This window comes from Strongylocentrotus purpuratus, unplaced genomic scaffold (genome assembly GCF_000002235.5).
Source record: "Strongylocentrotus purpuratus isolate Spur 01 unplaced genomic scaffold, Spur_5.0 spur5_scaffold_5, whole genome shotgun sequence".
Taxonomy (NCBI): Eukaryota; Metazoa; Echinodermata; class Echinoidea; order Camarodonta; family Strongylocentrotidae; genus Strongylocentrotus; species Strongylocentrotus purpuratus.
Genome location: NW_022145611.1, coordinates 37,054,176 through 37,119,192, shown reverse-complemented (window position 1 = coordinate 37,119,192; position 65,017 = coordinate 37,054,176). Strand labels below are relative to the sequence as shown.

The following is a 65,017-nucleotide window of genomic DNA, read 5'->3' as shown; positions in this document are numbered from 1 at the left end:
CCACAGTCCATTCTCCAATAAAAGATATTAATATTCTTGCAAAATGGACTTTAAACACAGAAATCCTACAATCCATTGTTGTATATGAAAGAATAATGATTTTTTTTATTTTGGAAAACAACTGCGGCACAAAATTTTAGCCATCTTCCAGACCTGCTCGTGCCAATTTATGGGTTTGTACAAATTCAACACCAATTCTGTACTGTTGTCTTTATTGGTGCATGAGGACTCAGTTTAAAGAAAAACCGTGATCTTACAGACCTAGTTCAAAATTGTCTTTTTTTTTATACTCACAGAAGGAAGCACATATATTTACACTAAATGAGTCTTATCCCCAATTCTGTCAGCATGGTGTACCTTATTAAATTTCTAAATCCAATTCAGATAGTAAGCCCTTCTAAGCTGGAATGATTTGTAGTACAAATCTCATCTTGAAATAGCAGAGGTCTTGGCAATAACACTGAGGTATGTATTAAGTGTAAGTATAAATCTCTATGGATGTAACTTACGGTCTCTTGCATATACTTGATCGCGTTTAAATCTCCATTTCTGGCTGCAGCACACAATAGGGGTGGGAAGAGAGTCTCACTCACAGCTTGCACTTCCTGCAGGAATAACAACATAAAAAAATGATAGTACAATCATGTATCAAAATAGGGCTGTTTCCAGATGATAATATGAGTTATATACCTCACTTAACAAATCCAGCCATCTGATTGGTCGAAATTGGAGTTGTGACTTTAGCCACTCCCGTAAATAAACGTAAAATGCCAAACTGGTAATAGTCCAAGAGTGAGATCCCTCAAAATTCTGGTTACCATGAAAATAGTTTAATTTTGCTGCGATACCCATTAGTTTACGTGTTAAAATTGTCTTTGTGCGAGCGCGGACACCATACAGTGCTGTTTGTCTGCAATTCCCAAATGATTTAAAATTTTAGTCATTTTTCAAGTGAAGATTAACAGATAGTGTCTCAGATTTTCTGTAATGTTTTAACCAATCTTTACTCAATAAAAAGATAAGGTAAGAATTCTTGATAGATTTTTATTTTAATTCGGCATATAAAAGACATATCGACGGCTTTATTATTCGAGGTCTGGCTGCTTTATATGCTCTCTGGAACTAGCAGATCCTGCCATGACCCCTCGGCGCACCGTGACTCACTTTGCTACTTCCAATCCTCAATGTGTCTACCACAGCTCTGATGAATTCGCTGTCCTCAAATGTGAATGTTCTGCCTGTAGCCGTAGAAACCGATATCTCCCCTCGAAGATTCCGTTTGAGTTGTCTTCTCTTCTCTTCAAGTGAGAAGTTAGGCTGTCCTAGGATGTAGCTGAGTTTACTGAGGGCTGCTTCAGGGGTTATATCAGATCCTGGTATCACTCCTGCATCTAGCAGCACCTACAAGAAACGAAAAAAATTCTGTTCTCAAACAATGATTATAAATACCAGTTACTCCACCCAGTTTTCCACAAAAAAAATCTTCCAATAATCTTCCCTTTGGACTACTGCAGTACTCTACTTTCTGACTTGATACAAATATTTCATATGCGACTCAAATTGGGAAAGTATCAGACAAAATTTTAATTATTGAAGATTCAAGAAATGAAATCATGAATTGCTTCTCAATTAGAAATTAAGTATGGTTTATGGTAGGAAACATAATGGGCACTGATTCTTAAAAAACTAGATGGAATTTTGACTGCGCGCAGTCGAAAATGATGCCTCCGCCATAGAGCAATTTAAACAAGTTTGGAGTTTAAATCTCCAGTGGTTCTTGAGATATCATGATAACAATCTCAATGTATGGAATTTCATAAGTTGACCTCTGTGACCCTTGACCTTTGACCTACGTGCTCCAAAATCTAATCAGATTGTCTTCCTATGGTGATACACACTATCATTAAGTTTGAAGTTTAAATCTCCAGTGGTTCTTGAGATATTATGATATGGTGATACATACTATCATTAAGTTTGAAGTGAAAATTCTCCAGTGGTTCTTGAGATATCGCGATAACGATCTCAATGTATGGAATTTCATAAGTTGACCTCTGTGACCCTTGACCTTTGACCTACGTGCTCAAAAATCTAATCAGATTGTCTTCCTATGGTGATACACACTATCATTAAGTTTGAAGTTTAAATCTCCAGTGGTTCTTGAGATATTATGATAACAATCTCAATGTATGGAATTTCATAAGTTGACCTCTGTGACCCTTGACCTTTGACCTACGTGCTCCAAAATCTAATCAGATTGTCTTCCTATGGTGATACACACTATCATTAAGTTTGAAGTTTAAATCTCCAGTGGTTCTTGAGATATTATGATAACAATCTCAATGTATGGAATTTCATAAGTTGACCTCTGTGACCCTTGACCTTTGACCTACGTGCTCCAAAATCTGATCAGATCGTCTTCCTATGGTGATACATACTATCCTTAAGTTTGAAGTTTTTACATCTCCAGTGGTTCTTGAGATATCATGATAACAATCTCAATGTATGGAATTTCATAAGTTGACCTCTATGACCCTTGACCTTTGACCTACGTGCTCCAAAATGTTATCAGATTGTTTTCCTATAGTGATACACACTATCACTAAGTTTGAAGTTTAAATCTCCAGTGGTTCTTGAGATATCATGATAACAATCTCAATGTATGGAATTTCATAAGTTGACCTCTGTGACCCTTGACCTTTGACATACGTGCTCCAAAATCTAATCAGATCGTCTTCCTATGGTGATACATACTATCCTTAAGTTTGAAGTTTAAATCTCAAATGGTTCTTGAGATATCGCGCTAACAAACTCAATACAAGGAATTTCATAAGTTGACCTCTGTGACCCTTGACCTTTGACATACGTGCTCCAAAATCTAATCAGATCATCTTCCTATGGTGATAAATACTATTCCCGAGTCTTAAGTTTAAATCTTAAATGGTTCTTGAGATATTGTGATAACGGTCAAACGGGACGGACGTACGGACGTACGGACGGACAACCCGAAAACATGATGCCTCCGGCACCACCTTCGGTGGCGGAGGCATAAAAATTGTTGAACTCTCCATGGACTTAAAATCAGTGTTTCTCAAAACTGATTGGCCACTTACTATAATATGCAGTAATAAATTCCCAAGCAAAAACCAAAACCATCTCTTTGACTGCACATATCTTTGTTTGTGTACTTCTCATTAATTGCAGAAATGTTTGACTGACCAGTTTTTGGAGTGTTTGTACGCTTACCTTTCCTGTTTGATATGATGCTGATACACCTCCACTAGAACACTGGGTGCAATTAAGGATGATCATGCCTCTATCTGCAGCAGTTTGGATCTCAGCTATTATATCTCTTCTATCATCTGGACAGTTCCCTGCACCATACGTCTGTAGAACAATACCTTCCATTGGAGGTTGCAGGAAAGCTCTTACCTACAAGAAGAAGAAAATAATGAAATTAGTGTATGGATGTCGGCTACAAGATCATTGGGGCATTGTCCCAGAACACATTCTATAGTTTTTGAGCGTCAAGTAACGCCTGGCTGGAATGCTCCACAGGGAGTGGCAAGTATTGAATCCAATGACCGGGGTAATAGTATATCTGTAAAGCACTTAGAGACATCGTAGACGTATTAAGCGCTAGATAAAAGCGGACTATTATTATTATTTATATAACACACCTTATTGGGGTTGGAGGACCACTCTAGCATGTTCAAAAGTAAACTAATTAGAAATGTATCAATGCAGATCAATTCAAGTTTGAAAAAGATAATCCTCAATTACCATGATGGATGGATCACGGAAACTGAGAAGGAATGATCCTGAGCATTCCTTCTTTTTGTGATCCAATTGATAATAAATCAAAAATAGAAACTTTTAAGCTTCCAAGTTCATTACTTGTTAATTTTTATTAAAATTATTTGTATACAAAATATGTTTTTCAGTTTTAAACAAAAATGACCAATTGATTTGTGGAATGCCTTTACATATTTGATTTCATCTGACGAAGCGAGACTGATGTACTGGATGACATACCATGTGAACCAGACCATATCGTTACGTATTGTAGTATATAAATAATACACAGCAGTGAGGGCATTAGTAAGAATTACCCATACAAGGTACTTTTGGAACAGTCTAACACGACCGAGGCGATAGCTGAGGGTGTTTGGACTGTTTTTAAGGTACCGAGTGTGGGTAATTTTACTAATGCCTGAACAAAATGATGTGTATTATTTGTTCTATAAGATTATGTTTCATATTTTTTTATAAAATTATGTTTTATAACATGATTCCGCCTTTGAATGTTTTTTAAAACAGATATATGGCTCCATACAAATGCTGTGAATCATCATCATCATAATAATTTTGATAATGACCGGTCCATACCATTGGACAATGACCGGTCATTATCCAAATTTACACGTTAGGCAAAAGAAATGCCTGGTCAATCACGTGTACGCTTTAAACCAATCATTTGATTAGGATTTAGGATCCACGTCATCATCTTATAATTAGCTCTATCTCACTATACAAAGATCATGGAAAGTGAACAAACTGGAGGAAAGGTACCCATACAAGGTACCTTTGGAACAGTCTAACACGACCGAGGCGATAGCTGAAGGTGTTTGGACTGTTTTTAAGGTACAGAGTGTGGGTAATTTTACTAATGCCTGAACAAAATGATGTGTATTATTTGTTCTATAAGATTATGTTTCATATTATTTTATAAAATTATGTTTTATAACATGATTCACGCCTTTGGATGTTTTTTAAAACAGATATATGGCTCCATACAAATGCTGTGAATCATCATCATCACCATCATAATGATTTTGATAATGACCGGTCCATACCATTGGACAATGACCGGTCATTATCCAAATTTACACGTTAGGCAAAAGAAATGCCTGGTCAATCACGTGTACGCTTTAAACCAATCATTTGATTAGGATTTAGGATCCACGTCATCATCTTATAATTAGCTCTATCTCACTATACAAAGATCATGGAAAGTGAACAAACTGGAGGAAAGGCACCAGGAAAGACTGATGTACAATGGATGCCATACCATACCATGACAAAGGCTTATCATGCTGTACAACTGCCAAGATCATGTCTAATTTATGTGAGAGACTTACCGTTTCAGCTGTGATACTTGGGAATAACCTGAGAAGTCCTACATTCCTGGTCATGTTGGTGTTCACTCGAAAGGCTGCCAAAGTGTTCATTCTGAATATACTCGACCAATTTACTAAAATCAAATAAATAAAAGAAACATAAATAAAACATTTAATATTGTCTCCATTAATCTTAATATGACCAAGTTTCTAATCTATATCTTTAACCCCACTCAAGAGTTACCATAGTTTCAGAACAATAGCAGCATCAATAGTAGAAGCAGACAGTTGAAGTGGAAAATAAGAAATAGAAGAAAAGAAAAAGAAGAAGATGCAGGAGAGGAAGAAGAAGAAGAAGAAAAATTAGAATTAGTAGTAGAAAGTAGTAGTAATAGAAAGTAGTCGTAGTAGTAGTAGTAGTAGTAGTAGTAGTAGTAGTAGTAGAAGTAGTAGTAGTAGAAGCAGCAGTATCAACAGCAGGAGCAGAAGCAATATAAGCACCAATAGAAGCAGGAATAACAGAAGAATGTTAATTAGTATTACAGAGCTGCCAACCTTGTGCGACCAAAAAAAGGAATCATGATGGCAAAAAAAAGGAATTCATTAAAACGTAACTTACAATAATGCACTGCCATACAAGCAGGTTTTTTTTTAATTGTTTTAATTTTGGTATTATCAGTACCGGTATTTCATTTTTTTTTGATATTTTTCTCTTCAATTATGTATTCAAGTATGTTTTAAACTTAGTTTTCTATTGAATTTGTGATCAAATCAACATTTCAGGGCAGCTGTTTGATGTGCAGTATGCAAAAAAAAAAATTTAAAAAATAAAAAAAATTATAAAAATTATTTAAAAAATTAAAAAAACAGAATTTATGAAGAAAAAACCTAATACAGTAATTTGGAGGAAAAAATGGAGTAATTCCGGCAATAACGGAATGGTTGGCAGCTCTGGTATTACAGTAGTAATAAAGAACGGTGACAATAAAATGGATTGTACAACTATAAATAAAGCAGGTGGGTATTCTTCATGGCTTTTGGCTTACCTGTGATATCAACTGCCATTGTAAGAAGTGGAGCTAAATTTGGAGAATCAAAAGCTCTGAAGCTTTCACTGGATATCTTCACACATCTGTTACCTCGATACAGCTTGTTATTGAAGTACAGAGTTACCTGGCAATGAAAACAAACATGCCTGTTATCACTATGAATATGACGGACAAAGAAAGCGGACAAAATATACAGTTCCTCAGGTAGACAAAGGAACATCCCTTCACTGCTATTAAGTAAAAAGGTGAATATGCATGTGACACCTGTTCTACACATTTTTACATAATAGCAGTGAAGGGATGTTCCTTTGTCTACCTGAGGAACTGTATATTTTGTCCGCTTTCTTTGTCTGTCATATTCATAGTGTATGTTCACTCAATGAAACCAGAAAAAATATACTTTCCATAATACAGATAAGCACTGAATACACTTAATGAGTTCAAATAAAGACTTAAAATACCTCTGGTATGACATAATGTCCAGCGATATAGACAGCACCAAGAAAGTTGTCCCTTCCATCACTGCGCAGTTCAGAGAGTGGCACTTGCGATCCTGTCAGGATGACAGGCTTTCCAAGATTCTCCAGCGCGAAGGAGAGTGCTGATGCAGTGTATGCCATGGTGTCTGTACCGTGGATGATGACGAAGCCATCGTAGAGACGATAGTTCTCTCTGATGTTCTCAACCATTTCCAACCAATCATTGACATTGACATTGCTCGAGTCTTTGAGGGTTTCATATTCCTTTAGGTAGAAGAACACTCTTCGGCCCTTGGAGATTCTTTAGAAGAGAAAAAATAGAAGAGAAAAAATAGCAGTTCAAACATAACTTATATTCAGAAGGAAATACAATTACATGTAAAATACAAGTATTGATATATCTGTACATTTGTCTACATAGATCTCTTGTTATCCTTTTGTTCTTATTGTTCCATGTTTACTTCTTATAGTTTACAATATATCCTCAGGATATTTTAATGAAAAAAATAATGATTTCGACGATGAGGAGAAAAAGGATAAGGGTAAGAATGATGATAAAGGTGATAATATTGATGGTGATAACTGTGATGATGAAGATGACACCCAGCAATAATAAGGTGCCATATAATAATAAGATATCAACCAGAGTACATGTTGACTTTCTAGGATAATATAAATTTGTCAGACATTGTAGAGCACCACGCAGGGGCAGATACCTGTGCTATACAAGAAGCCATCATCATCATATCAGTGCCTGTCACTTAAAGGGGCCTGAACATATTGACACCTAAATCTGCCCCCCCCCCCCTTCCAAAAAAAAATAATAATAATGAAGAAAAAAAAAAATAATAATAATGACTAAGATTTAAAAAAAATAACAAAAATAATAAATGATAATGAATAAATAAATATATAAATTATAATAATAATAGTGCTATTGCTAAACATATCCATTGGCAGATACTATGAGATCATTGAAATGTAACTTGCAAGCATCCATGTGATCACCAGGCGCAAACGACTACCCAGGCCAATGAAAGTATGATATACTGGAACTGTGGTATTATGACAGACAGAACTATTAACGGCAACAAGCCAGACATCATCATTAGAGATGGTAGTTAAGTTAACATTATCGAAAAAGGCCATTCCTAATGACATTGACACCGCAGTCAGGGAAAGAGACTAACGGCTTAAAGACCGAGATCTGAATATAGAGATAGAGAGAAGGTGGAACTTCCAAGCAGAGGTGACTCCAATAATCATTGAACACACCACCTGGTGAAGAAGGCAATCACCAAGAATTCCAAGAATCTACACATCTACAACATGCAGAAGGCAGTTATACTGGGCACAACGAGACTCAATAGGAAAAGACTTTGACAGTAGAGTATAGCATAAAGTTGCACTTTTTCACACTCAATCCTTTTTTGTTAAAATAAAGTTGATCAAGAAAAAAAACAGACTTGATCCGTTTTTGCAGAATACTACTAATAATACAAAATAATAGTAAAATAATAAAATAAAATAAAAATTATGAAAAGCAAAACCATCCCCTACTAAAAAGCATACAGCCCAACATTTCATATTCAATTACCAGGAGTTGCATAATAATTCAACCCAGTACCAGTATATGATATGCAACACCTGGATTTCGAAACATCTAACATATACATGTATATTATCAATCATTTCTGAAGAGGTTCTATTTGCATAAAAAGACAAGGCAAGAGTCAATTTGGGTTCCCTACATTATTAAGTATTGATATTATTTTCAAGCAAGTTATGCTTAAATTTTTGGTGATAAACATACATACCAAATTCTTTGGTATCCTTGTTGTTGATATGATATATGGGTCAAAATACCTCAGACTTGGTCTCAATTTTCTCAAATAAGTCTAAAATACTCCCAATGATAAAACTTACGGAAGAACAAATGAATTCAACTCTTCTTTATCGAGGCCTATTTCTTTGGCATATTCAGCATCATACAGCATTGGCAGGGTTCGAATCACCTCTCCCATATAATCCCGACAGGTATGTAAACTGCAGACAGAGAGAAGAAAAAGAATGGGAAAGAAATACCATATGAAATACCTGCATGTACAATGTATTGTAGTACACACTAGATGATAGAGGTAGTTATTACATTTCACTAGGGAACAAAAATGTTTCACAGAAGTAAAATTAAATGGGAGACAGGGAGAGCCAAGTGAAGTGACTCTTCATTGTAGATCACCTACTTAGCAACCCAAGACAAAAATCCTTGTTCCATATGAAAATTATTGTCAAGGCATGACATTATTTTTTCTCGTATTTGTTACGCTGCAGAATAATTACCCTTTTTACCTGAACTGAGACTATCAGCACTTTCGTTACAGCGCAAAACAAGACCGTACGAAGGTACATCAACCATGTTGGTTGATCCTAGTTTTTCCTTCATTTATATGCAAAAACTGAAGGTATGTTTAATTCCGTGCTATTATTCTTATGAGTGTATGTTATGCTAGGATTGTATGTGTATCTTTAATGTTTTTGAGGTTTGTAGGACAAATTTGGGCCTCTTTTGAAGTTTGGATAGTGGTAAAAGTCCGTATTGGTTTTGACTGTGCTTACGGTACTTGTGAAAGTGATTGATAATTTGTAAAATAATTCTTGGTTATATACTTCAAGGAAGTGTAAGAGATGCTGAAATGTCTCATGATAGTTTATAAGTTATCTGGAGACGTTCATTATTGTTTTGGTGTCATATTTCATAAATTCGGGATGACACGTGAGACCTATTTTTCTTACGCTATTTTAGGACTTCAGTGAATTGTAGTACCTATACGTACAGATTATATAGCGGAGGGATATTTTTAGACGCCAGGTTTAGTGATTCGCCTTACGGTTAGTCTTGTTTATGTCGCCCTTGGTAATATCGAGTTATTCGTTTAATACTTGAAAAGGGGATTTTTGTAATGTGATTTATAGTATGCTGAATGGAGTTTTTATGTAATTCAGAAACGAGACAAAACAACACATTTTATTTTGCTTAAAGAAGACACTTTTTATTAGAGTAAAGAAGTGAAATGAATAGTTATTTGTTAAGAGTTCGAATGTGGATTTTTACTTCTAGTTGCTTAACACTATAGTCTTAAACTTAATTACACCCTTGTAGGTCATGTATTTACTCTAGTTTGCATACAAAGAATGTAATCTAAGGAAAAAGGAACAATTTGGGTATTTTGAATCAATAGTCATTCTTTGTTTCTTTACAGGATTCACACGATTGTTGAATGTGCTTTACAGCGCCACAACTATTAAAGGGAAGCTATTCAAGTCACGCCTCCTGTGTGGTTATTATAACAACGTGGAAGTTTAAACACGGTCTTATAACAATTATGTTTTGAGGTAAAGGGATGACTAAGATTATTCTTATTCATGCAATAAAAACATTACATACATATATCTAGACCTTCCCCTTCTGGCTTTAGTCTGACCCACTTCCTTTCTCTACATCCTTGTCCCATATGAAAATTATGTTTTGAGGTAAAGGGATGACTAAGATTATTCTTATTCATGCAATAAAAACATTACATACATATATCTAGACCTTCCCCTTCTGGCTTTAGTCTGACCCACTTCCTTTCTCTACATCATTCTCTTATCTGAGGCTTAATCAATTCTTGTGGAAATATCTATTAAAGAAAGACAAACATTAGGAATATGGTATCTTGTGCAAATATGCATCTCTCTCATATAGAGAGGTACATGTGTACATGTAATCAGAAAGCAGTTACACACCATATGCCCTCAGGCCTCAACCATAGTGTGCATACGATAACTCAAGTCCTTCATACACACGGTGCTGAAATTGCAGCTTGGGTAAACTTTTGTTAACTGTAAAAGATATGAAAGATAAGGTCAACAGCTCTTGGCATCTTTATATTTATAAGCTGCAAACTATTAATGGTCATGCCTGTAGCTTAAGGTTTTATAAGCATGTTTAAGTTCTCTACATCAATTTTAAGATTACAAAAATTAATTGTTGAAGAAAATAATGAAGTGTTGTTGTCAAGATCACATTTTTTTTTTAATGTGTTGATCTTGGTGTTGTTTGATTCATGTATAATTTTGTTTCCTTCGTTTTACTAGCTCACACGAGTATGGCCACTGCTTCATTGTGGCATATATTTCTTCAATAAATTACTCATGAGATTTTACCTGAAACTAATGTTCTGTATTTTCAAATCAATGTGACCAAACCAGATATTTATTTGCTCTGATATCACATTGTGTCCCATGCAACCGTTCCCCATTAATGAAATGTACCCAATAAAAATCAAAACAAATCCACACACACAAAATCTTCATGATTGGTAATATAGCATCAATACAATATCAAAGTTAGATTTTTTGTAGCTTTTTAACAAATATTGTCATGAGAATACTCACATTGAGCAATATACATCATCAGTGTAAATCACTTTCTGAGAAGCACCCTAAATGAGGATCAAAGTCTAGAGTAGGTTTGATACCATATACAGGTTAACCTGTCTAATATCTCTGATCTTTGAACAGTTTTATATGTTATCATTTTTACACCAAATTCAAGTTTGGACTTCTTAGACTTTTTTTAGCCAAAAAGGAAAAGGCTAAGAAAAAAAAAACTTCTGATTATGGAACATGTTACAGAACAATATTTTCATTCAAAGAAAAGAAAAGAAACTTTAGGAACCCTGAAATGTACACAAGGGCACATTTCCAGATGAGTATCCCTTTCTTTTGTCTGGGCCAAAGGAGATGACATAACACTGCACAGCACTGCAAGAGAAACAAGGAAACGACCAAGGAAAAAAAACTCCCCCAAAACAAGGCGTATCTTCTTATCAATATCACCAGTGAATTTGATACCCTTTTTCAAATTTTTCAAACTTTTTTAATAAAAATAAGGTCCACCCTAGAATTAGCCTTAGACCTTAACCCAATACATGTTTTTACGCACATTTAAAAATACTTACACATTTTTGGCTTAACAGAATTCAACATTAACATTAACATTTTGTACATTAATCTGTTAGATATTTATTTGTTTGACTATACATGTACATATTCATTGCCTTACTTCTTGCATTTGCAACATTTTACATATTATTGTATAATTCACTGTATATTTATTGTTATTTTTATGTTTGTGGACCCCTTTGAAAATCAGCTGAAAGGGCCATCCACCATATGAGAGGAAATAAACAAATAAATAAACAGGCTACATTAAGTATCAGGACAACTACCCCCTGCACAATCACCCACCCCCCCCCCCCCCAAAAAAAAAAAAAAAAAAAAATTAAAATTACCAACTGAAAACTACCCCCCCAAAAAAAAAAAATTAACCCCCAGAAATGTTACCCCCTAGGACAGTTACCCCCCCCCCCCCCCCCCCCCCCCGAGGACGATTATCCCCCACCCCTGCAAATTATCATCAGTGATCATGTTTCTAAAGCAGTAATAGAGTCTAGATCTAGTCTAGGTCTATGCCTAATGGTTGCAAGCGAGTGAGGAAGAAAGACAATTTATCTCTAAAATAGATATCCTCATTGAATTCCACACTCTAGCAGTTTCTAATATTTGTTTTTGACGAAATTGAGGTTATTCAGAATAATGACTTTTATTTTATTTTGTATTAGGGGTCTAATTAGACTAGACTCTAGGTCTAGTTCTTAGTAACTAAACGTTAAAGTAAAATTCTCTCGCGGGACCGGCCCGGCCCAGCTCAGCCTAGACCGAATTTTCCGTCTCTTTCGTTCGTTAGCCTCTTATTGGGGTAGGGTCGGCTCTCTCTTTAGAGACGGAAGCCGTTTATACACATGTCCTTGCTAACGCCACGGCCAGTTCTGGTCGTAGCGTTTTGCCCCCAAAATCCCCCAAAATGTCATTTTACCTCGAGCATGTTATATTGTAAATTAGGCCTAGGCTATAATAAATCAGTTCCACTTACCAACTTGACTGAAATAATCAGTTTAATAGTCCCTTTTTAGGAAATTATGGGTCAAAATCGAAATCCATTTTGAAAATCTTTTTCAACATGGATTCCGATTTTGACCCATAATTTCCTAAAAAGGGACTATTAAACTGATTATTTCAGTCAAGTTGGTAAGTGGAACTGATTTATTATAGCCTAGGCCTAATTTACAATATAACATGCTCGAGGTAAAATGACATTTTGGGGGATTTTGGGGGCAAAACGCTACGACCAGAACTGGCCGTGGCGTTAGCAAGGACATGTGTATAAACGGCTTCCGTCTCTAAAGAGAGAGCCGACCCTACCCCAATAAGAGGCTAACGAACGAAAGAGACGGAAAATTCGGTCTAAGCTCAGCCCAGTGTGCCGCGGCACCCCGGTTGAAAAACGGCCAACATGCATGTGTCAATATATTTATGTTGCCTAGACTAGGCTCTAGCTGTCAAGTAAAGTGAAATTTTCCCTCGTTAATCAAGTGATCATGAAGTTAATATATTACAGTGTAGCTGGAACTAACACAACTAAGTATACTTTACTTAACTCCATCAACTTTCTTCATTCCAATTGTACCACCAACATAAATCACGAGAACATTTGCCTCTGTCCCGTCTTGAATTGGAAATTGAGAAAGTACCGATGCACTTCGTCTGATCTCTACCAGGCTAACTTGCTTCTTTGGTACGAATTTTGCATCAGGTGTCGGAGGAGGAGGAGGGGATGGTTGTGGAGCCATTGCGATGGTCGTCTCGCCGTCACCCAATTCCTAATTAATTGGACTCTGGTCCTAGTAGAAAAATGCTAGACAAAATGATACGGGCATCGACATACAAGGACATCATACTGGTCTGCTGCACCAGAGAGAGAGAGCTCGAGTGAGAGCGAGCTAGCTGTTTACGTTTACAGTACACGCGCGCGCACGCTTCAGCTGCGTACCGTACCGTAGTTATAGTTCTGCATGATGTGCTGCATATAATAGTTTTTATAATGTTGTGCCCACACACTTGCGTGTAAAATCTTTGCGGAGGTGGAATGGGGCCGGGGAATAGGGGTGAAATCCCCACATTATTCATGGGCTTATTTCATGAGAAATACAAAAACATGTATCTTTAAATTCAAGTGACCAGAGGCGGGGCAACCAGCTCCGGGGGCATATCCGGGGGCGTTATTTTCTTCTGCGGCACAGATTGGGGCTTTTTTTTTAAAAGGGTCTTAATTGATAAACCCTAACCCTAACCCTAAACTTTCCCATAGGCTCAACACGCACCTAACCCCAATCTGTGCCGCCGAAAAAATAACGCATCCGGGGGACACTATGGAGTGGTGAAGTGTGACGTCATCAAACTACTTTTTTAAGGAATTTCTCAATTTGAACTTTATTTTCCGAAAGAGCATAAAAAATGATGTCCAAATGTCGAAAACCAAGTATGTTAAATATTGGCTGAGATATGACCATCTGAATAAATAGATTTCCGAGGACTCGGTGTTATTTATTATGCTCTGCATGGTTCATTATTCAGATGGTCTTCATTCGGAAAATGAAGTTCAAATTGAGAAATTCTAAAAATAGATTTTCATGATGTCACAGCTTCGGTACTCTCTAGGGGCATAATATGGCCCCTCCCACTTTTTTTTAAAGTACCCTTGAGCCTTTTTACTTCTTATAAGAGCTCAGCTCCAGCGATGCTATGCCTGTGCAAGTTCAGTGGTATTATACATTATCCTTGTCATTTCAAATCAAATAAGTGGGAATTAAAGGACAAAAATGTGTGCAAATTTGCAATATCAGCTTATACAGGCTCGTAAACAGGCATTATCTTATATATCTCTCCCTCTCTTTCCCTTTATCTCTCTTTTTCTCCCCCTCTCTCCCTTTCCCTCCCTCTTTCTTTCTCTCTCATACTCCGCTCATACTTTTCCTGGATCTCCTGTGCTGTATGTACTATTTTCCCTCCCTACCTCTCTTCTATATTTCCCTCCAGCCTTTTTGTTCTCTCTTCTCTCTTATTTTGAACAATCTTTTCATATTATGTCATAATAATGATTGTGGAATAGATTTAAGCAACTGTTAGCTGTTTAGCGAATTTTATTTACTTGTATATAGGTGAACATTTATTTAGAAAATTCATTCACTGTGTGATATGTCTTCATACGATTTTCTGGATAATCACTGTAGTTTATATAGGGTGCGTTCAATCGAATTTTCGAAGCTAGAATCACAAACATGAATCACAATTCAAAACGCCGTTACAAAAAGCAAGGTCACTGCGGTTTGCGTTCAAGCGATTTTTCATCAACGCTGATTCTAGCTCATTGCGAGCCAAACCACTGCGCATCACACTGCGCAGTATGGCCCAGGAACTTCGGCGCGCGCTTTCTGGAATTGTTTACGGCCGACTGTTGACTGCTGTTTTGAGCATAGATCGCAATAATAAGACAAAGAATGAGAAGGTGATAGAAGGAAGAAACAAAGAATAACATAAGGAAAGACAGAAAGACAGAAAGAGAGAGTGATAGAATGCTTAAAACAAAGAATTACATAAAAGGTGATAGAAGGAAAAAACAAAGCATAACATAAGAATAGAAGGAAGAAACAAAGAATAACAAAAGAGAAGGTAATAGAAGGAAAAAACAAAGAATAACATAAAAATAGAAGGAAGAAACAAAGAATAACATAAGGAAAGACAGAAAGAGAATGTGAAAAAAGGAAGGAACAAAGAATGACATAAGGAAGAACAGAAAGAGAAAGTGATAGAATGATTAAAACAAAGAATAACATAAGAGAAGGTGAAAGAAGGAAGAATCAAAGAATAACATAAGGAAAGAAAGAAAGAGAAAGTAACAGAATGATTAAAACAAAGAATAACATAAGAGAAAGTGATAGAATTATAAAAACAAAGAATAGCATAAGAGAAGATGATAGAAGGAAGAAACAAAGAATAACATAAGGAAAGACAGAAAGAGAAATTGATAGAATGCTTAAAACAAAGAATTACATAAGAAAAGGTGATAGAAGGAAAAAACAAAGAATAACATAAGTATAGAAGGAAGAAACAAAGAATAACATAAGGAAAGACAGAAAGAGCAAATGATAGAATGATAAAAACAAAGAATAACATAAGAAAAGGTGATAGAAGGAAAACAAAACAAAGAATAACATAAGAATAAAAGGAAGAAACAAAGAATAACATAAGGAAAAACAGAAAGAGAAAATGATGGAAGGAAAAACAAGGAATAACATAACGGAACAGGCCACGATGGTATAGTGAACGCAAATTGCATGCAAAGCGGGCGCGCGGTTTTTCCCAAACCGGAAGAGGCTTCGTCATACAATCATGATTGAGAACTCCGTCCGTTCAATCGAATTTTAGCGACCGTGATTCTTTTGAATCATGATACAAAACGCATCTTTTTCAGCGTTTCATGTTTGTGTTTTCAAACACGTTTATTTTTACGACCGACGAAAAAATCGCTTGAACGCATTGCGTTTTAAACTAAACGTCTTTAGAAACCGTGATTCTAGGGTGAAAAAGTGTCGATTAAACGCACCCATAATATGTTTGCATAAGTATTTATTTTTTTACGCAATGTACACAATTCTGCAATACAGCTATCTGGCTGCAAATGAATTTTCAATAAAACCATTACCACCAGTCCACCACCGACGATATACATGAATCTGTTGGAATTCTCATTTCCCCATATAATGTGGCTTCTGCTTAGTCAAATTAACGCTTGCAAAGTTTTCAACAGGATTATTGTTTACGGGAACGTACTGGTACATTTTCACATGAGGGCCTCTATAACCCCAAATATATTATTCGGATACTATTATTTTATTATTGCAAAATGTTATTTAGTGATCAATATACGGGCAATATACACAAGACATATTTCGATCTGAAATATTGCGAGTGCAATTGAGCAAAATTGTTTCACTATATGGCAAAATATTATTTAGGGGTCAATATACACCAGGGGCGGCGATTTCTTTTCATGACCGGGGGGGGGGGGACACGAAATGCGAGGGACGAGGGAGCAGTGGCGTAATGAGCAAAAACGTTTTTTTTTTTGGGGGGGGGGCAGAATAAAATCTGCATCACCATCACTCTTACATGTTACGCAGGCCCTGCGAAAGTTTTTCAAAGTTGGAGGGGGGGGCTAAAGTATTTATGATCAGGTAGATCAAAGCAAAGAAAAGTGGAGCGTAAATTGACGTGGGGTCCAGTGGCAAAGCCCGGCGGGTGTCAAGGGGCGGAACCTCATGAAGCTCAGGGGTTTTAGTTATTTAATTACGGTCAGATGAGCATATTTTGATACCTTATTTGTGACACTGGCATGCAAGTCACTTATCGGAGTGGGGTCCAGGGGACTGAGCCCCCAGAAGCTCAGGAGTTTTAGGCATTAAATTACGATCAGATGAGCATCCATGTATGCAGGGGCCGCCTTAGGGCCCTTGGTGGGGTCCAGGGGGCAGAGCCTCTGGAAGCTCAAGCGTTTTAGGCATTTAATTACGGTCAGATGAGCAACCAGGGGCCCGCTTTAAGGCCCTTGGTGGGGTCCAGGGGGCAGAGCCCCCGGAAGCTCAGGTAATACTCATGTCATTTCAACAACATTAATAAATGACTGGTATCGAATTAGAAATAAACCACGTTTTAATTTCATTTGGGGGGACTGTCCCCCCAATCCCCCCCCCCCCCCCATACCAGTATACGCAAGTGTGAGGTAGCATAGTGAATGAGAGGGGTGAAGGTGACGGAACCTCCTCACAGGTTCCTTAGCAAAATTGTATAAAACGAGCAATATACTTTTTTCACACTTCAGTTTCTCGGTATTAACTTGTACATTTTGAAGGATAATTATGTGAGCGAGCGTAGCGACCGCGTGAGAAGATTTTTGCTTTTTTTAAATTTTTTGTCTAAACGCTGCATTCTTGGGCCCTCCAGAGCATGAGTCTTTAGTCAGTATTTGCTATACATTTTTGGGGGCACTTTTTCAAATTTTAAGGGGGGACGACCCCCCCCCTAAAATTGAGGGGGGACTGACAGGTCACTACTTGACGGGGGTCCAGGGGCAGAACCCCCCCCCCCCGCGGAAGTTCAGGTTTTATTTATGTATTTAATAACGATCAGATAAGCATCCAGGGGTAGGGTCCAGGGGCAGAGTCCCCGGAAGCTCAGAGGTTTTAAGTATTTAATTATGGTCAGATGAGCATCCAGGGGTTGAGGTCTAGGGGGCAGAGCCCTCGGAAGCTCAGAGGTTTTAGGTATTTAATTACAGTCAGATGAGCCCATCTTAGGGCCCTTGGTGGGGTCCAGGGGAGGAGCCCCCGTAATTAAGTTCAGGGGTTTTAGGCATTTGATTACGGTCAGATGAGCATATTTTGATACCTCATTTGTGACATTGGCGAGAGAGTCTCGAGCACCGCCGTTTTGCACGGGCCCTGACATGAAGGCTTCTAAATAAGCATATTTTTTCGCCCGCCGGTAAATTTGGGAAATTTTCCAGCAAACGCATTAAAAGGTATGATTTACACAAAAATTGAGAAAAAATACCGAAAAAAATCATGTCATTTCAGCAACAATTTTAAATCACAGGTATCGTATTAGAAATACCCCCCCCCTTCCCCATGCAGTACGCCAGTGCTCAGGGGCTCATGTCTTCTTGCCCTGTAATAAAAAAAACATACACGCTAAACTTTCCCATCCTCTCACAATATTTCCACGATATGCGCGTATCGCTATTATGAGAACCTCCATTGATAAATATAGGTGGATGCGGAATGTTAACTTTCCTTTTCTTTGAATGCAGTGGAATATAATTTATATGTGATTAAATTCTGGTTTTGTTATTTTTTATGTTCCTTTTGGTTAAAAAATACAAACCATCTTTACTCCTTCACTGCTTTTTTTTTGGGGGGGGGGGGCAAAAGTGCTTTTTGCTCCCCCATTTTTTGGTTGGGGGAGGGGTGATATTTAGTGAGGTTTTTTTTTACATGTACCTGTCCCTGCTCCATTTATCAAGATCGATTATTTCGGATAGGCCGAGGAGGGCGACATATTTCAATCCCTCTGATTAATCGTCCTCTTTCTCCTTGCGATCCGCCATCATGGGTTTCCAGAATATTTGGTACTCACATCCAAGGAAATATGGACCTGGTTCCCGCTGCTGGTAATGACATAATTAAAAAAATTATAAATATTATAAAACGGTGAACATGTTGGCTGTGGCATTTTTGTTTGAAAGGGTATCATTACGGGACGAATGAGAGATAAATTGGGCGACAATGCTGCCGTGCGTGGCGGACAAATGGCTACCATTGCAGTGCAAGTGCAGCGTAATGCATTACACGCGCGCTTATGATATTGCCATGCCCATGCCATGCCATGTGTGTGTGTGTAGTGAAATGTCCATGCCGGGTGAGGGCAACCATGGAGAGACTTCAATGACAATGCAATGAGTGACATTTGATATCGATGGTTAACGCATATCAGGGCAGCATGGTGCCAATGCTTGTGAGATTTGTGATTTTTTTAATGTGAGTGAAAATAAACCTAGATCTACCTTGGGAGTTAACGTTTGCTAGTGGACTCTTTTTCTATTCAGGCGCTGGTCCGAGAATAAGGATTGGGCGCTTGTTGAGAAACGTATCCAAAATTTGACCCGTAACTCTGGCGTGGAGATACCCTACTAATACATACCCAAAATGAAGTAAATATTCATTAAATGTCCAAATAAAGATCATGAGTTAAGTCGTTATTTTTATTATCTGTTTCTTGTTAATTTTGGAGTATTTTTCGGGAAAACGTTGATATCAGTATACACTTTTCACAGGTTTCATGGCAAACCGCTGCACAATACAAGTACATACCGATGGTGGGTTGCGGGCGGGCGCTCGCCTGTGTGGAGTTATCTGCCGTAATGTCTCGGATCCTATTACGGTAGATAACTTCACACAGGTGCGCGTCCGCCCGCAACCCGCCACCGGTACTCAATTTGTCAGCGTTTACGAGGATATTCTCGTTTTTGCGGACGGTCCTCATTCCCGGACCAGCGCCCCTACTCCAGACCTGCCAACCAGTACGATTTAGTCGTATTTAGTACTATTTTTAGAAGCAAATACGACAGTACGATTTTCCTGAATAAAATATGATTTTCAACAAAAAAACAAAATACTATTTTATTTTTATTTTTTTAATATTTTTTTGTTTGTATTTTGTGTGTTAGCTATTTTCAATGGCAAAATGCCCATTCTGTCCTGTAAAGTATCCTACAAGCATCTCATATTGGAAATTTGGGGATGTTCATTGGTTCATCGAACACAACTGTCGTGACGAAATAATGTATATTCAACAAATGATCCATAAAAAAATTCTTCCTGTATGTAGGAACTGTAAGAGGCATTGATCCACGTAACAGTCCGTGTTTATTTTTAATAATACAACTTTTGTGAGTAAAATACAACTTTTGGGATTAAAGAATACAGTTTTTGGACTCCAGAGGTTGGCAGGGCTGCTACTCGGCGGAAAATGCAAATACACACATTTGCCAATTTGAAACTCTTATGATAATAGCACTTAGTTTAGTGTATCAAAGTGGCTTCCTAAGTATCGGTTGTGTGCATGTCCAGACCCATTTTTTAATCTGCTTGAGACTTGAGTGTTTGGCTATTGAAACAAACATTCTGGTTTGAATTCTATGGATTAAAATGGCATCGCAATACACTCCTTCTTATTGCATTGCCCTGTAATGTAACTATGACGCTTTTAGAGTTATAGAAATTTTGACAATGATTGTCGTTATGAGTTGAATCCACTTTAAAAACCTTTTATAACACTTCTGAATTTTATTTTCTTCTATTACTCTTTCAGCCGTGTATGTGGCAACAGGCATGGACTGATCCGTAAATACGCCCTCAACATCTGCAGACAGTGCTTCAGGCAATACGCCAAGGATATTGGGTTTGAGAAGGTATGTATAGTATGTTATTCTAATAAGTTATTATAAGATTGAAAAATAGTATGTAAGCTTTCCCATATATTTATTCCAATGTGGGAGAAGTAACTGTTTTTTTTGTCCAATTCTAGTGATTCAAAAGATGGTATAAAATAAGATTTCCTTTTTACAACAATCCACCTTTCAGAATATGCATGCTTTCTTCCACAATGCCCATCACCAGTAGTCTGCTTTACCTCCCGGCCCCCCCCCCCCCAACTCCGAGAACGGACGGACCCCATGCGTGTTGCCAAAATGTCCTTTTCGTAACAAAAGAAAAAGGTCGACCCGTATTGACTTTACACACCGGACTTTTGCTGAAAAAGGCTTGTATACAAAAGAAAAAGGTTGAGCCGTATTGACTTTACACACCGGACTTTTGCTGAAAAGGGGGGGTCGGTTGGAACACGCATATGCGTACCCTAAATAACACTGAGTGGGGGGGCCGGGCTTTACCTACAGCAGTCTTTTTCATTGTGCAGCTGTTAACATATTCAGCCTCAAGATACATTCATGAATATTTGCTGCATGAAATGAGAGAGTATCTTGATAGTGCCATAATGTGTACAGTAACAACAGCGTACTAAATTTATCTGAGTTAAGTCCTATACTACATCTAGTAAACTCTTTGAACACCAACTAAATATATGTATATGTTCTTGTTCTTGCATCAGATGGACTAACTTGGGATCAGTCATTCTTGCACCACCTTCAGATGGACATGGCATCATTGCTTTGTGATCGTCTAGCATCAACGGCTCGACTTCCTTTTTGTATTCAACCAATGTACAGCGGTTAACCATCGCTGTTCATCTATCTGATGTCACCAAGCATTGGATGATGGCTGGATTGAGTTCATCAGTGCCCGAAAACCACCTCCATCGAGCAATGGATCTGAAATATGATTCATTGAAATGACATTGAAGAACTGTTCCCATAAAGGTGTTTGACATGTCAATTTGAAGATGATGCAATGAAGAATAAAAAGTAAAATAAAACAAAATGGCATCCTTTTACTTTTTGTGTACCAGTTCATCTTTGATTTTGTGTTGAAAAGGGGGCACATGGACAAAAGAATAAATCCTGCATTGAGGATATTTTTTTTTTTAATCTTAAAGAACTAGAAACGAGAGGTGTCGTTCAGGACATCTGTGTGTCCTGTACGACACTGACTCCTGATGATCTTTCTTGTTTTTTTCCATTTTGTGCACAGACGAAAACCACTTGGTTAACTTCAGATGGCAATTGACTTTAGTCAATTCTGGCATCACTATGTAATGACCAGAACAAAATATTTCATAAATTATTTATATAGCTTTTAGGCTTGAAAATATTATTGAAATGTGCTCCTTTTCATTCACAAAATTAACCATTTGTGTGTATTTTGAGAGAGCTTGATAGCAGCGATATCATAATGTCGGTCACATTCTAAGAACCTTGGTGTGAATTTTGAGGAACAGGAATGAAAGTATTCTAAACTTTTGGGGATTTCATTGTCTGAGTCTTCGTTGGGAAGCCATTTCAGTGTTAATAATATTGATACAAGAGTGAGAGCAATGGACCTACAAAGTAGTAGGTCCATGGTGAGAGATAGTTGACTTTTGCTCAAGAGGTTACAGAGTGGGATTATGTGAAAGATGTCAGCCGTAGGGAGATTCTTTACATTCAATACTTGGTTTATTTTACTTCATTTATTGGTCTGAACTCTGTAGGAACTAACCAGCAGCATAGGCAAAAGGGGTCAGTTTACAACTAGAATAATATGATGGTTACAATAATATTATAAAAAACATAGCATGTACAAAAGAAATACACAAAAACATGTAGTAAAAAACAAAACAAAAGATACAGAGAAATGAGAAAATAATACATTGCATCAGCAAGCCTTTACATGTGATGTCAAAGAGATAAGGAAGGGGAGATAAAGGTACAGAGGGAGATAGCTGAGGAGAGAGAGGGGAATAGAATGATATTAATACATGTAGACATAGGAAGGGATAGAAAAAAGGAGGAGAAAGTAGATGCGATTTCTGCAAATATACATAAAGTATTGTTGCTAAACAATACGATGGAAAATAAATATACAAATACTTCAATGTTCAAATTATATGCTTGGAAGCCAAAATTATGCAAGCGAGATGATAATTGTTGGACACGTGAAAAGAAAGGTGGAAAAGGGAAGAGACAAGGATGGACAGGGGAAAAAAGAGGAGGACAAAGAAGAGGAAGATAAATGAAGGTAAGGGAGGAAGACCAGGACGAGAGAGAGAGGAGGGGGGATGCATGCAAAAAGTTACATTTACAACAAATTAAAACAAGTAGGCTCTGAAACGTGATTATACATCGTACAATCCAGGCATGCATGCTTAAATAATAATGATTCCATCATGTTTTCAGATAATATGCTACGAAACCGTGGGCGAGGGCAAGATAAGGGACATTAGATTTACAATATCTTTCAATAATGCAATTAGTTGTAGGAAAACTGGACATGCTTCTTTTTTTTTCTATTATGTTTTTTGATCAGGATTCAACAAATTTACTTTGGAGAATGTTTCCTACCATGAACAATGGTGTGCATATTATTTTGTTGGTACATTTTAATAGTAAGAAAGGCTTGTGTTCATGAAATAAAACTTCAGTTAACAACCAAGTTTATCATCTAATTTGCAATGAACAGTGAAAAATATCAACCTTCTTATATCCTACAGAGTGATAGAAGGTGAAATTCCTCATTTTCATAATTTTGTTTTTATAGGAATACAGGTGTTGTCTCATTCACCATATATTAGGTTGAAATGAATTTTAGTTTGCTTTTCTGACTGAAGGCCTACCGTAAGTGTGTGTGAGGCATTAAACTTGTACTTCCTCTAAGTCTCGCTCTAAGCAGGGATGTGATAGAGAAGGACTGGAATCAAGCCGCTCTCCTTTGACCCCATGCTCCAAGCCGCCGAAAAGTTATGCGCTAATCTTCAACTGTTGACCAGGTGGTGAGATAAGAGAGCGCATGACATTTCAGGATTTAGAATTCCTACATCAGAAAATGGTATCACAGCAACTGTTCGCTGTCCCTTCCAATTATTTCTCATCCATTGTTGAATGTGTAAAGAGTAGAACAAGCGAACACAAACTTGTGTAATTTCATCCTTTTTTAAACTTGAAAAATACAAAAAAACACGCGAAAACACGCATTAGCAAACTTAATGTTATTGAAGATTGTAAATCATGGATCAAATAACGGGACATTAAAGCATGCACAAATTAGCGCATCATCCTAAAATATTGAGTTTTTGACAAGATGTAATTTTTCTTTTACCAACTGTGGCACACAAATGAAAGGAAGGATGGAGTTCTAAATTTGAAAATTTGTTTGATGTACTATTGCCAATAAAATCCCCATATAAAGTTTTTGATTTACACTGAAATTTTGCCGGTAATTTAATATTTTGTAATAAATGTAAAATTGGTGCCAGGCTTCCGAAAGTCTTCGCAGTGGAAGCGCGGTTCGGAGCATGGAACTTCAAAGCCAAGTGGAATGTTACACATCCCATTGTTATGCTTTAGAACTCAAGAATGCGTTTGAATAAATTACAAGAGTTTCGTCTCCTTTTCTTTCACCTCCCTGCTCTAAGTAAACCTCTGAAGCATGTTGATACATTACATGTACATTATTCATCAAAATGCACTGAGCAACTTACAATGGAGTAATTCACATATTTGCCTCTAAATCTAGAAAAGTGGAATGGGCTACCATAAGATGACAAATAAATATGCGTGACCAACATTTTGATTTCAAAACACAATATCGACAACGAGCCTTTCAAGACAAACCTACAAACTGTAATGATTTTTTCTCCTGCCCCACCCCCTTGGTTATTTTGTCCCTTTTCACTCTCCATTTGGCTGTATTCTCCTCTGCATTTTTCTCATTTTATTCTCATCTCTCTTTCTCCCCCTCCCCCCTCTCTCTCCATCACATTTGTTTGTTTCATCTCGATCTCGTCTCTTTCACCCACTCTTTCTCTTTCTCTTTCTCTTTCTCTTTCTCTAATCTCTCTCTCTCTCTCTCTCTCCCTTTGTGTTTCTCCTTATAAGTCTTTCTTCTCTTTTCATTCCTTTGTTTTTATTTCCTGGGATCCCTCCAATTAAAAAGAAAAGAAAATGGAAAGGGGAAAGATAACCTATTTCCTTCAAATCTTATAGCAAGATATCCCCACCTCCATCACAACATGGTCATCGTCTCCTTGATTATCTTTAAAATAATCAACTCCATTATTCGACAGAAAGAGATGACGCAACCAATTGAAACCCTCACTACAATGTTCACACTTAACCCAGGTAAAAAAATTAAAATCATGATAGGGGAGGGATTGTCAAGAACAGATCTTTATATATATATATATTTTTTGGGGAGGGGGGCACAAATATAATTGGGGAAAAATCTTGAATGGAAATTAGAATAGATAAAAATGGACACATTCTGAATGTGATTTCCTATCAAATGGAAGATATCGGATGACAAGACCTATAAAAAATGAGTATTGCGATAAAAATACTTTCAACATTTCACAAGGATTACATGATGATATCATTTTTAGTGTTGAGTGCAGTGGGATTGCGTAAGCCAAACTCCTCGCGCTAGCCATATCAAGAGAGGGCGTGAAAATTTTTGCGACAAATGTTATTCACGTGTACAACTAAGTGGACTCCCGGGAGTTTATTCTGTCTCAGAGACTGAGAGACGAATTAATCACTTTTTCTAATTATTCAGAGTTGCAATACTTTGGAAAATGTTGGCATTAGTTTCAAACACTTCAAATCCGCCTATAGGTAAGTTCATTTTATTTATGAATTATTGGTATGTGTGTGTTTTGACTGATTAGTCTACTTCTGTTCGATCTCTGAGTCCGAGCTCGCTCTTCGCGGAGGCCCCGCGGCGCGCGGGTGCAGTCAGATGCAGAGCCGAGCGCATCCCCAGAGTGCAGGGTGCAGAGCTGTGTGTGTGTAAGGCGAGTCTGACAGTCGCGATTTTGTAATGTGACTACCGGTACAAGTACAAACAAATATACAATTGATGAGTGTGATCAGCGCTCAAAATACACGGGGGCGGTGGGCGATTCGCCCCCGTGAGTGAGCTACAAAATCGCCCCCGTCAGGTTGCTCACGGGGGCGATTGCAAAATTAAAAATCGCCCCGGTGGAATTATGAAATAAACATAGGTCTAATCTTTTCTGGTATATTCTTTAACACAATATTGAGTTTCAATTTTCAAACCTTAAACCAATGAAATGGAACTAAGATTAGCGTGCAAGATTTCTCGTTTTATGAGTAGGCCTATTATTACCGATTCAGCTCGCAGTGCAGTGCCGCCGTCAGCAGTGGTTATAGGCCTACTGCGCCGCTAGTAGCGGTGCGTGTGCACGCTGCCGCGCCATGTCTGCTGGAGCTGGAGGCGATCGGGCAAGGGCAGAAACATGGTCATGGCCTGGAGAAGTTTTTCGTTGTCAGCAAATAATGAACCTCGACCAGTAAATCAATATTAGGGACTTTTAGATAATTTGCACGATGAGAACGTGGACTGCAACATGTGACCTCCTTTTAAGGCACTGCCAGTGCTTAAAAGGACGTCACATGTGATTGCCAGTGCCTTAAAAGGACGTAACACGTCCACGTCCACGCAAATCTAAAAGTCCCTTTTGAGGAGAAGAGGAAGACAAAAATGTCGTGGAATGATATGGTAACATGGGCAGATCTGCGGGGGGGGGGGGGGGGGGGGTAGGGGGTTTAACCCCCTCCTCCCACCCCCCCCCCCCCCTTCCCCGGCCCCCTTGGGCTGCCAAGTGAAAATGTGATATTACTTTCACCTATCTCAGATAACCCTAAGTTTTTGGTTGCTGCTTTATATGTAGTTGATAATGGATGATTAAAATAAAGAGAGAGAGAGAGAGAGAGAGAGAGAGAACCACCATCATTTTGCAATGGTTCAGGGTTCGTTTAATGTACATTTGAAACCATTGCTTAGCGTCTCAACCCTAACAAAATAGCAAAACTATTTTTGAGGAAAAGCATTATACTGAATTAAATAAAGAATAATAGCTTTATATTGGATCATACTAATACTGATACGGGCTTAAGACATTGTGGTATTTGTATAGAGGTATTCCAAAATGAAATTCTGATAATCAACATTTGTTCTGGTATCATATGTATATACGCATAATACAACTGATCTTTATGATTTCTTAACGTGACATAGCCTCTTCTCCCTCTGCAAACAAAACAGAAAACAAGGTTATTTAATAAAAGGACCATGCGAAAAATAATCATTGTGATTCAAATTGATGCAAGGATTTTTTTGAATAAAAAATTCACTGGATCTTCTTTGTAAAAACGACTTTTACAAATCTCAGCCATGCAATTCTGCCACTGTGCTGTAAGATCACTTTGAGATTAGGAGAAGTGTATTATGTAATGGGTATTTTAAATTGAATGGAACATCTCAACTCAGTAAGCATGGCTGAGATTTGTAAAAGTTGTTTTTACAAAGAAGATTCGCTTGTGTTCAGTAAGTTAGCGACTGTAATCTAAGCAATTCATCATTACGAACGCTATTAACTTAACTGTAGGTGTTATTTTATGACATTCAGCTATATCCTTGTATCTCCCAGTATATCCTGATAAATTGCCAATCCTAACCAGGAGTGTATGTTTCTTTCTTTTCTCAGCGGCACTCCTCACAGCAGAGTGCGTGACAGGGAAGGTGAAGGTTGAATGGGGATCTGCTAACGCCCTCAAGCTGTCTGAGTAAGTTCTTTTAAGGCTGTTTTTTCAAATAAAAATTGACATTATGCTCATGCACATGCATGGAATAACGAGGTTACAGTCCCTCTGTTGCTTCTTATTGAGGAACCGTTTGTAATTTACAGTTTCAGCCCCAACTTTGTCCATGCATCAATCTTGTGCTTAACAACTGTCTGATTCTTAGCCAATTAAAAAACCAGGCAATGACTTTGAATATGTTTGTCCCAAATTTGCCATTTTTGCAGAAGAAATTAATATAAATGCCGTTTAATGCCCTCTTAAACTGAGTGAAATATTAGCATTACAGTTAATTATATACACTTTTCTCTCAATAATAATCACCATGTCCAGCACTCTTGTATCATGATGGCAAACCATAGACGAACAGGAATGTTTTTAAACTGTGAAGAAATTAGCATGTGATTCTCATTGGTACCTATATTAATATCATATAGGTTTTCACTGTTGAATAACAATTATTTATGATCCCCTTTCATTTATATTTGTTGTGTTTTCTTGCAGTGCTGTGACATTGACATCGTCTACAGCTATCAGTCGTTACCTGGCTAGGACTACTCCTGAGAGTGGTCTCTATGGCAAGACCAGTCTGGAAGCTTCTGAGGTGAGCAATTCCTTTCCTATTAAAAACAATGGTGAAGACATTTCTATAAATCAAAATCATACGGTCAGTTTCTATTAGGTCTAATTAGGTCTAATTTTAAGTCAAAAGGCAGCAAGTCCTAATTTTGTTTTGCATTGGAAGGTATTCATGTAAACATGATACATGTGTAATTTGTGTTTTCAATACATTGCAACATTAAATAACTTCCATTTGACAGAAGGAAAACAATATAATTAGCTTAAAACATTGATGTTGCATAACATGAACAGATTACAGTCTTCAAATCCAAGTTAACTTACAATTATTATATTGTTTACTTTTATTTACCACTTGATTTCTTTCTTTATGACATATATCAGGTGGACCACTGGTTGGACTTTGCCAACATCCGTGTTGGGTCATCCTCGGACTTTCACCAGGCTGTGGCCTACCTGGACAAGATCCTTGGCCCAAGGACATTCCTGGTTGGACATGAGCTGACCATTGCTGATTTTGCAGTGTGGGGTGCCTTGAAAGGTAATTCAGTCTACATTTTTATTCTAGGTTTCTATTGCATGCAGTGGAACAGATATGGATTAGAATTATTAAAATGATGGCATTCTCAAGCTGTAAATGGTGCTTTAGTTTTAAGGCCTGCGTATGGAGTTCTTCCAAAGCATGCTCTAGCTTGACAACGCCCTCACTCTAAATAAGGAGATTAGAAATATGAATAAAGTTCAGTTGTAATGAACACTTAATTAACCATACTGCATTTTGCCATAAATATTTTGTTGTCAATCTTAATGAGAAATTGCTTAACTAGGATATATCTAGAATATATTTCGGTACCAACAGTTCAGTGTAGATAATTTTATTGTGAAATATAAACTTGAGCTTGTGTAAAGTGAGAGTCTAATTTGTAAAAAAATCATGAGATATATATGCAGAATAGTGTATTTTGTACTTCAGAAGTAGTATTAAATCAGTTATATCATGTGTTCTCTTGTCTTTTATTCTACTTTCCAAAGGGAGTAATCCATGGAGTAAGATGGTGACCCAAGGGAAAGCCCCTACCAACGTGATGCGATGGTTCAGCTTCTTAGGATCCCAAGACCAGTTCCAGAAGGTCATCAATGCCCTACCCGAGTCTGCCAGACAAGAATTGAGTGTATGTATTGAATAAAATAACAATGGTTTTATTACGTTTTTCAGTAGTATTGATCATTAAACATGTACATGTAGGTGTGGAGAATAGACTGAAGAGGACATATGAAGAAATACATGGTTGTGAATACCGTACCTGCAATGTCTAGGTTTATTCAAGGTTTTCTTCCTCGATAATTGTGATTTTGCCTTCTACTGTCCCTTGTACACATGTATTTTGCACATATCTTTATGTTTACCTTTGTTTTTTTCTTATCTCTCTCTCTCTCTCTCTCTCTCTCTCTTTTTCTTTCTCTCTCCTATACTCCACAATCTACCTTCCCAAGAAATATACCAGATAACCCTTTCGCAGCCTATTTTAATGTTTAGCATATCCAAGTGTACACTGGAAGGATCAAGAACATGTTACCTTGTATGTTCTGTTGATGGGTTGGGCATGAAACCTGATTGCTTGTCTTGTTTACATAGAAATCCTATGATGATAGCAGATCAGTGACAGCTGTTTTTATTAGTCATTGAGCCATAGGGTGATATTAGAAATGAACGGAAAGAATATCTCGGGTGTTCTCTGCCTTTATTTTATACTAAGGAAGAAGAAGAATTCATTGGCAATGATAAACTTACAAATATCTATCACATTCCTTACCTATATTGAAAGATATTATCTGACTACTTTAAAGACAATTATGATATATCAACAATTAATTAAATCATATGTTGAAAGGCATTTTATGACAAAAATATGAATTACAATATACCTTCTGAGAGCGAGAGGACAAATGACCAAAAGAAAAGCAAGAGAGGAAAGAGAGTTGTTCTTTGTATAAGCGTACAAAGCTGTACATGTATAGTTATTTTCTTCAACTCTGAAATGGTGTTGTTTTGGATTTTCTTTGTTTGGTTTTACAGGGATCTGATAATGTGAGTACCACATTGTCAGTGTGTATTGCATATGCCTTATCATTGAAAATGAAAGTCATGTTCTTGCATTTAAAATAAATCCATCGTCATGCAATTGAAAATTTTGCTGTTTAAATTCAAGTTTTGCAGTGTTAGCCATTCAATCTTAAACATTTGCAATTTGTAATTTTGTTTTAAATGTTACAGTAACCATTTTAAAATTTCGGCTTTCGTTTGCCTTAATTTTACTATTTTCTGAACGTTTAAATTCCACAATTAGTTTTTAGCAGGACTAAGAATATTCATGAAATCAGTCATTGAGAGTGCGACATAATCCCTTTTATAAGCATTTTACTTCCTTCATTATTGTCAACTGCCATTTAAAAAAGAAGAAAACTATCCTTCAGACCAATTAGAACTCTGATGAATTTCATGGAATTTGTAAATAAAACTTCATCAGTTGCAGTGTGAGATATTATCGTGGTCATTTGATTTGAAATTCCTATTTTTAATTTCCCTTTACTGCATCATGAAGATGTATATCTTCTCTTCATTTGTATACAATTTTATGAAATCAGTTTTGTTTAGTTCAGTTCAGTATTAACCCTCAGTTGCCCTTGTTAATTGAAACTGTTTGCCATTTTGCCGTTCATCTGCCCTTGTACATTCACAGCTGTTCTTCTGGATTTATGTCAATTGGGCAATTCCACGGTAACGGAAGGACACTCAGACAAGATTTTTGAACTTCAGGTTCATACTAAAAGAACTGTTTTATTAGTATAAGATGTGAAAAAGTACAGATATAATACCTATATAAGTGCCTTTAATTCTCCCAAAAAAAATTGTCATTATAGTTAAGTAGTTTAAGAATGTGCATATTAATTATCTCGGTAATGGAAGGACATAAAAATGGACATGGTTTTTCCAGTTAATTAGTGTTTATCCAAACTTTGTGAAGTTGATGAAGCTTTCCACTTGACTGAAACACATTTTGTTCCCCATAGTTTAATACATACTAATAAAACATTTCTTTTAGTATGAACCTGAAGTTCAAAAATCTTGTCTGAGTGTCCTTCCGTTACCGTGGAATTGCCCAATTGCTATTCATTTTACTCAAATTACTTGTCACAGAGATACTTTTTACTTTCATTTCACATTGTCATTAATGCTAAAGTTAAGCAAGAAAGACTGAGATTTTCAATATTATTCCCCAAATTTATTGAGCTCATACACATTATATTGTCTTGCATTCATTGTACATGTATATTATTAATTTTGCCTCAATCCCCCTTTCTGTTTTAAAGCTTCTGTGAAATGCTGTCCATTATACGACTGAAGCTTTTACAAAATTATATGAAACTTGGCTACCTGCTGTACAATTTCACCATAACTATTGGTTGTTGCATACTGTTACAATATTTGTTACTCCATTGGTGACTCATTAATTAGCTGTGAAGTTAATGTCATTAAATGATTCCTTCAGTAGTTCACAAACCCAGTATCATGTACAAGAATCCAAGAGGAACACAAACTTGTGTATGATGAGATACATTATCTATCTATCTCTCTTGTTTTACAGAGCAAGAAGAAGGATGTAGGTGGGTACGTAGAGCTTCCAGGAGCCGAGATGGGCAAGGTTGTAGTCAGGTTCCCACCAGAAGCTAGTGGGTAAGTACAAAACATGAAAAGTCTACTAAGGTACACCTAGTACAGTGGGTGAGACATTTATTATTGCCTAATCTAAATCTGTATGAATAAAGATTACTTTTAATTCAAAATTGTGAACTATTTATGTGAGATGTGTATGGAAACAACAAGTCATACTTTCTAACATCTTACATTATATGTAGTTCAGGGTGATTGAAGTCATATAAATGAAGATTAATTAGTTAATCTCTGTTTTAAAATTCAAAAAGGAAAACCCTATACATAATATTTTGCCACATTTCCAAGACCATGCAAGTTGTTGCTGTGTCACAGTATGCCTAATTTACAGAGATTGTTGTAATAATAAGAATAATAAGACAGTGCTTTTACAGCACATATAACTACTGTAGTGTCTCTATGTGCTCAAGAAGAGAGATATAAAAGGGAAAAAATGTGCAGTAAATGACGACTGTAACTCATCCAAATGCTGTTTACACAGGTATGCTTAATAGAGAGTTTTAGATTTATATAAAGATTGCTGTATAACTGATAGTCTCACAGAACATTCCTAAGAGCCTTCATATGCAAGTTTCTTGTAAAGAATCAAATGCCAGTGATTGCACAATCTCAATACAATGTTTGTATGCAGAACAAAACAATGTTATCTGTTATATTAATTTGTTTTCATCATCTTTCAATCAGATATCTGCACATTGGGCATGCTAAGGCAGCCTTATTGAACCAGTATTACCAGCTGGCCTTTGAAGGGAAGTTGGTCATGAGATTCGATGATACCAACCCTGCCAAGGAGAACATGGAATTTGAGAAGGTCAGTTGTCTGCCATTCCTTTCTCCTCAATTTCCATGACCTGTGAAAGTTCCCATACAAAATGGAGGAAAATTGCTTCTATATTTCATTGTATGGAAAAATGTTAAGGTTTTGATTTCTGAAGGTTCATATTCAGATATGTAAATATGATAGGTAATTGATCTGTCTGAAGATCTTACTATAAGAATTTTAAAAGGGCAATAATTGGTTTTTAGTTGGGAAATTAACTCATGATGACTAAAGGTTTGAGCCCTTTCTGCGGTTATACTTGTGTTGCATTTTTCAGGCCATTGAACCAGATACATTCACCCACAATTCGAATTATTGTGTATTGGTAATTCATCTGTTCTTTTCTCTCAGGTTATCCTAGAAGATAAAGCAATACTTTGTATAAAACCAGACATCTTTATGGGTACTGTGGACTCCACTGACTATATTAATCTTACGTTATGATCTGATCATTCTTGCATTGTTATTTCCTCATATTACCCTGAAAGATCAAACCAAACATCTTCACTCTTGTGATCTGATCATTCTTCTGTTGTCTTTTCTCTCAGGTTATCCTTGAAGATGTAGCCATGCTGGGCATCAAACCAGACATCTTCACCCATACGTCTGATTCCTTTGATCTGATCCAGTCCTACGCTGAGAAGCTGATCAAGGAAGGCAAGGCCTACGCTGACGACACTGAGCCCGAGGCCATGAAGAAGGAGCGAGAGCAGAGGGTGTACTCCAAGAACTGGCATAATAGTAAGTCTCCTTTACTGCCCAGAACTAAACAGATTCAAATATGAGTATTGTAAACAGGTTTATTGATTCTGTAATGGATATGCTGTAAAAAAAAAAATATAGTTTTAACACTACCACTACAGTAATCTTTCATTGTCCAGAGCTAGAAGGTTGTAAATCTATATAATGTCAACCGTTATTGACTCTTAGTGCTGTCAATCTATGTCTTCAAGACAATATGTCATGATGTTGAATGTTATGTCATGGGACATTATTACTGCGATTTATAGTATCTTTATAAAAAAATTGAGTGTGCTTAAAGCAGGAAGTAAATTATTTGGTAGTATTTTTATTTGTTCTTTATTTCTAATTCATAGAACAGAAGTTGAGAATGAATTGATATATTAAAAGGCATTAAAATGAACCATGTAAGATCACTCACAAGAAATAACTAAAGATTTCTATCCTAGTAACTCGCTATGTCTCGTGATTAGAGGTTTTAACTGATGAAATGTCTTTTTAAAGTCAAATAATGACAATATCTGTGAGCTTATAAGCTGCTAATGTCCTTTCTCGATGTTTTTTTTCCAGCTGTAGAGAAGAACTTTGAGATGTGGAACGAGATGGTGAAGGGAAGCGCCACAGGTCAGAAATGTTGTCTTCGGCTCAAGATTGACATGAAGTCTGACAATGGCTGTCTGAGGGATCCAACCATGTACCGCTGTAAGAATGAAGTCCATGTACGCACTGGTACCAAGTACAAGTAAGTCATCCAGTCATTGGACCATTTTTAACATAACAATTTAGGATTCAAATTTCAGGACACAAGTGGGATCTCCTCTATGAATCATTTGGATGAAAACAGCTTCCAATGAAGTCATTTGCTTTGTAAAATATGACAGGAAATTTTTTTTTAAAGGAAGAAATACAATCATTTAGAAAATTAGGAGAGATTTATGTGATTTTGTCACCTCTCTTTTGTGTAATACTTAACTTACAGAGAAGAAAACTGAACAGCAGCTTAGAACCATTGTTATCTTCATATTATGAATTGTGAATTGAAAAAAACACATGAGTTACCTCTGGAAGATCGTGTCATATATCATACATTCTGATCTGATATTTGTTTTTCCCATTCTTTCTTCTGCCAGGGTGTATCCAACCTATGACTTTGCTTGCCCGATCGTTGACAGCGTGGAGGGGGTGACACACGCTCTACGTACCACTGAATATCATGACAGAGATCCACAGTTTGATTTCATCATTGATGTGCTAGGTCTACGCAAACCACATGTATGGGAGTATAGCAGACTCAACCTACAATATACTCTGCTCTCTAAGAGAAAGCTCACCTGGTTTGTGGAGAATGGATTGGTAGATGGATGGTAAGTGGAAGGGAAAGTGATAACGGTCATAATTTTAGTTTACTGGTAGGGTAAATCTCAACACAGAAACATTAAAAGTTACACAAAATGCATTTGTTTTCAAAATCTCTTGGTTAAAATGATCCACTGGAGTAAATAATACAAATAAAATAAAAACTAAGAGTTAATTTTGTAAGTCTAATTCCTTATCTGTTAGGGAATGTGCATGTTTTGTGCAATAGAAATCTGCTAAAGAGAAGGTTGAGTTCTGGGAAAAGGTGAAAAATAATTTGTGAGCACTATCATTCTTATTATGCAAGTGTAGAAGAACATCAGATAAGACATGTTCCCTGAAAAGCATGGCTCTTCAAATGCCTTTATATTCTAAATATGTGATGTAACATCGTAAAAGTCGGGGGTAGGATTTTTACGCCACGTGTTCATGTAGTCCCATATACATCTTTCTGTGTACAGTGTTTGTAACTTTACCAAGACTTGGCCAAATTTCTTATCATTTTGATGATCCCAGAACCCTGCAATACACACAAATTTTTATATGCTAGGTGATCAACCTTTTCTGGTCGATTCCACACCGTTTCTTTCACAATGCAATCGCATGACCAGAACTCAACTTCATCTTTAAAGCACAACCTTAAGTTTTCTAAATGTTTATGTTGAGCTATTTATGGGCTAAAATAGGGCATTAGTGATTGTCAAAGGCATACACATTGCTAAAGAGCACAGTTTTTCTCTGTTTCACAATATGCAAAGATCTTTTTTCTCATTTAGATCTATATGTGCAGTTGTGTAAAACTAACACATTTATAGCTTCCACAGAGATCTGTAAACAAAATTATATGGACAAAATGAAATATCAACTTGCATAGGTACTGTCTTAACTCTTTTTTAAAATATGTTTTGTGTCTCAGGGATGATCCTCGGTTCCCAACTGTACGTGGCATCCTCAGGAGAGGCATGACTGTGGAGGGACTGAAGCTCTTCATTAATGCTCAGGTATGCACATGGTATTTACTGAGAGTGAGAGATGGGAGGGGAGAGGGGAAGAAATGATAGAGGGAGAGATAGAGAGAAGGGGAGTGGTCTGTTTATTGAGGGACTGAAACTGTTCATCAATGCTCAGGTATTTACATCTTATTTACAGAGTGTGAGAGAGGTGCAAATAAAATAAAATAAATGGCTCAGAGAGGGGGAGAAAGGAAGGGGAAGGGGGGGTTGTTTATGGAGGAACTTGGAGGCCGCCATCCTTATCAAGCTTTGCTTATGATTGCGGTCTCCTGCACTTTTCCAACAGAATAGTTGGGATAATAGTTTAAATTTATGATAATATGTTATGGAAATATTAAGTTTTGTTATTATATGTACATATATTATGTAAAAAAACATTTTGACATGAAGAAATTATTGTTTGTATATATTGTATTATACCTTACATTTATATGTTCTTTGTTATTCAAAAATGCAGAAATCAAATCAAATCAAAACTGAAACTGTTCGTCATTGCCCAGTTAGTTATATGAGAGAGAGAAAGAGTGTTTGTGTGTTTTTCTCTCAGCATTAAGCTACAGGACATACATAAATATATTTAAAATTAAAAAAAAACAATCCTGTTGTACTATTTCAGCACACCTCATACCTATCTCATTAAATCAACTTAACTTATGTCAGGCCAGTTGCTTCTACTCGATTCAGTGCAGTACTGTGAAGTATAATGATAGCAATCAAGTTCTTATGAATATAAAACTGTAATAGTACAAATTTAATCAAATCAATAAATTCCAATATCTCATTTTGATTAGAATAATTGTTTTATTTCAATATGAAGGGATCCTCGAGATCTGTTGTGATGATGGAATGGGATAAGCTATGGAGCTTCAACCGAAAGGTCATTGACCCCATCGCTCCAAGGTTCACAGGTGTTGTTCGAGATGGAGCTGTTCCAGTCACAGTATCCAATGCCCCGGAAGAGTGTAGAGAGGTAGCAAAACATCCCAAGGTAGGCCTTAGGAATCACCTGATACTGAGAGTGATTGATAATGAAGTGGTTATAAATATAGCTTGTTTTCTGTAGGTTAATTGTGACTTCATTTGCATTACACCATTCCTGCACTTTCAATAAATTTTCACTTACAATGGTCCAAAAACAGAGCCTAAGTTGAGGGACACTACATGTTATATCCAAAACAATGAATGATGCAATGAATGAGACAGAACATGAAGTTGGTGTTAACCCTAAGTACTAGTGATATTGACACTTATTGACTTTTCATTGAGATGACATGGTTTTGAGGAAGAGGTGTGTGTAGTTATGATTTTAACAAATATGTATCAAATCAGATGTGATTGTTAATGTTACAGCCACTTTTTAGCATCGTCATCTAAAGACTTGACACAGGGTTAAACTCTTGGTGGTAGTATAGCCTGACCAGATAGCTAACCACTAGACAAATGAATCCTTATCCCTTATTTAGATGAAAGAAATCCCCAAAACATGATTTTTGAGGTGTAATCTTCATGTCTTCCACTGCTTATTCGCATTTGCATATTGAGTTGACTAGATCTATCATCATCTAGTGCCAGGCGCGTACGCAGGATTTTTTCAAGGGGGGGGTTTTAACATTTATAAATCGGGCCCAAAATTTCGCAACGACTCAGCCAGCCGCTGAATAAGCTAGGGGGGGGGGATAGGAGGGGGGGGGGGGGGTAGGAGGACACTTTTTTTTTTTTTGGTCTCGAAATTTGAAAATTTGACATTTTGCTCTGTTGGGAGGGGGGGTAAGGTCAGCTTTTTTAGGTCAACCATGGGAATTTTTTTTTTTTTTTTTTTTTTTTAATTAAAAAAAAAAAAAAAATCCAAAAGGGGGGAGGGGGGTTTTAGGGAGATTTAGGGGGGTTTACACACAAAAAAAATTACCAAAGGGGGGGGGGTTAACCCCCAAACCCCCCCCCCCCTGTGTACGCGCCTGTCTAGTGCCGTCCTTTTGGAAGGGGTTGGCGGCTATTCACCTCCATCACCTTCTGTCGTGTACCCTTGTTCTAACATTTTTCTTAGTTAAGACCAGTCCATTTCTTGACTAGGTCACATGGTCTTAATTTGTAACTAATTTAGTCTTGTCATTATTTCCAGAATGCTGATGTAGGCATGAAGAAGATGTGGATCAGTAAGAAGGTCTTCATTGACCAGGAAGATGCAGCAACCTTCTCAGATGGTCAAATTGTGACCTTCATCAATTGGGGCAACCTCAACATCAAGAAGATTGTCAAGTAAGGGTCAAATTGAAACGGATTTCTGTATAGCATCTCTGTTACAGTTTTTGTGTATTGTAATATATGTATTATCAGATGAATGTAAGTATTTTCTGGCTACTTACAGAGAAGATTTTTCCCCATTAATTTGTACAATGTATTCTAAATGCTAATTTTCAACAACTACAACAGCAACAACAAAAATCAATTTTCGCATGTAGAATTTTTAAGCAAACTGTGATACATGTCTTGCACCAAATTAACCTTCTGCAACTTCCAATGCACTTATATAATATTTAAGTTGTAAGTAACTTTTAAATGTCTTCATTTTTCAGGGCATCAGATGGGAAAGTTCAGTCAGTTGAGGCAGAGTTTGATGCTGATAACAAGGTTTGTCCATGTTCATGTTCATCTAAACTACCTTGATTTACAGTCTTTCACTCAATCACTATTTATTGTTTCTCATTAAAATCAGTGATAATAATTGGACTTTCAATTTTGATAAATATCCAGTCACTAATGGTACTTTTACGCTATTTTATCTGTCATAGCATGTAGAGTAATGGTGCCACATGTTATTGTCTGAATTGTCAAAATATGATTTGCTTTGGGGTGGCCATCAGAAGCCTCCATGATCCACTATGATGACATCATAGCTTGCCATTTAACAAACATTTGTCGTAAATTTGTAGTAGATTTATTTTGTCATCCTATTTATACATTTCTTTCTTGTAGAACTTCAAGAACACAATCAAAGTGACATGGTTGGGCGAGACCGAGAAGGCTCCATTCATAGAGGCTGTCATGATCCATTATGATAACATCATCACCAAGGGCATTCTGGGTAAAGATGAAGACTTCAAGGACTACGTCAACAAGAAATCAAGGGTAAGAAGAGTTCATGGAATTTAATTGTAGTGTTTGTGTATTTATAGATTTAATTTTTACATAATATTTGTGTATTCAGCGGTATAGATTTTCTAATGTTTCCCAATCACCATTGTATGTGAGTTATGTTTTTACACATTGTACAGTTGAAAACTATACCTACTTTGTGCATCAAGAGATAACTATTATGTTCAGATTATTTTATGAACTTTCTTTCATTTAATGTGCCTACAGTTATTTTTCCTTCTGCTAATTAGTGATGAAAGAGTGTTTCAATATATGTATATGTTATCAGATGTACTGTGCCATTAGAGCAAAAAGAGTTGTCAAGAAATGTTGTTTTTCATTATTCTTGGAAGTATAGTTATTATCATTGGCAAGAGCACTGTTTGATATTGATGCTTACATCAAAGGGCAAGGTGTTTTACACAAAACTATCCTCCTTGACCTAGATGTATGGCATTGGTACCTAGTAGTGTTCAGGTACTACTGGTTATGATGGTTGCAGCCTGTGGAAGAGCAGTTTTAATATCGATGAGGCTACCCTGGGTGAATTAAGCCATATTTTTAATTGTTGTTATTGTTTTATATAATGTAGGAGGATACAAGTATCATTGGTGACCCTGAGCTAGCATCAGTCAAGAAAGGTGAAATCGTCCAGATCCAGAGGAAAGGTTTCTTCATTTGTGATCAGGCATATGAACCACAGAGGTAAAGATCAATCCAAGACAACCCTTGTTTACCATAACATTTTTTAAAGTGCTGTTGAATTGCAAGTAAGTTCAATATAGTAATCTGGGGCCAGTTTCTCCAAAGTTTTGTCGGGCTAGGTTTGTAGACGTACCTTTGAAAGAAGTATCATTTCTATAATACATATTTCAAATGGGATGTCCAGGTAGTTAGGCTTGTGACAGTTTCAAGATACTAGTCCCTGTTATCAGAAGATGCAGGAGACTTCAGGGTACAAAATGTGAAAGAGGAAACAAGAAAGAAAGGGGAGGAAAAAAACACTTTCTGTTCTGAGAAATGATAAAAGTTACACTATTTTTCATATCCTGGGAACCTATGTATTGATAGCTCAGAGAATTTTAGAGTAGTGAAGTTCTTTGCTTGGAAGAATGCAGGTTTTAAATTGTTTCAAATGCATATCACAATATTCAATAACCACTTTACTTTGCTATAAAATGACATTGAAATTAAGTTGTTAGAATTTGAACAAAGTTGAATTGCACCTGGATTACTTGAGATATCCAAGTGCTAAAAATCAGGGGCTTGAAAGAAGAAAGTTCTGTTAATATGATCTGTATCAGTGGCTTCAGCACGTTCTATCATTGGTTCTTTGTACATGATTTCACTTTTCAGTCGACACACAAGTCGTGCTACACCGTGTATCCTGATCAACATCCCTGATGGTCACACCAAGAGCCAAACTTCTTCAGGTTCAGCAGCTGCAGCAGCTGATAAGGTCAGGGGACATCACAAACTTACTCATCTATCAACAAATATCACATGATATGATTAATTTATCTTTATTTCTCAACCTAAATAAATTCCACTGTTTCTCTGAAGTGTCTTGAATCTTGAATGGCACACTAATCTTGGTTACAATGTTTTCTATTCTAATCTGTCAGGGTAAGAAAGCGCCAAAACAGAGTAAGAAGGAGACGGTGAAGAGTGCCCCTGCAGCTGTGGCGCCCTCTACGGGAGATGGCAGTGACTTGGTCGCAAAGATCACAGCTCAAGGTGACAAGGTCAGAGCCCTCAAGTCCGCCAAGGCCCCAAAGGTAAAATATTTGATTCTAGTCCATTCTTATTTTGAACTTAAAGGGACATTTAGTATAATGTTCCCTATACTTCTGGCAGGTATCATATATAAGCTCTTTATCCATTGTTCAATATCGTATTCAGACATACAAATTCAAGAGGACCTCAACACACACAAATTTTATTCAATTTTTAGTATAAACAAAGGAACTTCAACAACTGTTTTTCTTGTATTCTTTTAAGTTATAAGTTATGCTAATTCTTTGTATCCAAGATTTGAATCATCAGGAATCCTCATAAGATTGAATAAAAGTTAATTCCCAAATTTGACCCTCCCGATTTGTATAAAGTATTGTTATTTACATTTCCACTGTTTTACTCTCTTGTAGACTGAAATAGATGCTGTAGTTAAGGTCCTTCTTGCACTGAAGGCAGACTATAAGAATCAGACTGGACAGGACTATAAACCAGGAGCAGCCCCAGCCAAGGCCGCCGAGACTGCGGAGACCCCTAAAGCCGAGACTGGTGGTGTAGATGGTTTGGTGGCCAAGATCACAGAGCAAGGGGACAAAGTCAGGACTCTCAAGAGCAACAAAGCTGCCAAGGTAGAAACCTGTGTGTCTAGTACATTCCTCATCTTATGTAGTAACCATCCTGTTCTTATGAATAATAATAATGATAAAGACATTTATAACGCGCAACATATCCGACCAGAGGGTGCTCAAGGCGCTTACAATAAGTTGCATATAAACTATACTTATACTATACAATTATGCTTACATTACATTGTACATTGTGAAAAAGATGATCTTTGTTAACGTTAGATAAGATAAGTTTACAGACTGATTAACAGTCCTTTAGTGTGTTTGGGAGACTGTTCCATAATTGGGGAGCTGCTGAGGCAAATGCTCGATCTCCCCATGATCGTCTGGTCTTAGGGATGATCAGAGTTGATGTATTGGAAGAACGGAGACCAGAATGGGTATATAAAACTATGATAAAGTTCAAGGTTGAGTGTTTGATCACAGACACATGACATTCAAATAGAGGACTTCCCTATTGACCTTGTTTCCCCTATTTTGTATACTTTGCCACCAAAGGTGGTGCTGGAGTCATGTTTTGTCTTCTTCCACCCGCATTGTTTTAGTTCTTTGTTATCATGATGCTCTTTCACAGAGCTGCCAAGTCTCCCGGATCCTGCGGGAGACTCCCGGATTTTGACCCAATATCCCGTTTTCCCGACCCCATGCAAAAATCTCCCGGATTTCCAGATTTTAAGTTGTATTATTTTCATAAACGACTGTTTCACAAGACTAGCATGTTGAGTTCGTACGTACGTATACAAACACACGGCAATTCTGTAATATGAATTTTCCTGTTATCCAGTCGTCGAATATAAATTTACCGTGATATCGTACTTTATTTAACAGCGTAATAAATGAGAGTTACGCCGAACGACTGGCGGGCTAATCTAACAAACCATTGGGAACATGTGATAATGTGAGTGGTGTTTGTGTGATAGCAATTCGCCTGCTTGCTCTGCCGGGCGGCTTCCTCGCCGGCCCCCGTAGCGTCCCGGTACGTTGGTGCCGGTTTCCGATCGGTCGCGTCAGAGCAGCCAGAAGTTGCACTGATACAACAAGCAGACTTTGTCTGCTGCGATCGGCCCAAAAAACTGCACATTTCAACATCAGTTTTTGGATTGATTTGGGGACTTTTGCGATGTGATTTTTAAGTGGATTATCATTTGATACCAACATGGCAGTGTTACTGCAGAGTGGATTTTGAAGCCGACTTTTTTTTTCTGATCTCCTTTGCCGTTGGGAACGCATCGATATAACTTGCATCTTCCGAAGGCGTAAGTCAACTTTGTCCAAAACAAGGCTGTATTTTGCTCTCTGTTTGAGTATTAAAATATCATCCAGGACAATGTCGAAGTCGAAATATTATCAGAAATATAAAGATGACTACCACTTGGAATGGCCTTGTGTTGGGAAATCTACGAAAGGCGAATACTACGCATTTTGTACAGTTTGCGGCGCAGATATCTCCATCAAGAGTGGGGGAAGAAATGATGTATTTCGCCACATCACATCTGACAAACACAAGCAAACCGCGAAAGCAAGGGGCAATACAAAAGGAATACAGAGCTTTTTCAGGTTAGTATGAACAGTTCTTAGATTTGTAAAATCGAGAAATAGTCTACCCCTCTATACCATAGACCTGAGTTCATTTTTCAGGGGAACCAGAGATCCTGAACAAAAACTTGAGAATAGACAAGAAATGGTCTGCAATTTCAAAGATGGAGGATGGCAATGGCTCAAAGAAATACACACTTCTGAGCAAAGTGATGAAATCTTTGCTTGTGATACCACATTCCAATGCTTCATGTGAAAGAGTTTTTAGCATTGTTAGGAAGAACAAAACTGATTTCAGGGGATCAATGAATTTGAAAACACTTCAAGCACTCCTAACAGAGAAAATTGCCAACACAGATGTCCCATGCTACCAAAGGGAGTATAGCAAGGACCTCCTTAGCAAACTCAAGCAAGCAACCTACCAGTCACTTCAAGGAAAACCCTCAAGCACACCCCAGTCCTTGCCTTCCACAAGTACATCCCCCATTTCACAATAGAGGTAACAGGAGTTCATAGTCTGAAATATGATGTGAAGTTCATATGTTATCAATTGTATGCAAATAAAATGTGCCATATCAAAGCCTTCCATTTTGAGAAATCATTGAAAAAATGTGTTCTAAAAGGGTTTCAAAGAGGCTTAAAACCAAGAGCTTTTGGGGGCCTGCCCCCTGCCCCCCCCCCCCCCCCCCACCAGGGGCACTAAAAGGCCATTCTTGGTTCCCGCCAACAATGAAGTCGTTCGATGCTGCTCTCTCAGAAATCTCCCTGATTACCCAAATCAAATGTTGGCAGCTCTGCTTTCATACTTCATATCACAATTCCTTCATCTTTCTCTTTCTTACAGGCTGAGATTGATGCCGCAGTGAAGACTCTGCTAGCTCACAAGGCAGACTACAAGAAAGCGACTGGCAAGGACTACAAACCAGGAGCAGCTCCTGCCTCCTCCGCTCCTGCCGTCAAAAAGGAGAATGCTCCTCCTGCATCGGGAGGTCCAGAGGTAGACGTCATTGTTGCAAAGATCACGACCCAGGGAGATAAAGTCCGTACACTCAAGTCAAGTAAAGCTGACAAGGTATGTCAAATGTTTTTATCAAGATGATCATGATGTCACTTTAATACTAGGAAGATTGTATACATAGACTGCTCGCAACATGCTGATTATTCCAATATTTACTCATCCATTGACAACTGAATTCTTTCATTCCCAAAGACTGTATACAGGAATTACCAAGTACCTGTAGGTGATACATTAACCAAATATCCAAGATGTAATTCTGAAAAGAAATATAATGTACTGTACTTTTTGTCAATAATATAGCTCTGGATATTTACCTAAGGAATGCTGAGAAAAGAAAAGAACATTTAATAGTAATAGGCATTTCTATAGCGCCGTCTATCTAGAAATTCTATTCTGAGGCGCATTTATTATTACCCCGGCTTTAGCCTAGCTGGCATTACAGCGCTCCAGCATTTCAAGGAATTAATTCCTGCCAGGTACCCATTTACATCACCTGGGTTGAGTGTGGCAAATGTAGATCAATGTCTTGCCAACAGACATTAGTGCCGCGGCAGGACTCGAACTGCAAACCTTGTGATCGACAGTCCAGCGACGTATCCACTCGACCACGCTCTTCTACTATAAGATAAGGATAGAGAATTCTTACAGTTCCCTTGTGAACAAAAATATTATTTTTATGCTCTTTTATATTTACTCCAAAGATATTGTTCAAAATATGTAATTACTTCCTACTTGTACTGTCCACTCTCAGCTTTAATTTGATTTAATTTATATATTCTTGTGAAATATTCAGGGAGAAATAGATGCTGCAGTGAAGACTCTGCTAGCTCACAAGGCAGATTACAAGAAAGCGACTGGCAAGGACTACAAACCAGGAGCAGCTCCTGCCTCCTCCGCTCCTGCTGTCAAGAAGGAGAATGCTCCTCCTGCATCAGGAGGTCCAGAGGTAGACACCATTGTTGCAAAGATCACAAGCCAGGGAGATAAAGTCCGTACACTCAAGTCAAGTAAAGCTGACAAGGTATGTCAGACACGGGTCAAATATTTTTATGCCTCCTCTACAAAGTAGCCAGTGGCATTATGTTTTCGGGTTGTCCGTCCGTACGTCCCGTCCTCGTGATCGCGTTATCTCAAGAACCAAATTATAGATTACCACCAAATTTGGGTCATGTATGTATCTTGCAGAGCTAATGAATTGATTAGATTTTGGAGTCATGAGGTCAAAGGTCACAGGGCTAATTATGTAAGCGAAAATAGCTTGTGATCACATTGTCAATACTAACGGATGGATTACTATCAAACTTGGGACATGTATGTATCTAGCAGAGCCAATGAACTGATTAGATTCTAGGTTCATGAGGCCAAAGTTCAAAGGGTCATACATGTATATGAAAAATCACTTTTAACCACGGATAATTAATGGATTACAATCGAACTTGAAATTTTAAAATTGCTTCTGTTTTGGTTAGTAAAATCGCTCTGTGGCGGAGGCATCATTTTTGACTGCATTGCAGTGGAACATCCATCTAGTTATCAAGATGATCATGATGTCAGTTAATACTAGAAAGTTTGTAGCATTAAGCATTAAGAATGTGTTATTCCTTCCTACTGGTACTGTACACTCTCAGCTTTAATTTTGATATAATTTACATATTTATATATTCTTGTGAAATATTCAGGGAGAAATAGATGCTGCAGTGAAGACTCTGCTAGCTCACAAGGCAGACTACAAGAAAGCGACTGGCAAGGACTACAAACCAGGAGCAGCTCCTGCCTCCTCCGCTCCTGCCGTCAAGAAGGAGAATGCTCCTCCTGCATCAGGAGGTCCAGAGGTAGACACCATTGTTGCAAAGATCACAAGCCAGGGAGATAAAGTCCGTACACTCAAGTCAAGCAAAGCTGACAAGGTATGTCAGAAGCGTGTCAAATGTTTTTATCAAGATGATCATGATGTCAGTCAATAATAGAAAGTTTGTATACATACTCTGCTTGTTGCATGCAGATATTGGCAATATTAACTTCATTCATTGACACTGAATTCTTTTATTCCCATATATAAAGGAATCACCAAGTTCCTATAGGCGATGCATTAAACAAATATCCAAGATGCAACTCTGGAAAGAAATGTCCTGTACTGTACTTTTTGGTAGAAAGTACATTAGAGGTGATAAAGATATAGCTTTTATAATTACTGCCAAGGAGGGAAAGAACATTTCTAAGATAAAGATTTGTAAAGAACGCTTGTGAAAAAAAAAAATTTGATTCTAGTTCATATTTATTCTAAAAATATTGTTCAATGTGTGTAAATACTTCTTACTTTTACTGAATTCTCTCAGTTTTAATTTAATGTAATCTCTATATTTATATATTCTCATGAAACATTCAGGGAGACATAGATGCCGCAGTGAAAGCACTGTTAGCATTGAAAGCTGACTACAAGGGTCTGACTGGCTCAGACTACAAGCCTCCAGGCGGCTCCTGCGATAGAGGCAAGAGCAAGGAGAAGAAAGAGAAGCAGAACAAGGCAGGTGGAGCCAAGCAGAAAGGAGGTGGAGCAGAGAGTAAGGAGAGCACGGCTGAGGGAGACTCTAAGAAGCAGACTAGACTAGGACTAGAAGCAAAGAAGGGAGAAGATCTCAGTGAATGGTATTCACAGGTAGGTTTGCTTTATCCACCGCTTTATCATGAAATATCAGGTAAAATTACTGTAAATCCAGCTTTTTTAAAGATTTTTTTATACTTTGCAACTCTAATGTAGTTGACATACATTGTTATGGAAATATGACCAATTCATACCAAAGTAGTATAGGCATTAAACAAACCACTAAACAAATTCCAAATTAATATTTTGCTTTTTAAATTCATAGATGGTTCTTGCATATTGCATAAGCTTCTTCTGTTTGTGTTTGCAAATACATTCTTGAAATAATACAAAAAGAAGCCTTAATAATATTCAAAGGTAAGATTCTGGTAGAATTTTCCTTATTTCCTTTTTTGTTAAAGATATTTTTTTAAAGCATAATTATGTGTATAACAACAGAATGACTTATATCAAAATACTGAATACAGCAGTGACATTTTCCAAAAACATGAAATTCAATAGAACTGTATAAATTGTGCATTAAACAACGCAATTATGCTTGAAATGTGTGTTGCTGTGCCTGTTTCTAGGTAATCACCAAGTCTGAGATGATTGAGTACTATGATGTGAGCGGTTGCTACGTGCTCCGTCCCTGGTCCTACTCCATCTGGGAGAAGATTGTTGCTTTCTTTGACGCTGGGATCAAGGAGCTTGGGTGGAGAACACCTACTTCCCCATCTTTGTATCCCAGGCAGCGCTGGAACGTGAGAAGGAACATATCGCTGACTTCTCACCAGAGGTATGTATGTTCACACTGTTCGGTTTCATGTTTTCTCTTACCACTATGAGATTGTCAGGGTAACTTAGAAAAAGAGCTGTTTTCATGATTGTAGTTCTAAATGATAAGGATATTGTGAATTTACATACATCTACAATGTCTATGAACACTTTATAGATATATTATTACCTTATTCATTGTATTTATGCAGTTCATGTGGTTTATTACTTCTACCAAATGTTGACAAAATACGTCACTGAGTGCAGTGTGTCTATATTATACCGGTATATTCTTATCTATATTCGTTAAAGGGAAGAAATATTTTTTGGGGGTGTAATTTTTAGTTGTTGTTGCATTGATTATTGTGTAAAACAACATTGCGCAAACATAATTTTATTTAGAGATTAAAGTGAGATTTCATGGTTCTTTGCAGGTTGCCTGGGTAACTAGAAGTGGTCAATCTGAGCTCGCTGAACCTATTGCCATCCGACCAACTAGTGAAACTGGTAAGAAAATAAATTTACTTTCTTCTATTCTTCTTTTCAAGTTCGAAGTATGACTTTCTGTCCCCTTACATGCCTGTGTGTTACATGTATGTTATTTATGCTTGAGTATAGTAATGATAGACTAATGTCATGTATACCTGTGATACGTGGTCTTGGCACAGCCCTTGTTTTGTGCTTGAACCTGAACTTTATTGATCACACCAGCATTCTTATATGTCATTTCATTTTACACATTAAGTACCCTATTGGCTCTACAAATACTCTTTGTTTTGGGGTGAAAAGAGCAAGAATAATAACAAAAACAACTTCATGTCTTATGGGATTCTGTGTATATGTCAAGGCTTGGGGTGAAATAAATATTTGAAATATTTTAATTCTCGAATTACAAGCATATAAACCATTTTAACTACAATGTGTATGTAATTGTTTTATATTTCAGCGATGTACACGTCCTACTCCAAGTGGGTCCAGTCGCACAGAGATCTACCGATCAAACTCAACCAGTGGTGCAACGTTGTGGTGAGTACATTCAATGATGCTGCTGTTATGTGATGCATTAGGGATTGTAGTCCAGATACAAGCAATGGAAATTATAGTAAATATGTCTGAAGTGAACAAGACAGTTATGTGCATGGCTAACAAGCACTTTGGTACACACTCAAAATTGATTGTGTCTCTGGATTCATGATGCTTTCACTGTCATAACTAAGTAGATAATTAATGACTTAGTTACTTTAGACTAGTTACATAGTGTAAGAACTACTTTGGCTAAGTGTGAACACTGTTTGCATTAATTAATGCTTCAAATAAACCAGACATTGCATTCCAACTATGCTAATGTGTGAACAAAAAGAGTGGCATGTATCTACAAGCCTAGCAGGCAATCAAGAGTAATATACATGAAATTTACAAAGCAGTATACATAAAATGTAAAAGATAGATATACAAGTTTACTTCAATTTTAAGACCAGTTTTACCTATTACCTTTAACAATATAAATATTACTTGTGTTTAATAACAGAGATGGGAGTTCAAGCATCCTCAGCCATTCCTGCGCACTCGTGAGTTCCTGTGGCAGGAAGGCCATACAGCATGGGCTAACAGAGAGGAATGCGTGGAGGAAGTATACACCATCCTAGAGCTCTATGCACAGGTGTATGAACACCTGCTAGCCATCCCGGTGATCAGGGGCGAGAAGACCCTCAAAGAGAAGTTTGCTGGAGGGGATTTCACCACCACTGTGGAAGCCTTCATCAAGGCCAGTGGTAGAGCTATTCAGGTAAGTTATCTATATATCTATGAGAACTAATAAATGAGAGAGTCCAAAACACAACTGCACGTCACCTTAAGTTTAGTTTCCCTGTGGAGAATGGCTTTTCTATTCCAGGATTATTATGTAATGTTGTAAATTGCCATGTTCCTTACTATGTAATTCCCATGGTATTTGCTTTTGTCTGAAAAGAATGATTGTTCAATGCCCTCCTGCATGAGTAGTTACAGTTAGCAGTGACAATATTTCACACAAGAGTTCTCCTATTCTCTTCCCAAAGCACGAGTTATTCCACTTGCATCAGTGAGAATAACAAACCTTTCAAAGCCCTATATTTTCTAGCTTTAAATCTATTCATTAATAGTGGCAGCTTCTTCCTTGAAGATGGCATTTTTATCACTGAAAAATTGGAGGATTAGAACCAATTAATGTTAATATTTATGTCTTGATCTTGCATGTATTTTGTAAATAGGGAGCTACATCTCACCATCTAGGGCAGAACTTTGCCAAGATGTTTGACATCAAGTTTGAGGATCCTGATGTGGTGAGTAGTGACTTAATGCCTTATATGATCATAGGGAATATAGTAAAGGACGAAAATTCCTTGGTTCTTATAGATGTAGAAGAGATCTAATTCATCAAAAGTTTTATCTGAGGTGCCTGAGAGTATGGATACTGTTTAAATTAAAATCTTTAATAGTAGAAATTATGAAACAATGAAATTAAGAAAAATAGAATTCAAGAGCTTCATATAAATATGAAATGATTTTCTTGTGGAAAAAAATCTTCCATATAAGTTTGTCTACAAGGCCACTCCTTCTTGCATCAGTTATATTAACAAATTAAATTGATATATAACAAGCGTATTAATTCTTTTTCTTCAATTACAAGGTTGCTAAGTTAAATAGTAAAGTTTTTGACGATTGGTCATTAGTAGAAGGCGTGGTCAAGGAGGGGAGGGGCTAAAAATATCCCAGTTCAGTATTAAAAGGCTGATGACATAAAGAAAAGTGGTTATATGATGTCAATTAAATCTCATTACCAAGTAATGTACCTTCCTTCTCTTAGCCGAATGCCCACAAGTATGTGTTCCAGAACTCGTGGGGTATAACCACCCGAACCATTGGTGTGATGTGTATGGTGCACGGAGATGATCAGGGTCTGGTGCTACCACCAAGAGTAGCTTGCGTTCAGGTGAGTGACTTCAAATAGTCCTGATTTATTAATGTTGTGTACATTTCACAGGATGTTTCTCATTCCTGATGCAGACTATAACATAGCATTGTGAGTTGAATGACTTCCAATTAGAAAGATATAAGAGACACATTCTCCATGGGATATTTACCAGTTAAAAATTAAAGTGTATAAAAGGCCATCTAGTCGATCACTGACTCCAAACAGTCGTAAAAGGTTTCGTTTTTTTAAAAACATTTTATGTAGTTATTTTGGGAAATCCCCTATACTTCGTAATATGCAACAGAGGTGTTATGTACTTGCAAGACTTCTGTATACATATATATTACTATGTTCACTTTATGGTTTGGATCAATAGGCTATCGTCATACCATGTGGCATCACAGCCAAGACTACCGATGAGCAGAAAAACAAACTTCTAGACAAGTGCCATAACTATGTGAAGATCCTGAAGGCTGGTGGAATCAGAGCTCAGAGTGATCTCAGAGATAACTACTCTCCTGGATGGAAGTTCAACCATTGGGAACTCAAGGTTAGTCATCAAGTTTCTCTCTGGTCTAATTTCTTTCTCTACTGCCCTCCAGTGTTTCTTTTTGCAAAGACTGTCAATGTAAGAAGTTACAATAAATTAGAGTTGTGTCAAAATTTGTGATGTTGAAATGTTTCTACAACACAAACTGTAGTGATAAATTCACCCCTGTCAATTCCTTCTCTATCCGAATTCTTAACGCCAATGCTTGACCGAACATACCCAACTCTAACCCTCAACCTAACCCCAAACCTCATTTCAACCCTAATCCTAAATCTCTGATGAAACCCATCCAACAGGAGATGTCACCATCAGAAATTCATGGAGTCAGAATTGTTGAATGTTTGTTGATTGTCTCTTCATTTTATTTGGTTATCATATCGGCTAGAATCCAACAAAAGGAGCCAAGCATGTATCATTTAAAGTGCTTTCACTGGGACCAGGTAATTTGAATGTGTGCTGTAACAATGTAACATCAGGTCAGGTTCTGTGTCCGGTACCTGTTAATTCCAAGATTCCATTGCTCCAGCCACTTTGCTATTGACCATTTCATGTAATTGATATATAATTTCTATTAATCTTTAACCTTGTTTAAATGTAGGGAGTGCCAGTGCGTATTGAGATTGGACCACGTGACATGAGCAAGCAGGAGTTCATCGCTTGCAGACGAGACAATGGAGCCAAGACCACCTTCCCTGAGGCTCAATCTGTTGCCAAGGTTACTGAGCTGCTTGACCAGATCCAAAATGACATGTTTGCTAAGTAAGTCATTGATTGCCATGGAATTGAACTTGATGTTCTCCATTAAACATGGTTAAACAAATTTCAAGATATCGGTGTAAGGGTAATCCCCTGCCTTCTCTCTCTCCCTCTCTCTCTGCACCCATCCCTTTCCCTCTCTCTCCCTCTCTCTCTCTCCCTCTCTCTCCCTCTCTCTCTCTCCTTCTCTCTCCCTTTATCTCTATCTCTCTCTTTCAGTCTTTCCCTTTCTTGCACTTCCCCCCACTCTCCCCTCTCTCTCTCTCTCTCTCTCTCTCTCTCTCTCTCTCTCTCTCTCTCTCTCTCTCTCTCTCTCTCTCTCCCTACCTACCTACCTACCTACCTACCTTCACCATTTCTTAAATACCAATTTATACATCAATGCAACATAATATACTTGTTTTATACTATGATGATATTTGCCCATTCACCATGTGATGATTGTTAAACAAAATTCTTTTTGTATATTTTTCTTCTCAGTGCTAAGAAGGATCTTGATGGTCACATTGCAGTGACCAGCTCCTGGAACGAGTTCTGCGATAGACTGGATGAAAAGAAGGTAAATACATTCCTTTCTAGGGTATTTGTATGAATACTTGTGTTACCAATCAATTATTCATGTTTTCTTCATAAGATTTAAAGACCCTTTGATTGATTAAATTAAAACAGAGGTGGAAATGCAAAGGACATGTTTTGAGCACCGGCACTGCACGTATGTTCTTGAGCAAGACATTTTATCTACATTGCTCCTCTCCACCCAGGTGTTAAATGGGTACCCAATAGAATACAAACATATTTTTGGTTGGATTAGCAAAAGGCAACCAGCTGGAATGCTCCCAGTCAGTAGAGAATGTGCACTGTAATGTGCAGAATAAGAATTCAATCCAGTAACTGGTTGATAATAATGCTGTAAGCGCTTTGGTATAATTGGTAATTCTAGGAGACGGTGTGAATTTATGAGAATCTCAAATTAGAGGGGAGCATCAGAGGATCTAGCTGAACAAATAAGCACATAATATGTTTTACCAAATTTCAATATTGATGTTCATGGAAACTAGAAACCATCACAAGCATGAAACTTTCTCAAATACTATGCCTGGCCAAGATCCATGAGATTCATGACAATTTCATGCTGCAAAAAAATTAGTTGATAGTGAGTCCAACTATTACATGATTATTGTTTTTATTTTCAGCTTCTCCTTGTTCCATACTGTGGTGATATTCCATGTGAAGACAGGATCAAGAAAGACAGTGCAAGGTTAGCTCCTACCCCTTTCATTTTTTTTCACATCCCTCATTTTCTTTTTGTTGAACCCTTCATGGCATATTCATTATGCTACATATTTCTGCAGAGAATTTCAACTTTGCTTATGATGTAAAAAGAAATGTCTTTTAATAAGGAGGTTTCATGTCAAAGAACCCAAAGTGCAAATTTGATATAGATGAAACATTGTACTATATGTTTAGGAGCTTCTTCAGTACCGTATCTAAACTTCAAGAGAAAATCCAGATTGAATCAGTCAAATGAATGGAAGTAGAATGCCATGAAATCTTGAATCACTCTATAATAAGTTGAAGTTCAAAAGATCATTCTATAATAGGTTTAAGATAAAAAGATGAACGATGAATACATTTATGTAAGAACTGTTGTGATATCTCCATCTAGGATCATGGTTACTTCCTTCAACGGTTTGTTAAAACCCCAAATCAAAGGCAAGGCTACATGCAAAATCCAATAGTTCATGATATGAGATTTCAATGAAGCCTAATCATGTCCTCTTGTTTCCATCCATTCACAGAGACCGAGATATGGTAGAAGGGGCTCCCTCTATGGGTGCGAAAGCATTGTGCATCCCATTCAAGCAGCCAGCGGAGATCTCTCCCGGTACGCACTGCATACTCCCAGACTGTAAGAATGATGCCAAGAAGTACACGCTCTTTGGACGTAGCTACTAGAGTGATCCACCCCTCCCACCCTGACACAATATAAACCACTGCCCCCCCCCCCCCCCTCCCCGATTTAATCATGTGCACTCATATTCCTATCCAATCCTTGCCCCATCAAGGCTATTAAAATGAAGTTTGGTACTCATTGCTACATACTTTTCTATTTATTGGTAGTTACTAAGATTAAATACTGTAAACGTTCTCTTTTTTTTACAAAGTGTTAATTATTGATGATTACAGTAGGGTGTACCATTCTGCTAGGATATGCCTGTTGGGTACAATTTTAGAAAGTAGCTTAAAAATGTTTTTATTTTCCTCACAAATTCTGAACTCTATTACAATTTTGAAGAAATCTTGGTCAAAAATGGTTTCTATTATTTTTGTTTAATGAATGAACTAGGGTCAGTGTTAATTAACATGACTTCATTTGGTGCACACTTTATAATATTTTATATGAAATTATGGACCCATATTTGTTCATATACATTCAAGACATATTTTTCTTAGGCTGATATTTAACTAACCTAGTAAGTTTAGATCTTATTGTAATAGACAAGAAGTATACAGGTAATCCAGGTATTAAGTTATTTCCATGTTTTATTCGAAGCACTGAACTAGAGCTTTTTTTTAAACACAAAAACAGGAACACACAACAAAGAATTGATACTTCAACTTCCAATGAATGACATGCATGAGGGAATTACATTATAACTAAGAGCAAATTTCTCTTGGCCACGAAACATACCAATACAGTTTATCATTCCGTGTTTGGGACAGTACCATGTCAGCAATAGAGAAAAAATTCTGCTAATGGTTGAGTTACTTATATCTACTACCACACATATATGAATAATATGTTTCATATTTGATTCCATATCAATATTTGTTGCTGAAGTTTGGATCCTAACGCATAATTATTATGAACTTTCTAAATCACAAGTTGTGTAGAACGCTTGTAATGGGACTGAAATTTGTTTAAAACTTGCCATTCTGTCACCAACATTCTTTTGTTGCTCATATTTTCTTGGAAAGGACAAAGTTCTTTGTGATAGTAATATTTCCTTAATTTGGCTGGGCTACTTAACAAATATTGGGAGGATATTGTGAATTGATATACCATTTTAATTTTAGTCGTTGTCATACTTGTATGCCCTTCTTTATGAATATGCCCAGCTGTCATATGTGTAGCACAAACATATTAAATTCAGGCATGACATTTCATTTACTTCATCAGCAATATGTATTGCAGTTTTCTCCATTTTACTATACTAAATTAATATTTGGTATTCAGCTCAGCAGTATATCATTGTTAGCAAATTCTACATTGACCCGGTTTAGGAGCAATGTATTTGTTTTGAAAGTTCAAAATCAAAAGCATTTGTCACATTTTTTAAACAGGAATGAAAGTATCACATGTGATGACAGATGATTGCTAGTGAAAGTTCCAAACTTTCAAATCAAGTTGAATTTCAGAATTCAAAATACATCCACCCTGCATTGAAATGTATAGCATAAGGAACATTATTTATAGATGTTTTAGCAGAAAATAAAATTTACTTTGATATCCCTATCTCTCATTGCATTACTATCAAATTGTTTTAATATGCATCTCTTTCATTAGTTGATGATTGATTTATTGAAATTGATTGATTGATTGATTAGTTGGTTGATTAATTGACTTTTTGATGGTACTGTACAGGATTTGATTGTTTTGATTGGTATGCTTAATTTAATTAATTGAGTGGCTGATTTATTTATTTATTTGATTGACTGATTGATCAATTCAATTAATTGGCTAACTGATTATTGATTGAATATTTTATTAATTTGATTAGAAAATTAGCTAGGATGGCTGATGAAAATCTGCATTAATCAATTTCATGATATGTCATACATTAAAAAGTTAGCTACAAACACCTGCAATTACGGCCAGTTACAAGAATTAGTCCAATATTTCAGTGCATATTTTAAAGTAACCATGTTAAACTTCTAGTTCTTTTGTACATAAAACAATTCATTACAAAGGTTAAATCTCTGACCTTAATGAGACATGGATATATATTTAACTTATCTAGACGACGATACGTAGTTTGAATACATACACTCCAACAACAACACTTTATTTCATAATTCACTTCAGAGCCCTGTTTCATCAAACTTGTTATCAATAACAAAAATGATAGAATTCTGTGACAAATACGTTCTCAGTCAATCAGTCGCCACGATTTCAGTAGCTTATAACAGTTATTGCAACTTGTTAATGATAACGAGGTTTATGAGAAAGCCCGGAAATAATGTTGTTTTGCAGATTGTGAAGATGCCTAACATCAAAGGTACTGTCTCTCTACCAAACGCCCGATATTGAACGCCCGAGATACATGTAACGTCACAGAAATCATTGTTTCATTCAAGACTTCCACTATCAAATATCTCCGTAGAAATAGATTCCCCTCTCTTCCATCTTCTTAATTTTCTTAGCTTTCTTAATGTTCCTTTGACGTCATAACTCCTTGACCACACCGAACGATTTCGAACGATCTTTAGGATGTAGTAAAGGAGCATTTTCATCTGGTGTCCCATCGCTGGGCATCATACCGGAGAACGTGCTTGGACGAACGCGTCTGATTCGGGTAACATTTCCATTGGTAGTGCGGAATATTAGAAGGGTTGGTATGAACATGATGGCACTCTCTACGGTCAGGAGGAAACAATGCCACTCTGGAAAAGAAAAAAGACTGTATGAATACATCAGAAATTAAAAAAATATAGAGTGAATGCTGCTTAAAAGAGAAAAAAATCACAAACATTAAGTATCTTACTGAAAATTTTAGTATACACTGCTAACAGAAGACATACGTATGTGTTCGGACTTTAGCACACATAAAATATATATCTTGATGCATTTTAATAGTATACTCGGCCACCCCCCCCCCCCCCCTTCTGCTCCTGTTTCTCTTTTTTTTTTCTCTTCTTTTTTTCTTCTTCTCCCCTTCTTATTGTTTCTTATTCCTTTAATTCCTTTTTTCCCCTTCCTTTTCTTCTTAGTCTTCTTTCTTGTCCTTCTTCTCCTCCTCATAATTCTCTTCTTCTCCTCTTTGTCCTCTTTCTTTTTCTTCCTCTATGATTTACCAGTCCTTTTTAAGAGATGTTCTTTCGGAAGGGTTCACGTTCAACAATTTTTTGAAAATTTCTAAATTTATCCATCCCTCATAAAACTATTATACAACCGACTTACGGTATCCCCTGTCGGGCGTGTCGAACGGTTTATTGCACTTGATGACGTCGAATCGAGTGAGGATGATGAGGAGAACGGATTGGACGTTGCTGAGAATGAGAGCCGTCTGCACACACAGAAACTTGATTTTGATTCTGTATGGTTTCAGAAAGTTTTTACTGGCGGAGAAGAAAACTATGAGGGCTGAGACAGCGAAGATGGCTGATACCAGTGTGATGCAGTTCAATATGAGCGTGGTAGTCGCGGCGACGTCCTTGATAAAAAAAATCAAAATGCATGAATAATACCATCAACACGTAGGGTGATCGACCAGCATAACAAAGCATTAACATATTTCTAATGCCGAAGTGTCTGAAATATTGTTTTATATAGAATTAAATTATGTCGGTAGAAGTGCTCAAAATTTTAGTGAAAGCTTAGAATATAAAAGTCGGCTAGTGTCCTGAAAATGTCTAGAATATCCAAGTTTCCTTCTTCCTCTACCCTCCCCCTCTCTATCTCTCCCCTCCCCCTCTCTCTCTGTCTCTCTGTCTCTCTCTTTCTCTCTATTTCTCTCTCTCTCTCTCTCTCTCTCTCTCTCTCTCTCTCTCTCTCTCTCTCTCTCTCTCTTTTCTCTCTCTCTTTTTTCTATATCTCTCCCATCATACCTATTACATTCCTATTACATACGATTATGACTTTTTGGTACCTGCATGCCTATGTAGCGTCCCGGCTCCGTTACACAAAACATGCCGCCTAGATAGCTATTGATCGTACGATTGATTATTGCGATTGATTGCACATAATGGTCAAAGCAATCAATCGCCATAATCGATCGTACGATCAATTGCTATCTAGGCGGCATATTTTGTCTTACAGGGCCCCGCTCTAGATATTAAACGTTTTTAATCAAACACACTCCACTCCTGCAACCATGCAGCTCCTTGAGTGGTTCACACTTACAGGGCAACAAGAAACAAGTTATAACGACCGAATAGACAAAAATTTCGTTGTGTATTCGAAATGAAAATTAATTTAAAAGACCCGATGACCCTAATAACAGTAAATATTTTTACCGGATTTTCATTGAGTGAGCCATCGATTTTCAACACCTCCGTGATGAAGAGAATGACAGGTCTAATGATAGCAGTCTGTAGAACACACGTCTCCAGTATACGGTAGTTTCTCCTTCAGATTGAAAGCAACAAAATGTGTCACAGAATCAGTTAGTAATGTTACATTGATGATTTCATGATAAAATGTCTGAATAACAGAAATTTAAAAGACCATTATATTGCGACTTACTTGATATACATTTTATTTCTGTTTAAATGCAAACTTAAAGTTCTAAAGGACTGAAATTAAGTACAGTTAAGTACACCCAAGGGAGACAAGAAAATTGATTTTTTATAGACAGGTGGTCTTTACGTACAGGTTCCTTTAGTACATGTTACAATGAGAAACCAATTCCAAGGGAAACAAACAAATGTGATCTTTGTAGACAGGGAGTCGTCGTTAAGTCTGGTTTGAACAGATTTGACTGTATATAGATAACAGGGTAGCTATCTCACCTACCTTTCTTTTCTTGTGTTTTATAAGCAATGCAAATTTTTAACACAAAAACTTCATGTAAACTGCTTTTTTGAAGCTGTTACTATCTTTGTTTCATCATTACTGACTCTGTAAATTAGTGTAAAGCCAGCATTTTTATAAGGGATGTAGACAAAACTAATATACCGACAAATTTAATAAGAAAACTGCAAACATCTGCCATTATTCACCGATTAATGGCAAAGTATTAATTAACTTTATGAACGCGATTTTTAAAGGTTCACCGTGAATGTTCGTGATATACATTTATGGTTAAACGTAACATGTACTCAGGCGCGTACGCAGGGGGGGGGGGGTTTGGGGGGTTAAACCCCCCCCCCCCCCCTTTGGAAATTTTTTGTGTGTAAACCCCCCTAAAAAAAACCTAAAACCCCCCCCTTTTGGATTTTTTTTTTTTTTTTTTTTTTTTTTTTTAAATTATTCCCATGGCCGACCTAAAAAAGGTGACCTTACCCCCCCCCCCCCCCCCCAACGGAGCAAAATGTCAAATTTCCAAATTTCGAGACCAAAAAAAAAAAAAAAAAAGTGTCCTCTTACCCCCCCCCCCCCCCCCCCCCCCCCCCCCCCCCCCCCCCCCCCCCCCCCCCCCCCCCCCCCCCCCCCCCCGCTTATTCAGCGGTCGGCTGAGTCGTTGCGATTTTTTTGGGACCAAAAAAAAAAAAAAAATGTGTCCTCTTACCCCCCCCCCCCCCCCCCCCCCCCCCGCTTATTCAGCGGCTGGCTGAGTCGTTGCGGACCGATTTATAAATGTTAAACCCCCCCCCCCCCCTTGAAAAAATCCTGGGTACGCGCCTGCATGTACTATATATACACAGCATGATTTCATAAGACAGAATCCTTTAAAAACTGGAAGCTGGAATTACCAATTTTAGTAAGGTAAGCTCTAACCTTGTCATTTCGAATTTCGGTAAGCACTGGAATAGACACAACAGTGGTGGTCTAGCGAGAGAAAACTTGGTTCCATTCATGGTAATGATCATGGCATCGAGACCACCGAAATAGTCAACAATCAAGGTGATGAACTGGTAAAGGCAGACGGCGAAAAATCTAAGAAACAAACAGTAACACGAATAATTTTGATATTGCTAGTCATCTTGAATTCATAACACTTTTATAACCAATTTATAGTTTAAAAAGGATAACACTGAATATTAAACAAAAATTGCTTGTAAGTCACACAACCAGCTGTCAATTTTGGAAGATGAAATCAGCAAATAGAAAATAGAGTACAATCAGAATAGGGATTTTATGACCAAAAGAAAATCAGTTGAGTAAAGGCATTACAGACATTTGCATATTGTATAAGAAATATATTTATCATGATTGATTGAGTGATTGATTGATTGATTTTATTCGCCAAGCCTCCAACATAAAACAATATAAAAGAATAACATATCAAAATTAAGTCAGCTTGAACAAGATAACCCACGAAATAATTTATATTCCAATTGTTAAACGTATAGAGACTTTCCGTTTTCTTGAAAGGGAAGACATTGAATATGGTTTATGTTACTTTAATCAGTGGGTACAATATTATCTCAGTTAGGAAACTAGGCTTGCGCATTTTTGTCATTAGACTTGATCTTTGATCAGGTAAGCCGATAAATTAAACTAAATTACCTTTCAGTTTCCTTATGTTATCGCGATATTGTTGACTCAAATATACATTATCTCATTTGTTTCAATGATCTGACGTCTTTTGACATTTTGCCCTTAGTATTGGGCGTTTATTCAATAACTAGTTACTTATCTCAGTGTTTACATTATTGTTAGGGAAGATCAATGATATCATATTTATCAATGCTCAAACTTAAGGGGAATATATCCAGGTCCAATAAAACTTATATAGCTTTTCTACAAAAAAACTGATTGAATGTATAGGCCTATATAGACCTATTCACCTGCAAGTTACATATTCAACAGGCAATTCTTAATTACTATTCATAAATTCACAAGTCAATCACTATTCTAATTTCTATTTATATTATTGGTATTTTTTCAATTAATATTTTTCTGTTATCGTTCCATATTAACTCTGATTGATTTTTAATTACATTTTATTTCATTGAGGAATGTGATCTCTTCCTTGAACAACAATTTTAATCATATGATAGAGAGTAAATGCAATACTTGAGAGAATCATAATTCAGTTTCGACTAGAATCATTTTCAGATAGAACGAAACGGTCTGCGTTTGATGCTGTTTTTCCAAAATCATTTTCTTAATCAATCTAAAAGCCTGCAATAATTTTTTCATATAAACTATACAATAATACACAATTGCGAATAAACAGTGGTAAACAATACTCGTCATGAAGTGCAGAAGTTTAAGGCAAAGTTGTACAAGGTAATATTATATGTTCATTTCTATTCCGCCCTTTTCCTTCTTTTCTAAGCGCATAGGGACTTTCTTTGTGTTAGTGATATGCGCTATACAAATAACGTTCATTATTATTATTATTATTATTATTATTATTATAAAAGAAAACAGGAGAAGATAAACATGAAATAAAATGATTAACGAATACAAATAGATTGGCTTGGAATGAAATCGATTAAAGTGCTTACGCTGTTCCAGTGAGAGTACATAATCCAGCTGCCCTTGGGATGTAAAGACCAAGTAAACATGTTGCACAGAAAACCTGCAGATTAATTGAACATTAGTTTTATCTTTATAATCAAATGATATCTTACATCAAAGAATTACTTCAACTCAAAGTCCAATCACACAGTCGTAGCCTGCGCAGTTCCACAGATAAATTATTGTTTCAGATTCCCCATGGCAAAACTAAAGTAACTCTTGGGGACCGTGCTTTTGCTATTGCTGCCCCCAAACTATGGAATAGCTTGCCAATAGAAATAAGAAGCACTCCATCTCTCAATGTTTTTAAATCCAATTTAAAAACTTATTTGTTCAACTGAGTGATCTTATTTTGTAGAATTTAGTAAAAAGGAGCTCTTAACCAGCGCAGCTGAATATATTTTTTATAAAAGCTGCGCTTTATAAATTTATTATTATTATTATTATTATTATTGATATCTCCAACAACGATAACGTTATGGTTGCATGAGATATGTATGTATAAAAGCAATATATTCACAAATTGGGCCCATCTAATACCAGACTCCCTGCAACATTACGGTAACCATAGTAACCAGGTATCATCAATCAGTGAATGAGGATAGGTGATTTAATCATAATCATCAATCAGAGGACCATGTGATTGAACACCCGAATCCATAATTCATTATCAATTCATTGTTACACTGTCAGAACCTACACTTATGAACAAAATCCGACCATAATTATGTTGCCGATAAAACGGCTTTCGGTTCTATGATGAAAAGAGCATGTGACAAGAGAAAACATTATCGTTCCCTCTTCTTTGTATTGTGGTATGTGATTAAGTTCGTTATAAATTCTCAATGTATAGCGAGTCATTAGCGATGTCATTACTGTTATTACCTGTTGTATTATCACTTGGATGATTCACTGCCCGTCTGACGTTTAATCATCGACTGATTAATTATTTTGTACTACCGGAATCAATTTCATCTCACACAATGGTGCCCTCTATACGGTATATAGGGTCGGTGCCGCAAATTCATTTCAGAATGGGAAACAAAGATAAACATTATGACAGCCAAGGCTAAACGCCTCTCACAAAAAAATAGTCTAAGGTCTCACTTAACCCATCCAGAAAAATAACCATACACAACGTAACTACATCAATGGTGAGCCGTACTATCTGACACATTAAACATAGTTTAATCGTGTTTTAATATTCTTAAACTAATATAGGACAATCGATGTCATCGATATACTGTGTGTAATAGAGAGTAATTCTTTTCATCTCTTGACTGGGGGAAGGGGGAGGTATGTAACAAATATCCCATCAAAATGTAATCATTTGATAAAATATATGTTTGCTTTCATCGGTTATCTTTGTATCTATAATTGATGATAATGATAATGATGATAATAATACTAATACTACTTATTACTACTAATGATAATATTAAGAAAAAGAAGAAGAAGAAGAAGAAGAAGAAGAAGAAGAAGAAGAAGAAGAAGAAGAAGACATGGGGAGAGAGTTGCAAATGTAGAACGTTAGTCGGGCTTGGATTCGAACCGTCAACCCTTGGATCGAGAGTCAAGTGAATAAACCACTATACCACGACACATCCACAATCTAATTAGCTGTTCGATTAATGCTACCCAAAGTGTTAATCATTATGGTAGCCCTTATACTTACCGGGTAGATGCCTATAAGCCAGACAATACTTGTTCGTCGATCACTATAGGGTATATACCTTAACACCCACAGCCAAGCTTCGAAGAATAGAATCACTTCTATCAATGTGATGATACTACATGTGATTAAGATCGGTAGCATCTGAGGGTTGTCCTCTAAAAGATCTTGAAATGAAAAAAAAAAAGAGAAATATATCATAAACACACCTTTGAATAACAAATCAAAGAAAGTTTTCTAAAACTTGATTTACTAATTTCCCATCAATCTGTAGTTTTTGATCGCTTTTACCCAAAACCCTTCCCAAAGAATGTACTTTGCTTTTCACACTCTTTTTGTCCCACTACAAATTATTTTGGAATGGAAATATGTGAATTGGTTATTTTGACAATTTTGGCATACTTTTTTTGAATCGAATTGAATTGAATTGAATTGAATTGTATTGAATACTAGGTCGGAACTTGACATAAAAATGGATTTTATTTGATTCATCATTAATGTATACTATATTTCATTTTACCAACAGTTTCTTTAAAAGTCCCATTTTTTGAAAACCGTCACATCTCTTTCCAAATGCCAATCTAAACAACCCCAATAGCATTGTAATCAGAGAGCGGAAAGCGTTCTTCCGTATAAATATCCGAGTGTATTAATGGTTACAAAACTTGGGATACAGAGAAGAGACCGGACAGAATCTATTTCCGTATAAATTCACCGAGCAAAGCGGGTTCTATACAACTAGTAATGAGATAATTCGAAAAAAAACACAATATTATTGAACTAGATATCGATTCCGTTGTTTACAGGTCATTAAAAATCACAATGCTTATAAGCAAGCATCATCTGCAGACACACTGATTATTGACGCAAAAGGAAGATCTAGATAGCAAGGCGTTGTGAAGTGCGTTCATCATCATTTACTAGAAATTTGACTCAGGAAACACGTTTGTGTTCATTTCATCATCATATACACACAAATTTCATTCTGGTATTCATGTAAGCAGATAAATATAATGATAATTGTCATACTTTCCAGCATTTCATTTGCCAGTGGAGTGTAGGAGCAGTTGTTTGCCATGGTTCGGTCATAAATCTCGCTCGTTCAGTTGATAATTGATCGTTAGAGTCCGATTTGAGAATGTCATTGATAGTTCAGTATCGGTACTCCAGTATACAGACAAGCGCACATAATCATACAAATAATCACATCCTTGTGACACGATGGTGTTATATCCAAGTTAAAACACTTTAGAGGTATAACAGCGTTGTGTAGAATCGTCGACCACTGTCTTGTTGAATAGAGCGATCTAGATTTGTGTGAAAAAGCACGATGCACTTTAGCCTTAGCGTGTGATATTGACATTTCAGTGGCAAGGGGTTCCGATAGGACTGAAAACCTTGTGTTTGTAAGAGCTTTTATTTATTTTAAAGACTTAGATCTCGAGGAAGATCAACATCGATGCATAATGGAGCTCTCGAGTTCAGGGGTGTTGCCAGACCAGTTGACCGCAGGGGGGGGGGGGGCGGAAAATATGCCAATAAGTTATATAGGGCAAACATGTCAAGCAATTATGTTTTCACAAAATTGCCGACATAGAAGTTTGAATTGGGTGTGACGGTTCTGGGATAATTACCCCCTGGGCAATCACCCCCGGAAACTACTACCGGGACAATTACCCCTCCCCCCCTCAAGGACAATTACTCCCCGGAAAATCACCCCCCCCCCCCCCTCCCTAAGGAAAACCACCCCGAGGATAATTTACTCCGGAAAATTACCCCCCCCCCCCCCCCCCGTGGACAATAAAATTACACCCGAAAAAATTATGATTTTATTTAAACCAACTTATTATCAGGGTGGACTTCCCATTTAATGAACAGGGGGTGGCCTAAAATTTGGGTGGGGGTCGTCCTTGGCTGTCCTGGGGGTGGTTGTACTTATGAGGGGTAATTTTCCGGGGGGTTATATTATTGTCCTTTGTGGGTAGTTTCCGGGGGGTAATTTCCCGGGGGTGATTGTCCAGGGGTAATTGTCTTGCATGATACGGCTCGGGTCACATCCACATTCGTACCATCTTGCGACTCTTCTGCTCAAATGCATGCGAGTACTGTGACATATCCTCCAGTACGTAGGCTTACAATAAAAGGGAAATTATTTGGGGGATAATGGTATGAACAAGGAGTCATGAATTAACCTACAGTATATTGAGTAAAGGATGTAATAGTTGGAACTCCTATGTAAATATCGTCCTCACACAGGGCTAAACACCGATTAATAGATAAACTAATCGAAAACTAAACTAAGTCATGGAGCTAGACCTCTGTAGACAAAGTGAACTTTGAACATTTTCATCATTGAAAAATCCCAAGACAAGTGATGTTATGAGCTGAATTGCAGGCACCGATAATGCATGGGAGTTTCAATTAAAGAGTGCAATGTGTATACGCGCTCAATATGTCTGCTTTTATTGTGAATTATTAAAAAATATAATTGATCATAATTTGGCATCAATATTTTTAGAGGTTATTGGCAGTGTACTTAATGAAGTCATTATAACCTCATCACCTGGCTACATTTTGAAGGTTACCGAGAGAGCTAGCGCTTACTTGATTGAACTTCGCACATCATTATTA

General features: G+C 37.1%; 3 protein-coding genes and 1 long non-coding RNA gene across 4 annotated transcripts; 2 read left to right on the top strand and 2 right to left on the bottom strand.

Moving 5' to 3' along the window:
• Positions 1-365: 365 nt before the first annotated feature.
• LOC100891923 (L-asparaginase) lies at positions 366-13,488 on the bottom strand. Its single transcript, XM_030999191.1, has 8 exons — positions 13,183-13,488; positions 8,572-8,691; positions 6,628-6,946; positions 6,164-6,290; positions 5,139-5,251; positions 3,244-3,429; positions 1,165-1,401; positions 366-605 (listed from the first exon to the last, which is right to left on the bottom strand). Exons 1-8 carry the CDS (start codon positions 13,377-13,379, stop codon positions 381-383), a joined length of 1,524 nt encoding a protein of 507 aa, XP_030855051.1. The 5' UTR covers positions 13,380-13,488; the 3' UTR covers positions 366-380.
• LOC115929717 lies at positions 8,859-9,996 on the top strand. The gene is made up of 2 exons (XR_004066692.1): positions 8,859-9,107; positions 9,906-9,996. It is a non-coding gene; the product is annotated as an uncharacterized LOC115929717 (long non-coding RNA).
• Positions 13,489-25,331: 11,843 nt separating the features above from the next.
• LOC115929473 (bifunctional glutamate/proline--tRNA ligase-like) lies at positions 25,332-54,879 on the top strand. Its single transcript, XM_030998457.1, is given in 35 exon segments — positions 25,332-25,468; positions 27,364-27,442; positions 27,962-28,061; positions 28,421-28,577; positions 29,069-29,208; positions 31,684-31,772; positions 32,454-32,580; positions 33,138-33,330; positions 33,901-34,072; positions 34,461-34,694; positions 35,603-35,687; positions 36,517-36,687; positions 37,819-37,955; positions 38,273-38,327; positions 38,673-38,825; positions 39,424-39,536; positions 40,188-40,290; positions 40,457-40,609; positions 40,979-41,194; positions 43,572-43,799; positions 44,539-44,766; positions 45,425-45,652; positions 46,132-46,401; positions 46,917-47,040; positions 47,043-47,125; positions 47,538-47,610; positions 48,050-48,129; positions 48,632-48,889; positions 49,353-49,424; positions 49,949-50,074; positions 50,433-50,606; positions 51,205-51,365; positions 51,843-51,921; positions 52,556-52,620; positions 53,162-54,879. Coding segments are annotated over 35 exon segments (4,923 nt in total). The 5' UTR covers positions 25,332-25,428; the 3' UTR covers positions 53,319-54,879.
• On the bottom strand, positions 53,889-63,519 carry LOC105447089 (organic solute transporter subunit alpha-like). Its single transcript, XM_030998458.1, has 7 exons — positions 63,416-63,519; positions 62,390-62,553; positions 60,702-60,775; positions 59,023-59,181; positions 57,600-57,711; positions 56,545-56,797; positions 53,889-56,027 (listed from the first exon to the last, which is right to left on the bottom strand). Exons 1-7 carry the CDS (start codon positions 63,462-63,464, stop codon positions 55,810-55,812), a joined length of 1,029 nt encoding a protein of 342 aa, XP_030854318.1. The 5' UTR covers positions 63,465-63,519; the 3' UTR covers positions 53,889-55,809.
• Positions 63,520-65,017: the final 1,498 nt, after the last annotated feature.

What these genes read in the sequence shown, in the direction of transcription:
- LOC105447089 (XM_030998458.1), bottom strand. Translation starts at nt 63,464, where the DNA reads ATGGCAAACAACTGCTCCTACACTCCACTGGCAAATGAAATGCTGGAA. An exon ending in GGCAAATGAAATGCTGGAAA is followed by an intron (nt 62,554 to 63,415) that starts GTATGACAATTA and finishes TTTCATTTCAAG; the next exon opens with ATCTTTTAGAGGACAACCCT. An exon ending in CCGAAATTCGAAATGACAAG is followed by an intron (nt 57,712 to 59,022) that starts GTTAGAGCTTAC and finishes TTCAATCTGAAG; the next exon opens with GAGAAACTACCGTATACTGG.
- LOC100891923 (XM_030999191.1), bottom strand. Translation starts at nt 13,379, where the DNA reads ATGGCTCCACAACCATCCCCTCCTCCTCCTCCGACACCTGATGCAAAA. An exon ending in AAGAAAGTTGATGGAGTTAA is followed by an intron (nt 8,692 to 13,182) that starts GTAAAGTATACT and finishes CTCTGTCTGCAG; the next exon opens with TTTACATACCTGTCGGGATT. An exon ending in TTGAATTCATTTGTTCTTCC is followed by an intron (nt 6,947 to 8,571) that starts GTAAGTTTTATC and finishes TCTCTTCTAAAG; the next exon opens with AATCTCCAAGGGCCGAAGAG.